Below are 72,089 nucleotides of genomic sequence, written 5' to 3'. Positions count from 1 at the left end.
TTGGAATTCTCCATTGTTGTGGAAGCTCAGTGTTTGAGTATGTTTAAGGAAGCGATTGATAGATTTCTGATTACCAGTGACGAAAAGGGTTATGGGGAGTGGGTAGGTGAATTGAAGTGTTCTAACAGCTATGGTCATACTGAATGTTGGAGCAGGCTCAAATGATTTTCTCTTGTTCCTATTTGTCTATATTCCAAGGTGATAGGATAGAAATGTTTAAAATGACGAAAGATGGGATGTGTTGGATAGAAACAGGACAATTTGGAAGTCGTTTAAAATTATGACTGTTTCTCTCACACCTTTCTGTGATTAGCCTATTTATCTGCTTCCCTATATCTCTCTGACTATTTGGAAGCCTATAGTACAATCTTTGCAAAGTAATCACTCCATTTAATATATTTCAAAGATCTCCTCGGATGGCCTCATTTGAAGAGCCTTCTCGGACAGTCTTCCTCATTACAGTATCACTAATGCCTCGCTCTCAAACCTCTCCTTTCATACATCCCCTCCTTTATGACGCCTGAAACTATGATACCTTGGAGTGTTGAGCTGCCAGTTCTGCCCTTCCTCAACCACATCTCAGTAAGTGCAACAATATCATGTTCCCATTTGCTAATCAATTGCTCATAATTCACCAACCTTACAGGCTCCTTCCAGGGATCAAGAGCTGAAACTTAAACAGCTGTGGAGACAAGGTGAAGTATTAGAGATATCAAACTGTGAGTGAGAGAAATATCATTACACAGGGGTTTGTGACATTGCAGGAGTCACTTGTAGGCTTAGTGATTGGAGCACAAAGTTCAATATTGGCAAATCACACATTTTTTTATTTAAGACCAACCTCAGTCCAAACATTTGCTCCAAGTACTGGTAGAATGGTTCATGCTAAGAGGCACAGGATGAGCTGGGGGATGTAGCAAGCGTGGGATTTAAGAGGCTGACAATAGCAATAAATCAAATCTAAATGCATTGCAATGCTAGCTCTGTTTCTCTCTCTCCACAGATCCTGCTGAGTTTCTCCAACGGTCTCTGTGTCTGTTTCATGGATGCAAACCTCCCTGTTCTTTGCAGAGGGCCGGGGGTTATTTGGACAGAGAAGGTACCTGTTCGCCCATTTTTCAAACAGCATAAGCAGAAAGTGCTGGACAGAGCTCCAGATTCTACTTGAAACACATCAGAGCAAAGTTGGGAGTCATGCAGCGTAGAAATAGGCCCATTAACCCATTATGTCTACACTGACTAACAAACACCAAATTAGATTAATCTTATTTACCTGCATTTCAAGAGCCAAAGTGTCATACAGCATGAAAACAGACCCTTCTGGCCAATTTGCCATTGCTGACCAGACATTCCAATCTAACCTAGTCCCATTTGGCAGCATTTGCCCATATCCCTTGAAAGCCTTCTATTCATATACCCAACCAGACGTCTTTTAAATGTTGTAATTGTACCAGCCTCCATCACTTCCTCTGTCAGCTCATTCCATACATGCACCACCCTCTGCATGAAAAAGTTGTCCCTCAGATCCTTTTTAAATCTTTCCCCTCTCAACTTAAACCTCTACCTTCCTGTTTAGGACTCTGCTACCCTGGCAAAAAGACCTTTGATATTCACCCTATCCATGCGCCTTCTGATTTTATAAAGTTCTATAAGGTCACCCCTGAGTGTCCGGCTCTCCAAGCAAAAAAGCCTCAGTCTATTCAGCCTCTCCCTGTAGCTCAAATCCTCCAGTCCCTGTAACAACCTTGTAAATCTTTTCTGCACCCTTTCAAGTTTAATAACATTCTTCCTATAGCAGGGAGACAAGAATTTAATGCAGTATTCCAAATGTGGCCTCACTAATATCCAATGCAGCCGCAACATAACCTCCTGACTCCTACACTTAATGTTATGACTGAATGCTTTCTTCACTTCCCTGTCTACCTGCAACTCTACTTTCAAGGAAGTATGCACCTGTACCCCTAGGTCTCTTTAGTTGGCAACACTCCCCAAAGCCCTACCATTAAGTGTATAAGCCCTGACCTGAGATAATAGGAACTGCAGATGCAGGAAAAGCAGTGATAACAAGGTGTAGAGCTGGATGAAAACAGCAGGCCAAGCAGTGTCATAGGAGCAAGAAGGCCGACATGTCGGGCCTAGACGCTTCATCAGAAATGGGGGAGAGGAAGGGGGTTCTGAAATAAATAGGGAGAGAGGGGGAGGCAGATTGAAGATGGATGGAGAAGAAGGCAGGTGGAGAGGAGACAGACAGGTCAAAGAGGCGGGGATGGAGCCAGTAAAGGTGACTGTAAGTGGGGAGGTAGGGAGGAGACAGGTCAGTCCAGGGAGGACAGACAGGTCAAGGGGGTGGGATGAGGTTAGTCGGTAGGAGATGGGGGTGTAGCTTGAGGTGGGAGGAAGGGATAGGTGAGAGAAAGAACAGGTTAGGGAGGGAGGGACCAGCTGGGAAAATAGTGTGTTCACCCAGTGAACAATCGGTGTCTGGAATGAACTGGAAGTGTGGTGGATGCAGGTTCATTTGAGGCATTCAAAAGGGATTTAGATGTTTATCTAAATAGAAACAATGTGCAGGATTACAGGAGGTGTGCATAAAGTCAAATGCTCAGAGCCAATGCAGGCATGGCCATTTTCTGCAGCTATAGCAATTCTGTGGTCACTGACCACCACAAGCTATTAGTCTCTGTGTTAAGTTTAATGCTAACCTCTGATTTTGACTGCCCTCAGTTTGCAGGGGCCATTCAGGGTGGCAATTGGCTGGAATGTTCCTTGATACCAAGACCAAATTCAATCCATTCTCCAATGTGAAAGAAAGAAGAGTGTGAATGTGAAAGAAAAATAAATTTGCCCTTCATAAATAAATGCAATCAATAGTCCAATACTTCTTCATGGGTCATTTAAAATATAAATCATTTCCTGCATGTCGTGGCAATGCTAAAATAATAGCACTGTTCTGGCACTGAAGTTTGTTTACATTTGCCATGGCAGTCATGGAGATAATGATGATGTCTGACATCTCTTTGAATGGGTTTTCCGACTTTTGCATTTCTTATCACTTCCATTGGGAAAAAAAACCGAATAAACCACTGCTTGACTTTTTTCCTACAAGTACTTTATTCGGAGGATTTTGGAAGCAATAGAAAACTGTTCCAGAGAAGAAGAGGTTACTTTGGCAGCACTTTACAAACCTCTGACCACTTCAGGTTGGAAGGGTTTGGATAGCAGAATGCCAACAAATCTTTGCACCCATCTGAGGAACACATCAACCTGACCTGGATAAGTATGTACATCACCACTCTTTTATCATTGCAAGGTCAAAATTCTGTAACTCCTTCCAAACAGCACTGTGAGACTAACTTCATCACACACCAGAGTGCTGCAGTTCACGAAGGCAGCTCCCTGCCATGGGCAATAATTACCCTTGCCTGACAGACGAGGCCTGAGAATACACAAAAGAAGTAGATGCCATCTCTATGTTCAGAGTTATTCAAGTTTTCTGATATCACCAATGGACAACAAAGATTCCAATGGCCTGCTAAACAGCTTGTTCCTTGTGGGGTTAGTGCCGACCTCTTATTTAGTCCCTCAAAGTAAATCTGCTGGAGTTTATGGAAATTTCTGGAAGATCGCTTCAGTTACAGTTTGATCACACATTCTCTTAACATTATGTCCCAACCTGCTCTCTCTCTCTTGTTAATCGTGTGACCCTGAAATAATCTAAAATACATCATCCTTCTTTCAACATTAATCCCATTACTCTAAAGATCCCATTAGCATAATAAATTCAAGCATATTTAAATTCAAAATCATTGAATTTAGAGAACTGTGACAGAAAAAATGAATTATCATAAATTATTATCAAAGAATATGACAAGTGTTCTGTCTTTCCCAGACCCAGTATCCTTCTGTTGAACTGATGAGACAAAGTGTTGTTCCTGAACACTGCACCTGCAGTTTTGACTCCACTGCCCCATTGCTAAGTCCATGGTTCACTCAATCAGGAGAAGTGAGTACAGACACTCAAATTACTGATCCAGTGAGATGTTCAAAGGTGTCCTGAGAGGAGAGCAGCAACTCCTGGGCATTGGGAAGGATGTTTTGACTTCAGTCAACTATGCCCGCACTTAATGGGGAAGTAAGGTAAACAGTCGAACTGTGCAAGTGGATATCTATTTATAACTCTTATATTTCTATATATTGGTAAAATACTCATGTCATCAAGGTACACACAGAAGAATATCTTCTTCTTTTGCACTATCCCTAGGCAGGATGGAGGCAGCCTGCTGGCTGGTGTCAGTGAAGACTTTGACTGGTGTCCTCTGCTGGTTTGAGACCTACAGGGCTTTGGCCTGCTGGGAATGTCTTGCTCAAGTACAGATATAGTCTCCTTCGTTTGACTTGCTGCAGGCAAAGAGGCCACTTGCAGAGTACAGGTGGAAAGGCCTGACCCTGCTAGAGTGCGATGTAGATCATGGGCACCTCCTTATGGATGCCTGCTGGTACCACACTGGTTTCAGGCAGAGCATTTCTTTCCCCTCTCACCTTTCTCTTGATGCTGAACGGTCTTGGCTTGTGTAATGAAGGGCAGCTTCAAGCATATCTTTCGCATCGACTGAATTTTCTGCTGGATCTTGGTCTCAAGGAGGCTACCTCTCTTACCATGGAGACAGGAAAGCCCTTGCCTGCTACAGTCACCACTGCAGACAGAAGGCAAATGAACTGCCCCATCTTTTGCCTCAAACTCTTGAGAGTCTCCTGCATCCTTACCTATTGCTTCTCTGCCTCTCTCTCTTTCTTTCTTAAGTTCCCCTCCAAGCCACTCATCGCCTGACTTGGAAATATATCACTGTTCCTTCACTATCACTGGCTCAAAATCTTGGAATTCCCTCCCTAAGGGCATTGTGAGTCTACCTACAATACATGGACTGCAATGGTTCAAGAAGATAGCTCACCATCACCTTATCAAGGGGCAGCTATGGATGGGCAATAAATGCTGGCCCAAGTAGCAACACCTATACCCCATGAATGAATGGAAATAGCTTGTAATAAAGTTGAGTTAACACAGCATGACAGATATAGAAGCTCAACCGAGTCATTGTTCATTTGTTCATATCTGCTTGTAAGAGCTTGGTGTACACAAATTGATTTCTTCTTTCATACATCACAAAGCTGTTGACATGTCAAAGGGATGTCATTGCTGCAAAAGGCTTTGGAATGCCCTGCAGTTACGATAACGGCTGGAAAATTTGTCATTCCTTCTGTTTAGTTTTGTCTATTTTTATTGGTGCACAACCTTAGGAAAGCATTGGCCAGAGTCTCAAGCTACTATTTTTGGTCATGGGCCATGCCAAACAGCTCTCCACAATAGCTTTACGTAAAACCCAGAAACTTGATATCACACTTTTATCCATCACTCCCAGTTAGTCTTTCAGCACATTTGTGGCTGGTTGCCTGCTAAGGGTTCTTATTTAACCATGCTCTTTCTGTGGGGTATACATGTTCTCCCAACCAATGATGGGGTAGATCTTGGGCCTAATCTTTACAATTTGTAAGCTTCCAGTGTAGAAACACACTTTGCAAAGATGCACATTTAAAACTAACACAGTTTCACTCCGCAACTCAATCTTGGACTACAAATGTTTTCAAACCAACCCATTCAGAGATGTTGTTACACACCTTTGAAACAAGTGGGTCTTGAATCTGGGTTTTCTGGTCCAGAGGCAGGGACACTACCGCTGCACCACAAAAGCCCTCATCTTGGAGTTGAGGTGCATCCCCATCAATGCCCACTACTTGGGCCCAATGAAACAGATGGTACATTATCAAAAATACAAACCTAATGAACCAAAGTGTCAGAATTCCATTCCCTTACTTTTTTGGTTCAGTAACCACAGCAGTCAGTCCAGAAGCTGTACATTCTTTAGTTGTCTGCTGTGCGTCTCAGAAATCAATATTTCTCAGGTTCAACATTGACAAATACCAATGGTTTGGAGGCCCAATGGTATAAACTCCTTCCATTTGCCTACTGTAGACTCCGATGAAAGCTCAGTGAGATAATGTAAGTACTGGTTCTGAAGTCCTCCCCTGAAAGGGTGGCAACAGTTTGTAGGACCCCAATGGAAATTCAACATTGTCCCCAAATTTCTGCAGCAGCTTGAGATTCTCCATTTGATCTGGTTGGACTGAAGGGCAGCACTGCTAACTAAGGGAGCATGCAATACCCATCCTGATAGTATAGATCACACTTGAAAGTCAACACTCAGTAAAATGGGAGGTGATCGCCTAGTGCTATTATTGCTAGATGTAGCCGGGTTCTCATTGCATAAGAACCTCAGGCAAAATTCACCCTGAAACTGGCATGTAGCTGCCACGTCAATTCCACAACAACATTGCTCTGAGAAATTGCATCTGCCAATGACTACAAACATGGCATAAAGCTTAAGGCCCAATAAACCATCCTACACTTGCACTTGTCCACTTTCTAGCAACTGGTAGTGGTTTGAGTAGTTTTTTTTATTTCAGTCAGTGGTTACTGCATAGCGTGGGCGTGATGTCAAGAGGCAGCAACAAAATAACCTGAAAATGTGGAGGGTTCAAACTGAATTCAAGTTACAAGTGCACCCAAGATAAGTGAAAGAAAGGAAGTTGCACTTCCTATATTTATCTGCCTTTTTCTATATTAAGGATAAGCCACATCCTCTATTAGTACAGAGAAATAAAGCCAGTAAGGTTGTTTCTGGAACTTGAGCATTAATATAAAACCACATGCCTGACAATAGAGCAGAAAACCTCTGGGCAGCCTATCAATGTGAAGGAGGTAGAACACATGGGTCACAGTCCACAGCCAGAGAACAGGGTACAGTGCAACAAGCTGCTGTCCATCATAGTCCAGTTACTTGGAAAGGTGAATGTTTGGGTTTCAGCCTATGAGTTAAAAGGCTTAGTTTAAACAAAAACGCTGCCAGTCAAAACTCACACTGCTCATTTTTAGCAGCGAAAGTGTTGAGAAGTGTATCGGGTTGTTGGGGCTGACATGCTTGCATCATGCTGAACAGGCAGCAAGATAAACATAATGTGTAAACACCACATTGAAACGGTACCTTTCATTATCGTACGATTCTGAAAAGCACTTCACAACCATTGAGATACTTTTGAGTGTGGGTTGCCTAATGAGGAAACCATGTAAGCCTGTGAAGCAAATCGTTCAGGCAATTTTCATGTATTATTGAACACTGTTTGTAATGAATCCTTTCACTCCTCCCCTTGGATCATCATTAGCTGCTATCTGTTCCCCATAGGTACAGCTTTGAAAATTTTCTAACCACTTTCATTGTGACTGAACTGGCTTGTCTCTGAGTGGGATGCCTGGACATGACTTAAATGGCAATTAAATACCCAAAGGAAGATTTCCACATGATACTTGCATTGGATGCTGATCAACTGCTGAATTATTGCCATCTAATTAGTCTCTTGTACGATTCTTTGAGCTCAGATAAAACATCATTTTTCCAATACTTATTTCTCTCATCAAAGCCCTTTTAATTCACTAATAACTAAGCGCACCTGTCTGTTTTATACCCTATCTTTCCCATGGGCACCTGTCTCTTTGGTGCATATACTCTGCCCTCAAATACCGGAAGCCCACTTGTCTAATATGCAAGCTTTCCCATCCATGCATCTCCATTTAGCACCCTAACACTTCAATGAAATCCCGTCTCAAAATAACATTTTATACATATGTATGACTCATAATGTCATAAACGTCCAAAAATGTTTTACAGAAGTATTATAAACCAAAATACAGCTCCAGGCCATATAAGTATTAGGACAGATGAACAAAGCTTGGACAAAGAGATAGTTCTGCAGGATTTTTTGAAAAGCGGAAGCTATGGTAGAGAGTCAACTTGAAGGAATTTACCTCGCTTGGAGGATTGTGTATCTGCAGGAGATTGGGATGGGTAAGACAATGAATGGATTGGAAGATTTTTTTAAAAATTGAGTTGTTCTTAAACATGGAGCTAGTTGAGCACTGCATAGAGGATGGATGGAAGAGCACAATTTATATGGATTAGGACATAGCTAGAAGAGTTTTGGTTGACGTTAGCCTCACAATGGGATAAACCTTGATGTCTTCCACGTCTATACACAGAATTAAACCAAAAATATGATGCAGAACATGGCCATTTTTAAGGGCCTTCTCATGCTGTTTGGCCATGATGTTGTGTTTACAGAAGATGTCACTGAGGGCAACATTCAAATGAGAAATAGGAAGAAACAAGAGATAGATCCTTGGGAAACTCCTGTTGTAACAGTGTGGGAGGGTATACAGATGCATATGATGTCATGCGTGATGCTGATAAAAATTGCTCTGGTTCTGTGACACACAGTGGATTGACTGCTGGATTCAAACATGAGGCTCTGGGAAAGTTGGACTCCTATTTGTGAAGCAACACACATTCATGGGCTTTAAAAAGGAAAGACAATTTAGAGATCATTGGTAATTTTCGACCATGGTGGGGTTAACAGTACACTTTTTTGACAGGGGTGACAGTGGCAGATTTGAATAGAGAGCTGTTAACAACGTTAGCTAGCATTGATGGTAAAGCAGCCCGCCCCATGTAGAAGAATTGCAGCTGACAAGAGAGTGAAGTTTCAGAAGAGAGCATTTTGTACAGGAGGAAAGCAATAGAAATTCACCTCATGAGTTCATTTCCACAATCGTATTGCTTGTTGCTGACACAGCTCCCAGGTGAAAGGCGAGTGATGGAAACAGGATGAACACAATTGGTATCACACTTGGAAACAAGAAACTTCAGATTGTCAACACACAAAATCCTTATGAAAAATTGGTGAGAGTTCAAAATGTGCAGGCAATAATGAGAGGGGGAAACTGATAAAATTTCAGAAGCAAAAGATTCTCTATCTAACAGAGATAAATGGATAAGTCATGGAGATTTTGGAAGCGATAATTGTCATGGCCAAACAGCATGAGAAAACCCTTAAAAATGGCCATGTTCTACATCATATTTTTGGTTTAATTCTGTGTATTTTGAAAGTGGATATCATAAAATGACCAAGGCTGATCATAAGGTTATATTTTCAAAAGCTTCTGAACCCCTTGTATTGTATAGACATTCTAGCTAAATTTAGCATAAAAGGTTTGGAGATGGGCCAGCTGCTTTCAATTAGCTCTAGCCAAAGGAAAACATCAAGGCCCATAATGCTAAACTGGGCGCTAATGTTGTTCCAGTTGCATCATCACCTTGCAAACGTAAATTCTAATACGGAACATAAAGTTTAACGACCTTCCAATTAGCCTACAAAGGTGTCTGTCTTTGTCATATGACTAAAATCTTAAATTACTTAAAATTACAATTCTGGGATTCTAAATCTTTTGCTGCTTGCCCTCTGGAGGGTGAGCAAGAATCCAGACTGAGGTGGCACCCTGTATTGCCTCTCTATCACTGTCTCCAAGTTACTGTCTTGAAAGAAGTCCATAAGAAGGAAAATTAGGTCCAGTTCACCAAGAAAGCTATTATGCACACTTGATTTGATATGATTTGATTTACTATTGTGACGTGTATCTTGGTGCAGTGAAAAGCGTTGTTTTGCATACAGTTTTTCAGGCAGATCATACCGTTCAAAATGCATTAGGATAAGAAGAGAAAGCAAGGAATACAATGTTATGGCTGCACAAAAGGTACACAAAGAGTGAGATCACCTCTAATTTTAAAATTTGAGAGGCCCATTCAGAAGTCTAATAACAGTGAGGAAGAAGCTGTTCTTAAATTTATTCTAACGTGCATACAAGCATTTATATCTTCTGCCTGACAGAAAAGGGTGGAAGAGAGTATAGAAAGGATTGGAAGGGTCTTTGATTACATTGTTTGTTTTCCCAAGGTAGCAGCAAGTATAGATGGAGTCAATGGATGGAAGATTGGTTCCTGCGGTGTCTGCACAAATGGGCTACGTTCACCTTTCTCTATAGTTTCTTGCGGTCTGGGGAAGAGCGGTTGCCAAACCATGCTCTGATGCATCCAGATAGAATGCTTTCTATGAAGCATCTATGAAAATTGTCAAGAATTCTTGTGGGTATGCTGAACTTCTTTGGGAGGAATTAGAGCTGTTTTTGAGCTTTCTTAACCATTGCGTCAACGTGGGTGCACTGGGACAGATTGTTAGTGATCATCACTCTCAGGAACGTGACACTCTCGACTGTCTCCACCTCAGCACCACTGATGCAGACAGGAGCATGCCCTCCTCTCTGCTTCCTGAAGTTAATGACCAGTTTCTGAAATCCAACGACCACTGACCTCTGAGAAGTTGTAACTCATGAACTGGTTCTTAATGGATCTGGATTTACCACAACTTGCACTTTATCTCCTCCTTTGCCTTCCTTAAGTGTGTGTGTGTGTGTGTGTGTATACGCTTGTGTATGAATGAATGAATGCTTATGAATAAACCCTACTTTTGATTTCAGCTGAAAGGATTTGCTGTGGGTTTATTTCAAAAATTGGAATCCACAAAACAGGATTTGGCTAACACTTTCTGGCTGACCTCAGTAAGTGATGGAACTAAAAAGAGAACAGAGTAAATTAAACAATAACTCATTGTCTGAGGCTGAAGAGTTTGCAAAAAACAATCATGGATTAAATTCACCCACATTCCCACCTTTGTCTATGAACCTACGCACGAGTTATTTGTGCAGACGGCCAAAGAGGCTTTGCCATAAAGTTGAATAAAGAAATGTCAAAGTATTTCCTGAGAATTCTTAGCGACCTTGATAGAGTAGGTGCAGACAAGTTGTTCCCTGTGTCTTTTTCTCATTGACAACTTTAACTGGTGGGGTGCAACAGGGTTCAAGCTTTGGGCCCCACTCTTTACGGTCTAAATTGATGACTCGGTTGCAAGAATAGAAATTACTGTAGCCAAATTTGCAAGTGACACCAAGAAAGTTGGGGCAGTAACTTGCAATAAAGAAATAAGAAACTTTCAAATTGATATGGATAGGTCAAGTGAATTGGCCAAAATTTTTATGGATGGAGTTTAATGTGGATAAGTGTGAGGTTTTCCATTTTGGTCAGAAGAATAAGAAACTAGCTTATAATGTAAATGGAGAGAAACATCGGAATGCTTTGGTGCAGAGGGACCTGGGAATCCTTGTGCTTGGATCGCAAAAAACTGTGATTGAGCTACAGCAGATAATAAGGAAGGTAAACAGGATTTTGGCATTTATTGTAAAAGGAACACAATTTAAAAGTGAGGAAATGTTGCTGCAATTGCACAAGACATTCATGAGACTACGTCTAGAATACTGTGTGCAGTTTTGTTACTCCTACTTAAGGAAGAATGCATTGAAGACAGTGCAGAGAAGGTTCGCTATATTAATTCTAGAGGTGAAATGCTTGTCTTATGAAGTGAGGCTGAGCAGTTTAGGCCCATATTTGCTAGAATTTGAAAGAATGAGAATAGATCCAGCTGAGGATAAAAGATACTAAAAGAAATCGAGTGACTTAGAGTGGAAGTTTCTCCTTGTGGGACAATCTTGATCAAGGGGTCATTGTTTTCAGATAAGAGGTAGCAGTTTTAAAACAGACATGAGGAGGAATTACTTCTCTCAAAGGGTCATGAATCTCCCCACAGTGCAGTGGATACCAGGAAACTAAATCATCTTAAGGAGGAGATGGACAGGTTTGTAATTAGCAATGGGTTGGAGGGCTATGGGGTGTGGGCAAGAAAGCAGAGTTGAGGCTAAACTAAGATCAGCCATAATTGGATTTAATGTCAGAGCAGGCTATTGGGGCTGAATTGTCTACTCCTGCTTCCAGTTCTTCTGATCTTATGTTGTGGGAGAGTCTCTAAGACCAGAGGGGAAAATCTTAGAGTCAGGGGCAACTTGTGAGTTTGTGGAATTCTTTACCTGTCAAGGCGGGTTAATTAAGCATTTTCAAAGCTGAGCTCAACAGATTTTGCTGTAAAAGGTTCAAGGGTTGTTATGGGGTGAAGTGAATTTGACGATTATCAGATCAGTCATGATCTCACTAAATAGTATAGCAGACTCAGCAGGCCAACAGTTTTCTTCTGTTCCTATATCTAAGGGCTTATGGTCAAATGGTCTGATGAAAAGGCACACACAAGGAAAAGGATCCTTTTCAAATTAACCTTGTTACAGCCACTAGGAGAGGAAGACAATACAAAAAGAGAGATAGTTTATTCCTCCTCACCCAGAAATGTGACAAGTTCCAGTATCTCATCTGGAGCCTGAAGAAATTGGTGAATCTTGGCACAGAAACTAGCCACAAGTATAACAGAGCAAAACTATTAATAGGAATGGTGGTGGTGTTAGTGCTGGGGCAGGGTTGAGTTGGTAAGCTCTCTACAGTTGGAGTCACTCCTGATCCAAAGGAATATGGTTGTGGTTATTGGAGGTCAGTCATCTCAGCTCCAGGAAATTTCTGCAGGAGTTCTTCAGGGCAGTGTCCCAGACTCAACCATCTTCAGTTGCTTCATTAGTGACCTTCCCTCCACCATAAGGTCAGGAGTGGGGATGTTTGCTGATGATTGAACGATGCTTAGCACCATTCATTGCTCCTCAGATATGGAAGCAAAACATATCCATAGGCAGCATGGCCTGGGCGACCTCTAGGTTTAAGTTGGTAAGTGCCAAGTAATTTTCATGCAAAACAAGTGCCAGGCAGTCTCCAACAAGAGAGATTCGACCTTTGCCAATCAATGGCATTACTGTTACTAAATTTTCCCATTATCAACATCCTGGATGTTACCATTGAGTAGAAACTGAACTGACTGGACAAAGCTAAATAATCAGAGAAGCTTAAAGAGCAGATCAATGATGAGGAGTCTTTCAGTGAGTAACTCACCTTCAGCATCCATAAAGCCTATCCACCATCCAAAGTCAGGAGTGATAGACTACACCTCACTTGCCTGGATGAGTGCTGCTCTGGGGGTACTTTCTCTGGATTTTTGAATCACCATAGAGTGATAAAGTTCGGGAATAGTTCAAATATTTGCTTTGCTGGGTGTTTTAAGACATTTTTTCCAACTGTATGTGGATTATTTTTGTATAATGACTCTTTTGTCCCATTGTAAGGGAAACTCTGCTGCCTCATGTGATTGTATTTCAGTGAACAAAAACAACTTTAGCGAAACTAAAATAAAAACTGACCAATTGGACCAGGTTTCATTCTGAGATCTTATTTGACAAGTACTGCCATCAGCTAGGAGCCTAAACCCTGCTTAGATCAATGTACTGAGGCCATTTGCAGTGCCCTTGCCCGTAACTTTGACAAATATCTTAAAACATTGCACTAGAGGGATTAAGCTGCAAACTCCAGCTTCACCAAGTTAGGTTAGTGATGGGACAATGCAAAATTCAGACTGACATTTCGGTGGAGCACTGGGGAAATTTTGCACTGTCAGAGGTGCTACCTTCCATACATATGAAGCTAAATTCCTGTCCACCATCCAAAGGATAGATATAAAAGATGCAAATGGATATAAAAGATCCCATGGCACTACACCAAATACCAACATAATTTATGCTAAAATACATTATTGTACTCCTGCTTGTGGGAGCCTTCTGTACACAAATTGAGAAAAATAACCCAATGTCTTGGGTACAAATCTCATGAGAATATGTCATAGAGCCATTGAGTCTTGCAGTATAGAAACAGCCCAATCCGCCCTTCATCTCAGTCCTAACAACACGAACCAACTATACAAATCCCATTGACTTGCACTTGGTCCATAGCCTTCTATGTCCCGGCATTTTAAGTGCTCACTCAGATGCTCTTTAAATGTTGTAAGAATACCTGCCTCCAACACTCTCTCAGGCAGCACATTCCATATTTCTGCCAATCTCTGGGTGCAAATATTTTTTCTCAGATCTCCTTTCAACCTCTTAAACTTCGCCATAAACTTATTAGGCACATCTGCAATGGAGAAGAGACTTCATAGAATCCCTACAGTGTGGAAACAGGCCATTCAGCCAAAACAAGTCCATGTCAACCCTCAGAGCATCCCACCCAGACACATCCCCCTATAACCCACCTAATCAACACATCCCTGAACTCTACAGGTAAATTAGCAAGGCTAATCCACCTCATTTACACATCTTTGGACCGTGGGAGGAAACTAAAGCAAACCCACACAGACACAGGGAGAATGTGCAACACAGACAGTCACCCGAGGGTGGGATTGAACCCAGGCCCCTGGCCGTATGAGGTAGCAGTGTGAGCCACTGAGCCACTGTGCCACCCTATTCCCACAATTTACTCTGTTTATACCTCTCATAATTTTATATACTTCAATTAGACAATCCCTCAGTCTCTTCTGCTCAATGGAAGGCAGTCTCTCCTCGTTACTGAGACTTTCCATTCCAGGCAACATCCCAGTGATTCTCCTCTGCACCCACTCCAGCGCAATCACATACTTCCAAAAGTGTGGTGACCAGAACTGTAAACAATATTTCATCAGTAGCTTAGCCAATGTTTTATAAAATTGTAACAAGACTTCCTTGCTCTTGTATCCTATGCCCCTGCAAATGAAGGCAAGCATCCCGAATACCTTCCACCTGTGCTGATACCTTCAGGGATCTATGGACTTGTACACAAAGGTCCCTTTTCTCCTCAGTATTCCTTAGGGGCGTACTGTTTATTGTGTATATCCTTCCCTCTTGTCTCCCAAAATGTACCACCTCACAATTATCAGAATTAAATTTCATCTGCCATTGCTCTGCCCAATTTACCAGCTAATCAATATCAAACAACCTGAACATGTCCTCCTCATGATCAAAATTGCCAACAATTTTCATGTCATCTGCAATCCTACAACTTGAACCTTCTATATTCACATCCGAACAAGCTATTAACATATGGAATGAAGAAGTACATGACAGGTCACAGGTTTCCAATCCCAAAAACATCTCTCCACTATCATCCTTTGCCTCCTATTTGTAAGACAGTTTTGGATCCAGTTTGTCAACTTGGCTAGAATCCCATGGGGTCTTATCTTTTGGACTAACTTTCCATGTAGGATCTTCTCAAAGACTTTACTGAAGTTCATGCAACCGACAGAAACTGCACTACCCTCATCATTCTATTTAGTCAGCTTTTCAAAAAACTCAATTAAATTAGAGAGATAGGATCTCCCTCCAATAAATCCGCGCTGACTATCCCTAATCAGTCACCGTCTTTTCAAGCATAGATTAATGCTATCCCTCAGAATGTCTTCCAATAATTTCCCTGCCATTGACAACAGGCTGACTGGTCAGTAATTATTTGGTCTTTCCCCGCTGCCCCTCTTTAACAAAATAACTAAATTGTGGTGAGCTCATGGGATACACCCTATGAAGTAAAACTCCTTATCTTTTCATTAAACACATAGGCATTTAGTGCACAGATGGAGGCCATTTAACCTGGATGTCCATGCTGCTCAACAAAGATCTGACTATAATAATCCCATTTTCAGCTCTTGGCCATAACCTTGGAGGATAAGACAATGCAAGTGAATCCTTAAATGTTAAGGAAGTTTTTGACCCAACAACCTCTCTGTGATAAGTATATCTCCGCAACTCTCCTCCACCTGTTACTTAAATCTTATTATTATTACCCTCACCTACTGAAAAAAGTGCCTTTCTGTACACTCTGTGTCCCTCATAATTATATACACTTCCACAGCTCTCAACCTTCACTGCTCCAAGGAAAACAAGCCAAGGCTGTCCAATCTTCCCTCACATTTCAGACCCTCTATTCCAGGCAATCTCCTCTGCACCCTCTCAAAACCAATCACATCTTTCCTCAAATGCAGCACTCCAGCTATGGCCGAACCAGTATTCCATACAGTTTGAGCATAAGGTTCCTACTCATGTATTCTGTGCACTAGCTAATAAAGACAAGTAATTAAAATATCTTAGTCACGGTATCTACCTTGCTATCATAGAAACCCTTCAGTGTGCTATCATAGAATCCCTTCAGTGTGGAAACTGGGCCTTCGGTCAAAACAAGTCCAAACTGACTCTTGGACCATTTCATCCAGACCTATGCACTATAACCCTCCTAATCTACACATCCCTGAACACTACAAGCAATTTAGCATGGCCAATCCATCAAGCCTACACATCTTTGGACTGTGGGAGTAAACCGGAGCACCCAAAGGAAACCCACCCAAAGCAAACTCCACACAGGTAGTCGAACCCAGGTTCTTGGCGCTGTGAGACAGCTGTGCACTGAGCCACCATACCCAGTGGTTTCAGGATCTGTAGATATGAACACCAAGGTCACTCTGATCAGAACTTTCCAAGGTCTTACCACTTCAGAGAGTAATCCCTTTCCTGTTAGCCCTCCCCAAGTACTTTATCATATACATTGTTCATTTTCATTTGTTTCACTCAGCAAAGCTGACCAGGCCATTGATATCCTTCTGTGCTTAATGCTATCCTCAACATTATTTAGCACCCTCCCAAATTTTGAGTGATTCTTGAACTTCTGTCCCTGATCATTCTTTCCAATAATTTCCGGACTTGACTGACTGACTGAGCAGTAATGTCCTGGTCTATCTCTGCTCCCCTTACCTAATATTAGAACACTGTTAACAGTCCTCCAATCCTCTGGCACCACATCTGCGGCCAGAGAGTATATGAAAAAAAACCTTGATTTCTCTTTCCTTGGCACCCTCAACAGCCTGGAGTCTAATCTCATCCAGGCATGTGGATGTCAGTGTGTTAAAGCCACTTGTACCTCTTCTCTCTCTATGTCAATTTCTTCTATTTCACAGTGCCCCACTGTGATACCCATAGCTGTGTCACCTTTTCCATCATGAAAACAGATACAGAATATTCGTTGAGGACTATTCCCATGATTTCCAAGTTCACACCCAGATTACATCTGTAGTTCCTAGTGGGGCCTACTCATTCCCTAGCAATTCTGTTAGAATCATTGAATCATACAACACAAGGCGCTTTGTCTCATCCTGCCTGAACTGGTCAAAAGCACCCACCAAAATTCCCTAATCCCATTTTCCATCACTTCCCTCATCGCATTGTATGCCTGGACAATACAAGTATGCATCTAATTACTTCTGAAATGTGATGAAGGTTTCTGCCTCTACCAAACTCACAAGTAGTGAGTTCCAGATTCTCGCTACCCTCTGGTTGAAAAAATTGTTCCTTACATCTTCTTTAAACCTCTTGCCCCGTATCTTAAATCTAACCTCCCCCCGCCCTGCCCCCCCCAACCTTGATCCCTCCATCAACGGGAAACAAGCTTGTTTCTGTCTACCCTATCTTTGTCTCTCGTAACTGTATACACCTCGATCGTGTCCTCTTTCAACATCCTCTGATCTAAGGAAAACAATCCCACGCTGTCCAATCTCTCTTCATAACGGAGACTCTCCATCCCAGACACCTAGTAAATCTCCTCTATACCCTCTCCAGTGCTATTACATCCCTCACATAATGGGGATTCCAGAATTGTTCTCAACACTCTAGCTGTGGCTTAACCAACATTTTATACAGTTATGTCAATACCTGCATTGTCATTTTCCATTGACTTTATAAAGTTAAAAATAAAGTGTTCCAAAGAACAGTATGGCACAGGAACAGGCCCTTTGGCCTACCAAGATTGCACTGAATAAAAAGCTTTATTCGATCTACCAATGATTTCTCATGTGCACTTTCAGCTTTCCTAATTTCCTTTATAAGTTCCCTCCTGCACATTATATGCCCCCCTCAAACACTGCAGCATGGAGCTTTGGTATCTGAGAGAAGCTTGTCTTTTTCTCTCAACCCTAATTTTTATGTCCTTTGACATCTAGGGTTCTTGTGGTCTTGGTCCAACCCTCAGTCTTCACAGGAACTCTCATGGCTTCCTACTTGACTTCCCACTAGTCTGACACAGTTGTATCTCTAAGCATCTGCTCCCAGTTCATTCGTGACAAATCATATCTTGCTAAAACTAGTTTAGCGTTTTTACTATCAAACAGAAGCTATATTTATGTTTCAGCAATGTCACTGCTTCTACTGTGGTCTACTCTGATGTAGGAAAGCTAACAACAAGCAGCAAAAATATCAAGAATACCTATTTACGACATACACACTGTATGAAGAGGGATCTCAACTTCATACTATGAGTTCATAGCCCCACCTGCTGGACACATTGACACACAACAACGCCGCCTTCTCCTCCTCGGGGACCAAGTGCTGGAAATACAAAGCGACTCCTCCGACACTTCCGCCATCTACAATCTGACCCCACCACTAAAGACATTTTTCCAACCCCACCCTTTTCTGCATTCCGGAGAGACCACTCTCTCCGTGACTCCCTTATCCGCTTTACGCTCTCCTCCAACCCCACCACACCCGGCACTTTCCCCTGCGACCACAGGAAGTGCTGCACCCGCCCCCCCACCACCTCCCTCACCCCCATCCCAGGCCCCAAGATGACTTTCCACATCAAGCAGATGTTCACCTACACATCCGCCAATGTGGTATACTGCATCTGCTGTACACGGTGTGGCTACCTCTACATTGCGGAAACCAAGCGGAGTCTTGGGGACCACCTTGCAGAACACCTACGCTCGGTTCACAGTAAACAAATGCATCTCAAAGTCGCGAACCATTTTAACTCCCCCTCTCATTACTTAGACGACATGTCCGTCTTGGGCCGCCTGCAGTGCCATAATGATGCCACCCCCTGTAGGTTGCAGGAACAGCAACTCATATTCCGCTTGGGAACCCTGTAGCCCAACGATATCGATGTGGATTTCACCGGCTTCAAAGTCTCCCCTCCCTCACTGCATCCCAAAACCGCCCAGCTCATCCCCTCCTGCCTAACCCGTTCTTCCTCTCACCTATCACCTCCTCCCACCTCAGGCCGCACCTCCATTTCCTACCTACTAACCTCATCCCGCCCCCTTGACCTGTCTGTCCTCGCCCGACTGACCTATCCCCTCCCTACCTCCCCACTCATACTCTCGTCTCCACCTATTTTCTCCTTTATCCATCTTCAGTCCACCTCGTCCTCCCTCCCGATTTATTTCAGAATCATCTCCCCACCCCCCTTTTCTGGTGAAGGGCCTAGGCCCGAAACATCAACTTTTGTGCTCCTGAGATGCTGCTTGGCCTGCTGTGTTCATCCAGCTTCACACTTTGTTATCTTGGATTCTCCAGCATCTGCAGTTCTCATTGTCTCTAAACAAAAACAGATTTTAAGTTTCAGGTTTAACAGGTTTGATGAAGGATCTCCACTTGAAATCTCTCCACTCAGATGTTACCCACATTTTTTAGTCTTGACATTTTTTTTTCTTATTTATTTGTTTTGTGGAATGTGGGCTTCACTGGTCGGCCAGGATTTATTGTCTGTCCTTAGCTGTCTTTGAGAAGGTGGTGATGAGCTGCCTTCTTGAGCCAGTACAATCCACCTGCTGTGTGTTGACCCACAATGCCATTAGGGAGGAAATTCCAGGACTTTGACCCAGTGACAGTGAAGGAACAGCAAAACATTTCCAAGTCAGGATGGTGAGTGACTTGGAGGGGAACTTGAAGATGGTGGTGTTCCCATATATCCCACATATCCCATATATGTTCTAGATGGAAGTGGTCGTAGATTTGGAAGGCGCTGTCCAAGGACCTTTGATGAATTTCTGCAGTACATCTTGTATATATACACACTGCTGCTACTGAACATCAGTGGTGGGTGGAGATTATGCTTGTGGATACAATGCCAATCAATTTTGTTGCTTTGTCCTGGAAGGTGTCAAGCTTCTTGAGTGTTGTTGGGGCTGCACTCAACAGAGGAAGGGGGTCGTATTCCATCACACTCCTGACTTGTGCCTTGTTATTGGTAGACATGCTTATATTCCCCACATTTTCCAGCCTCAATATCTTGAGCAGTCACATCATTGTTTGTGTCCTTCAGAGTTTGTCTGGATACAAAGAATTCCAGCAATATATCCAAGTGCTAATATCCCTTAGTTTGCAAATATTTCACACTTGAAAATGACACATACACACACAAAGCCTTGAAGGGCTCATTTGAGCTCAAATGAGGGAACATTTGTTTTTTTCAGAGGCAAGTGAGTATTTGGAATTCCCTTCTTCAAAGGGCAGTAGTTGCAAAATTGTTAATTTTTTAAAGACAGAATTAGATAGAATCTTATTGCCAATGGGATAAAAGATAAGTAGTAATGTTGCCAGAGCTCTACTGGAGCACAGGCTGCTTTGTCAGTAGAGAGAAAGAGCGATAGCCATGCCTCAGGCAAAGGGGAAGGGTTGAGAGGGAGCTTTTTATGGTAACCTTAGCTGCTGATGGCAATTAAATCCACACTGTCTACATTGGCAAACCAACACCCCAGCCAAATGAGCTAACTGACCACACGGCAGTATGTAATTATGTAGAGTTGAGGTTAAAATTTGATTTATTTATTGTCACGTGTACCTTATTACGAAATACATTGTAAAGTGTTGCGTACTGTCGGCGACCTCTGGCACTATCTTAAAACATGCAGAAAAATAAACCAAAACATAGAATATAAAGGCAGAAACATAAATAAAGAAAGAAAAAAAGTATCCAACTTGACAGTCGTTTTTGTTAAATGTTCTGCCATGGGCCAATGGGCCAGACGTGACTCTCCTTTGTCACACCACCGCTGTTGGGACGCAAGCTGCCAAACTTTGACGCCAATGCAGATGGGACTGATGTTGCCAGGTGCCAAACAAGGCCAGGCTTGACTCCATCGCCACCATGAGTGTCCTTCAGGCTCACCTCACCAATGCAGCCGCTGTTGATTCCGCCAGGTCTCATACTGGGTCCAGACTCGCCTCAGATGCCATGAATCCACACGGCTGGGCCCAGTCACCCACCCACCGCCACGACAAGCTCTTCACCAAGAGGTAAGTAAAATAAAACAGAGGATAAAAAAAGAGAGAAGAGAGAGGAAAAAGGAAAGAAACAAAAAGAAAATCAGATGGAGTGGGCAAGCCCTGGGCTGAGAAGCCCTCCTCCGCCACCACCTTACCATCAATAGCACCAAATCAGGAGTGTATAGGTATCAAAAGGAATTTCTGGACTTTCTGTTTTCATATTTGCTGGATGAAATTGGAAGAGTAGCGCTATCCATGTAGATTGTAGCGCGGGAATTAACTTGGGGCAGAGAAATACCCGGGGGTAGTGTTGCACTTTGTAACTGAGGATTGTGCATTGTGAGACAGGAGAAATGTTTCATAGGGAATGGGTGAGAGTATGCAGAGTAGAAACCTAAAATAAACAATATTCATCCCTGGGAGGTGGGAATTGCTGTTAAAGCCACCGATCACATCCTATGAACAGCTACACACTTGAATTACTGACCTCCTGGTGGGGCAGATATAGCCAGAGTGCTGTTAGGAAGAGCTTTTCAGGATTTTACACAGTGAAAATGAAGGAAACAATATTTTCCCAAGTCAGGATGATGTGTGGCTCAAAAGAGAACTTGCAGGCATCAACGATCCCATGGAACAGCTGCCCTTATCATTCTAGATTGTAGATTTTACAAGTTTGGGAGGAACTGTGGAAGAAACTTTAGCAAGTTACTTCAGCGCATCTTTCAGAGATGCTGCCATTGTGTACTACTGGAGACAGTTATGAACTTTGAGAAAATTAATTACTGAAAGCTATAGAACAGAAGAATTTGGGACTCCTCACCATGGATCTCAAAAAGCTAGCAAACAAGCTAAATAGGGAAGGCAAATGGAATGTTGGCCTTTATTTCAAAGGGAGTTGAGGATAAAAGTAAGAAGAGTCAGTTAAAATCAAAGAAGGCAGTAATCAGACCATAGCTGGAATACTATCAGAAGTTTTGGTCCCCTTATCTAAAGAAAGATACAATGGTATTGGAAGAACTGTTATGTCACCAAAGAAGGATTCATTAGCCTGATACCAGGTATGGAAGGGTTGGGGGGGAACCATTTCAAGGGGAGAGAATGTACATTGGACCTGACTCATTGCACTGAAAGGTGGCCTTATTGAATCATACAAAGTTCTTAGAAGACTTGGCGGGATAGAATCAGAAAGGTTGTTTCCCTCGTGGGAGAGTCTAGGACCAAAGAGAACAATGTTAGAATAAAGTGGTGTCATTTAACACAGGGATGAGGAGGAATTTTGACTGCCAAAGGGCAGTGAATCTGTGGAATTCTTCACTGAGTACTGTTGAGGCTGGATCATTAAGCGTATTCAAGAGATAAACATTAATTTAATGAGCAAGGGAATCAAAGATTATCAGGGAAAAGTAAATGATCTCATTGAATGGCAGAGCAGCCTCAATGGTCATGGAGAGATAAAGGGGTCGTTGTGGCAGCAATATCTGCACATGGAAGTCATTGCATTGGTGCTATGACCAGCATGTGTGGGATTACTGCAGCTTAGACAGAACACTGCTTCAAGGATGTTTGATGGCAGAGAGTAATTGATTTGCATGTTGCGGGGTGGGGGGGGGGGGGGGGGTGGTGGGGTGAGGGGGAGGGAAATGATTAGATTCCTGTTGGAAATAGTCATTGTCTGGAAAGTTTATCATTAGTGTTTTTGTCACTTCTCAGCTCAAGTCCGAATGCTGTTCAAGCCTTCATGCATGTGGGCAGGCTACGCTTTACTATCTGAGGAGTTGTGAATGTATTTGAACATTCCGCCTACAGTGCACACCCTTAATGCTGATCTTGTTGTAGAGTAATGAGATAGTAATATATATAGGTTACAGTGTAAATGAAAGAATTTTTGCAGAAACCTATTAGAGTAAAATTCCACCCACTTTTGGGTGCAGGAAAAATGAAAAGACACCAAATAAGATGCAAGTGGAACCAAAGCACAAACCATTTATTATGGAGGGAAGGCTATTCATGAAACAAGTAAAGATGAGCGAGCGTAGAATGCTGCTGTTGTGAATCTGGGCAATGATGTTCTGTAGCTGGACCTCAAAGTGGCTGGATTGGAGCCGTAAGAGCAACAACAGGACTGGAAGAATCCCTGACAGCAGTGGATTGTGGGATTCAAAAGGGCCTGTAGAAATGTCTGAGAGAATTTCAGAGTGGCGGAGTTGGAGTACTGAAGAGATTTGGAAAGTAAATGAAGGGTACAAAAATGTCTATTTATTTTTATGTATTTCTGCAGCATAGACATTTGTAGCAAAGCCAGCATTTATTGCCCCTTCAGAAGGTGATGATGTGACTTCTTCCACATTCACTGCAGTCCGTGTAGTGAAGGTACGCCCAGAATTGCTTGTAACGAAGGGGACGCCAAATGTTTGAAAACAGAAAGAACTGCAGATGCTGTAAATCAAGAACAAAAATAGAAGTTGCTGGAAAAGCTCAGCAGGCCTGGCAACATCTGGGAAGGGAAAAACAGACTTAACATTTCTGGTCCGGTGACCCTTCTCAGAACAGTTTGACCCAGTGGTAGTCATGGTGATATATTTCAAAGAGGGACAGAAGGTGTTGCCTTCCATCTGAAGTTCTTATTCTTCTAAATGGCAGAGATCACAGGGTCAAGAGATAGTATCAAAGGACCCTCAGCCTGTGGCCACAGAGCATTAGGTACATGGTCCTTAGTACAGCCAATAGATGTCAGTGGGAGGGAGAGTATATGCTTATGAGACATCAGGGTGAAACTAGGAAATATTAGATCAGTTAGCTTAACATCTGTTACTAGATAATTATGAAAATGTAGAATAAGAATGGCATGACTGAACAGTTTGAAAGTGCCCTGCTAATCAGAGACAGTCAGTATGGGTGTTTAAAGAGTGGATATGGCTGATAAAGGACTGGAATGTGAGGGCTTAAAAGACATATTTGAAGTATATAAACCTCTGGTCGGACCACACCTACAGTACTGTGAGCGATTCTGGATACCATACCATACCATAAGGAAAGTTACATTGATCTTGGTAGGTACACATTTTAATATTTACATTATTAGTACCACTATTATTAGTTTAAATAGGACATTATATTTTTCCTAATACATTTGTAATAAATTTATGTCTGTCTAGTCATTCTTTACTGATCTTCGCATTTTCTGGGATGTGCAATTTTTTCTTACATTTTTGTATGTTTGCATTCTTTTTGCTTTTCCTTCCCTCTTAGTTAGCCAAAACTCCCTTTCTTTGATAAGTAGAGTTCCTGTCCCCTCAGTATAGAAACTGGCTCTCAATTACAAGTTAATTTTGAACATCTCCCATTGATCTTCTCTCTTTTCACCCATTAACAAACCTGCCAAGTTTATAATAAGCAAAATCTGTCTTGTTGCTTTGAAATAGCTGATGGTGTGATGGTCATTTCTTCCAATACTGTCACGGAAACTGCATTAATAAATAATAGCTAATTTTTTTCAGGTCAAGGTGAAATAGGTTTCATCATCATGATGATTCTGTCGCCAGCAGTCACAGATACATTCTGGCCAAGGTATTCTTTGGGATTTAGTCACCTCAGTCATTAATGTGCTACTGGTCCATTCCTTGAAATAGACATGGAAATCCTCCGCCCTGAGCTCATTTTAACTCCTTACTGTGCCGTTTCCCTTGGTGGGTCTGTCCTGCTGTTGGGAAGAAATCTAAACAGGGATGCCAATAGAGGAACACTGCTGATTCTGAACAAAGCTGGCCATTGCTAGTCCATGGGTCAGCTTCCACAATTCACAAGTGCCAAGGCTTTTAGAGATGTGGAGTACGAATGAATGGTATGTGAATATCTGTTTATTGTCATTTCTTTCTGGAACATGGACATTGCTAGCCAAGCCAGCATTTATTGCCCATCCTTACTGCCCCTTGAGAAGGTAGTGATGTGACTCCTTCCACAATTGCTGTAGTCTGTGTTGTGAAGGCATGCCCACAATTCTTTGTAAGGAAGGGACCTCCAGCAGTTTGACACAGTGGTAATCATGGTGATATATTTCAAACCCCACTTCACATGCTGAGAAGGGAATTCTACAAGGTTGATTTGGTTCACCATGCCTTCGTCTTTACTGATCCAGGATTTCTGGCGGATGGTCAATCTAGCTTTTGTCTTACCATGGTTTGTATAGTGGTTTGATTTAATTAAGTGGCTTAAGAGGGATGCAGATTTCTGTGACTACAGAGTCAAAGATTGGGTTAGAGGTGACAGATTTCCTTCTCTGGAAAATACTGGTGAACCAGTTGGATACTTAACAGAATCCACCAGTGGATTGCGGAGCTGTAATGTTGGAAGGCCTGACTGACTGTTGAGATTGCAACTGTATGAATATCCGAGGCGTGCATGCAACAGGGTTTTTGGCGCATTCCTGAGAGGTGTGGAGTGGGACTTTGGGAAAATTATGAAAAGGGATTGCATGTAGTCGCAAGTGGGTGTGGCTTTGGGTTGTAGGAGTTAGGGACGTTAGTGGAGTAAAACTGTTGGTATTCTTATAGTGGACTTTGGTGCCTACTGCTGCCAGCAACTTGTAATGGGCAGCTATGCCTACCTATTGCGACCAGGTAATGATGCCTCAGTTAGATATGCTGCCATCTATCTTTTTTTTGCTGTTATTAGCCTGAGCTTCCAGGAAGGTTACCCAAGCAACATTTTGGGCAGAAGATGGGCCCAATCTTGATGAACGGTAAGTAGGTTTTGTCCATATTACTTCTAGAAAGTGATGTTAATCTGAGATTGCCTCAAAAGGCAATCAGGCTCAATTTATGAAAAAGTACTATTTACTATATTAGCTATTTGTTGTTAACATTAAGAACAATCACTGAACAGACTCTGGTGCAAACATGGTGACTTGGAGGACACATTGAGCAAACCTTGCAGAGAAACACTCGAGACACTGGTTACCTCCTAGGATCAATCCTTCATAATCTGATGGACTGAGTTTATCAGGTGATGCCAGTTAACCCTCACAGTATTAACTATTTTACACCCAAGCTGTAACTGAAAGTGTTATGGAATGGACCTATAGAAATAGCCAGAGGTGTCCACAGCATGGGAATGGAAGAATTGATTAGAGCTGTAGCACAGGAATACATGAGGACCAAAGGGGACGGATTTGGAGGCAGAAGTACAGGCGAAGCAGGTAGAATGAAACTGTGGTGTGGTGGAGGGAAAGAAACAAACAAGGTATGTATAATGTGAAAGGAACAAACTTCCCACCCAATCCTAACAGAAAAACCTGATGGACAAGATTTTACGTTTTAAAAGTTTAATTGTAATCAAGAAATCAAAATCAACTTAGATCAAACATAGGTAATGAGCAAAGTAAAAGCAAAATACTGCAGATGCTGAAAATCTGAAACAACCACAGAGAATGCAGGAGAAACTCAATAACTCTGGCAGCGTCCGTGCGAAGAGAGAAACATTGTTAATGTTTTGAGTCCAGTTATGATCCTTCTTCAGAAGCTTCTCGTGCATTTTCTGTGTCTGTCACAGGCAAAGCGTGTTCAGCGGAAATGAAAAATTGCACTTTAAATAACTATACAGGGTAGTAATCTCAGCCAACAAATCCCATGAAACTGTCCTGACCAGGTAGATTTTCAGTCTCTCGATTCTCAAGACTCAGTTATTGAGTTGCATTTGACAGCAGCTTTACCACAAACATACACCTTTCTGGATAATGCACAGCTCTGCTACCAGAATCAGTCATTTTGTTTTTTTTTCTTTTCTAGCTGCCTACAGCTTTTCTCCTTCACCATATCCCACATAGAACACTACTTTACTCTGTGTGCTCATCTCCTTTGATCTACAGTCTTAGGTATTTAAGAACTCGTTCTTTGTTGAATCCATTGCCCTCTGCTGAAATCTAGCCTCTCAACTCTGTTCAGCCATCCCAACTATCTCCCGTATCTCTAGCAACCCAAACCATGTTTATTTCTCAGATATGATGTCACAGCCAGAGATTCAGGATAACAACTCCACTTCTCAGGAAACAAATGCTTAGTTTCACTTTGGCTTTGAAGGTCTCAAATATCATAATTTGAAACCCAGATCAGTGTGGAATAAGACGATAGTAGCACCTGAGTGTGATGTGGTGTAAGACTGTAGCATGGCCTGAGTGTAACGTAGAATAAGACTGTAGCAGCTCTTGAGTGTAATGTGGAGTAAGATTGTCGTAGGACCCGAGTGTGGTATGGAATAAGATTGTAACAGGGACTGAGTGTAAAGCGGAGAAAGACTGCAGATGGACCAAAATGTGGTTTAGAGTAAGACATTTGTAGACCTGAGTGTGGTTTGGAGTGAGAATGTCAGTATAGTTGAAGTAATGTGGACATTTGAAGTTGATGAGTGTGTCTTGTGGATTCACTGAGGCTTTGTTAATTCGAAGTCTAAGTGCTTCTGTTAGACACAGGAGTAGGTAAACCAGAAGGGGGAAGGGGTGTAGAGGGATATCAAATGGAATTTCCACTATTTTTTTCTCCCTGGGGCCAAATCAGAGTGGTTCCCACACATTACAAAATGGTTCATGTAATGACCTCCTGTGTGACTATGATAAAGGTAAATGGCCTGTCCTCGTCCTTACTAACCTTTTTTGCAACCTTTGATTAACCAAAACTTTCATCTGCAGCACCCCTCTTCTTTTAATCTAAGATGGTGGCAGAGAAAAACATTTCAGACCGAGCTCGTCCACTCCATCCATTTCCTTTTCTTGCTTTCTCTCTTTTTTTCTTCTCTGTTGTGTTTCTTTCTTACTTCTCTCTTCTCCTGGGCTCAGACTCAGCGCAGACTTGGCAAGGCAGCTTCCCGGCCCAGCGTGGCAGACTTTCAGCCTGGCGTGGAGGTCTCTTGACCCAGCATGGTGGTTTTATGGCAGTACATGGCAGCCTCTCAGCCTGGCATGGCCTCAGCATGGACGTCAGGTCTCGAGGTGATTCCTCAAAGTGCGGTCTCAAAGCATTTAAGAAAGACTGCATTGTCTGAACTTTCAGCTTTATTTCTTTATTTTCTATTTAAAACTAAGCAGGTGTCACCGTTTGTAATGAGTGCAATGTTTAACTTTTAGCTTTGTTCTTTCTACCTTGTTCTAAAGATTCTGTACCTAGGTACTTGTACTAAGATGGCACCTTGTGTGGCGACATTAAACACTTTTCACTGTACTCCTGTACTTTTCGACTTGCATACAGATGACAATAAAATTAAAATCAAAATCTCCACTGTGCTTTAGCACAGACAGACTGCAATCTGTTCTTGGCTCTCTCTCCAGCTACTACGCATTCAAGAGGTTCACAAACTATGAAACTACTCACTGTTCCACATGACCACCCTGCATATCTGATATCCAGTACAGATTGGAAGAGTATTTCTCAAAATAAACGTCGAAGAACCACATCGTTTGACACGGTTCTGTACAGCAGACTGCTGAACAAGGTTAGATAACATGGAATACAGGGAAAACTAGCTAGTCAGATGCAAAAATTAGCTTAAAGGTATGAGACAGTGTGGTGGTGGACTGTTGTTTTTTGGTCTGGAGGCTGTGACCAGCAGTGTACCACGCTAGGTCCACCGCCTTTTCATCATTTATATAAATGATTTGGATGTGAACATAGCAGGTATACTTAGTAAATTTGCAGACGACACCAAAATTGGTAGTGTACTCGACAGCAAAAAAGATTATCTCACCATACCAAGACCTTGATCAGATGGGCTGAAGGACCAAAAGAGTGGCAGATGGAGTAAACATGAGGTACTATATTTTAGTAGGGCAAATCAGGGCAAGACTTATACATTTAATGGAAAGGAGCTGGGGCATGTCGTTGAACAAAGAGATCTTGGACTGCAGGTTTATACTTCCTTGAAACTGGAGTCAAAGGTAGATCGGGTAGTGAAGCAGGTGTCTGGCACACTTGCCTTTAATGGTCAATGCAGTGAGTATAGGAGTCCAAAGGTGATGTTGCAGCTGTATCTGACATTGGTTAGGCCACTTTTGGCATACCACATTCTATTCTGGTCTCCTTGCTATGGGAAAGATGTTGTTAAGCTTGAAAGGGTTCAGCAAGGATTTACAAAGAATATTAAATAAAAACCAAAAGAACTGCGGATGCAGTAAATCAGGATCAAAAACAAAGTTGCTGGAAAAGCTCAGCAGGTCTGGCAGCATCTGTGAAGGAGAAAGGTTTCAGGTCCGGTGACCCTTCCTCAGAACTGAGGAAGAATATAAGAACATTGTCAGAGTTGGAGGGTTTGAGAGACTGAATAGTCTCAGGCTATTTTCCCTGGAGCATTGGAGACAGAGGGTGGTGCAAGTATGGAATCGACTGCCAGAGGAAGTCGTGGAGGCTGGTACAATTACAACATTTAAAAGGAATCTGGCTGGGTACATGAAAAGGAAGGGTTTAAGAGGGATATGAGCCAAATGCTGGCAAGTGGGACTAGATTACTTTAACATATCTGGTTGGTATGGACGAGTTGAACTGCAGATCCTGTTTCTGAGCTATACAGCTCTATGACTTTATCACTAAGTCAGTTTTTTTACTCTTCCCACTACATCTTCCTCCATGGGAACTGACTGGGACCAAACCTGCCACTTTATAAACATGTTGTTTTTGGTCCCAGGATGAGCTTACAGCCACATCATCACTATGTCACTTATCCACTTGTTTCCATCTCTGTAACATCATGCAAAACTTCCCTCTGCCTTAATTCTGGTTCTGAAACCTTCATCTGTGGTTAGGATCTCTAGGCCTGATTATTCCATTGCACGTGTGGCTGGTCTGCCACATTCTACCCCTGGTAAACTTCAGGCCATCTAAAGCTTTCCTGTCCATGTCCTAACATATAAGAAGTCCTTTTTACTTATCATGCTTTTGCTCTCTGGCTGACATTGACTCCAGGTAAAACAATGTCAAGCAGGATGGATTTATCAAAGATGGCAGGAAGGCAAAGTACAGGGCTAATGGTAAGATTCTTGGTCGTGTAGATGAGCAGAGAGACCTCGGTGTCCATGTACACAGATCCTTGAAAGTTGCCACCCAGGTTGACAGGGCTGTTAAGAAGGCATACAGTGTTTTAGCTCTTATTAATAGAGGGATCGAGTTCCGGAACCAAGAGGTTATGCTGCAGCTGTACAAAACTCTGGTGCAGCCGCACTTGGAGTATTGTGTACAGTTCTGGTCACCGCATTATGAGAAGGATATGGAAGCTTTGGAAAAGGTGCAGAGGAGATTTACTAGGATGTTGCCTGGTATGGAGGGAAGGTCTTACGAGGAAAGGCTGAGGGACTTGAGGCTGTTTTCATTGGAGAGAAGAAGGTTGAGAGGTGACTTAATTGAAACATGTAAAATAATCAGAGGGTTAGATAGGGTGGATAGGGAGAGCCTTTTTCCTAGGATGGTGACGGCAAGCACGAGGGGGCATAGCTTTAAATTGAGGGGTGAAAGATATAGGACAGATGTCAGAGGTAGTTTCTTTACTCAGAGAGTAGTAAGGGAATGGAACGCTTTGCCTGCAACAGTAGTAGATTCGCCAACTTTGGGTACATTTAAGGCGTCATTGGATAAGCATATGGACATACATGGAATAGTGTAGCGTAGATGGGCTTGAGATCGGTATGACAGGTTGGCACAACATCGAGGGCCGAAGGGCCTGTACTGTGCTGTAATGTTCTATGGCAGCCAATTGAGGGTATCAGCCCTTCAATTGACTGAATGTTGCGCACCAATTGAAGTACTGAGGAGGAGAAGCGCAGAGGATTACTGAGGGTGAGGAACTCTTTTTATCAAGTTGGTCAAATCCAAAAGGACATATACAGCTGTTAGGCTGGGCCTGCAAGTGGTGAAGGAACAAACAAGACAGAAAAACATACTTGATCTCATCCTCATCAGTCTGCCAGCTGCAGATGCAACGGTCCATGACAGTATCGGTAAGAGTCATCACATGTCCTTATAAAGGCAAGGCCTGCCTTCACATTGAAATACTCTCCATTACGTTGTGTGGCACTATCACTGGACTAAACAGGTATCAAACAGATAGAACAGCTAGCAGAATCAGCAGCAGTTCAATTGTTCTCCAATGCAATCTACAACCTCCGAAATAGGTCCTCCGAAATGTCCACCTGCTTCCTCAACTGAGGATTCCCCAACACCTTAGTTGACAGGGCCCTCAGTTAGGTGTAACCCATCTCCTACACTTCGGCTCTCTTTCCATCTCTCCTCTCCCATAATAGTGATAAGGTTTTGTCCTCACCTACCATCCCATGAACATTCACATCTGAGAGGATCATTAGCTGCTGTTTCCACCAGCTCCAGTGTGATGCCACCACCAGACACATATTCCACTCCTCTCCACTCCCTTTCTCAGCCTTCCACAGCGACCGTTGGACACCCTGGTCCAACAACCACCATAGCCCCATGGCACCTTTCCCTACAACCATAAAATCTCCCTCCTCAATACCCAAAGGCTCAAATACACCATCTAGGTGAAGCAGTGTTTTACCTGAGTTCACAATCTACTCGACAGCATTCTCTGCTCATAATGTGGTCCCCATTACATTGTAGGCTGGGTGAATGTTTTGCAGAACACCAAAGTTATGTTCTTAAATATAGACCCTGAACTTCCAGTCAGTTGCCTACCACTTCAACACCGCACCCTGTTTCCTGAGGAACATCTCTGTCTCAGGCTTGCTGCAGTGCCCAGCAAAGCTCAGCACAATCTGGAAGAATAGCACCTCATTTTCTACTTGGGAACTCTACAGTCTTCTGGGCTCAATATTGAGTCCAACCACTTTAGACCTTGAGCTACTCCCATGTCCTTACCACATCCGCTGGTCTTGTCAGCACATTGTCTGCTACTACACACAACCCATTGTTAGCCACTTACAGTCTCCATTAATAGCTATTCATTCTCCTAGTCAAATTCATATCCATTCCTTTGTCTGTACAAATATTTTCTCTCTTTGGGCTCTATCCCCCACCCTGTCATTTACTCCTTACCCTGCCTTCCCCCACCCTGTCTTCTGCATAAAAACTAACATTGTCTTAGCTACATCTGTTCTGAAGAAGGGTCACTGGACTCGAATTGCTAAGTCTGAATTCTTTCCATAGATGCTGTCAGATCCGCTGAGCTTTTCCAGGAATTTCTGTTTTCATTTCAGATTTCCAGCATCTGCAGCTCTTTCGGTTTTTATGATCTGCAACCTCATGGGCTGTCCTATCTGCCACTCATCCATGACTGTCAACCTGGAAATTCAACCCTGGGTCAATGGAGAGTGTAGGAGGGAATGCCAGAAGCAGCTTCAAGTACAGATGAATTGTGTATCACAGTACTAATTTTTCACCTGGCTGAATTTGGAACGATGTGCCAGTAAGGGAGTACAGTAAATTGAGTTGAACAATTAACCGATGAAATTAGGAACAGTTGACAAAACTGGTGCATGGCGTTCAACATGAAAGTGTTTTGAGATTTAAGGACAACAATATTCTTTATGTGGTGCGAAGCAGAGAACCAGGTTCAGGTACACAGTTCACTGAAAGTTAGTGTTAGGGCTCCTCCATGACAATACAGCAAAAATGGCTGATGACAGCCCCAACAAACTTTGCAGTACATGTTTAATAGAAATTATAAAGTGAGAGAAATGCTTTTTTAATGCATTCTCAGCACAGAGTACAATAGCAATCTGTTCCTCAGTAAAATTGAATCTGGAAAATTCTTTTCTACCCTAAAGATAAGAACATTTCATACCAATTAGTTAGTTAAGTCTTTTTCCAAATCCGTTAAAATACTACAAATAGGTTTTAATTAAGATTCTCAAGGTAATCATAGCTATAGATTCCAAGTGTTATAGAAGGATATATATAGTTTTTACAGACACACTAATCACTAAAATATTAGAAAGGAAAAAGGTTTAAAACTAATTGTAAGGGGCCTTCCTTATCTGTTCTGGTTAAGATAAAAAGTTATAGCCAGCCATGGAAAGTTCAGTTTCCCACATACCAAAAGGGGCCATTCGGATTAAAACAAGATTACTAATTGAATGATGGACTGGAAACCCAATCATAGCTGATCCAGTCATAATTAACTAATAGTATACATGAGAAGAGAGTGTGTGCCACCATGTTAATGTTTCAAGAAAAAAATATATAAAAGACATTGTACTTGAGATTGAAATTAGAGGGTCAGTTCCTTCTGATCTGAGCTGTAGATCAAGATTGTAATTGAACATTGAGGCGGAATACATCAATAAAATTGCCATATGCCTCAAACTCTGTTGTCTCCTGAAAGATTATCATCTCTAAGATTATCTCCTACAGTCAGTGGACAGGTACAACAAAAGACGAATCAAATATTTGTCTTTATGTCAGCAGGATTTTAAATTTACTTCAATCATGCAGAACTCTGATCGGACCTGAGCTGGATAAACTGCCAACAGTACGATGTCCCATACCTCAGGTGTGGGTTGGTGGGAATCAGTGGAAAGATACCATGGCAGAAAAAAAAGAGATTAAGCTCTGGAGGATAATATAACATAGGCCTGAGTTTTTAAATTTAATTCAAAGAAACAAACAGGTGATCTAGTAGACCTTGAATGGTTATGACACAGGAACAGGCCATCCAGCCTGTTGAGTCTGTGACGGTCCTCTGCAAGAACAACACACTCAGTTCGATTCCCCATACAGCCTTGCCAGTTTATTTCTCAAATTTTTCACATTTATTCACAGGATATTGGCATCGCTAGCTCGGTCAGCCTTTATTGCCCATCTCTATTTTGCCTGTAGGACAGTTTAATACCAAATTGCCGCATGTGTGGAATCTCATCTGGGCCAGATCAGGTAAGGACAGTAGTGAGCTGGCCATGTTTTCTCCAACAATCAACAGTAGTTGCGCAGTCATCATTAAGCTACCTTTAAACTTCATATTGCATTCAAAATTCACCATCTGCCATCAAGGGATTTGAACCCAAGCCCCCAAAGATTAAGAGATAACAAAGTGTAAAGCTGGATGAGCACAACAGGCCAAGCAGCATCTTAGGAGCACAAGAGCTGATGTTTTTGGGCCTAGACCCTTCATCAGAAAAGGGTCTAGGCCCCAAACGTCAGCTTTTGTGCTCCTAAGATGCTGCTTGGCCTGCTGTGTTCATCCAGCTCTACACTTTGTTATCTCAGATTCTCCAGCATCTGCGTTCCTATTATCTCTCCCCAAAGATTAACTTGGGCTTTGGATTACTTATCCAGTGTTATTACCACAATATCCCATCTCCCCATATAAGTAAAGGATGAATCAAGGATTTGAAAGGCTGCATAAAAGGAAATTACTGTTCTGGTGAGACAGTTGAAAGAGAGGTGCATCAACATAAAATTAGTGTTTGTCCAACAGGGTTGAGGTCAAGAAGCACTTGTTTAAACAAAGCGAAGTGAAAATGTAGAATTCCGGCCACTTCCCTCATACCAGAACATTGTTCAAGCTGGGGGTCGACTGAAACTATCAAAACTGAAATGTTGTCTTGTTTAGTAAGAGTTTGCAGGGTTATAGAACCAACGGGAATAGATAAAAATAAACGCAGGTCAGCCATGATCTAATTAAATGGGGAAACAGATCCGTGGGATAAATTGGTCATTATAATGTAATTTTTAACAGATTAAAATCATAAAGGCACTGATCAAAGTTTGATCTCAGGAAAATACTAGGTGATGGGATCCCTGCCTGTTCTAAATTTTTAACACAGTCATTCTTGATTTTCACCAGTTCCTCCTTTTCATTAAATATTGTGCAATGATTTCTCATTGATTTGATATCATTATCAATTTTAGATCGAACAAAGTAGAATTTCTTCCCAAGCCATCTAATTTCTTTGGCAAGTTCTGCATCATTTTCTTTGAACCGGCAGTGAGAGATAATGATAAAGAAATTGTACCTCTCATAGTTCATTTCCCTCTGATATTTATCTGCTGGGAATCTTGTTGTTCCAATTCCTAGCAGATCCCAGAAACGGACATTTGACATTGAGATCTTTGTACCCAATTGGCTCCATTGTAGTTTCAACGTTACCAGTTTCAGCAGCTCCCTCATCATTGCCCCAAAGCCCCCTCATTGCATTGATGAAGGTCGATTTCCGTGAGCCTGATTCTCCTGTCACTGCAACGTTCAGCTCTGTAGAATCTAGATTCTTTATCTTCTTCTGCAATGGTGTAGCCTTCACTACCTGCAAAGTTCCATTTTCAGACTTTTGTTTGTTGAGCTCTTCCTGAGTGTAGCAGGAAGTGTTTGAAGACTGAGCCATCTGATCACTGAGAAAAATAAACATTATACATGATGTTTTGCAAACTATTTGAAAGAAGTTGTAGTTACGCAGCACAATAGACTGGATTTGAAGGTGTTAGTGAATAAATTGCATTCGTCATTCATTACTATAGGTTTTTGCATTGGACATTATATTTTTAGAAATGCAAAACAGCATTAAACCCTCGATTAGCAGTCTGTGACCTGTATGACTAGGGCAAGCAATTGTGCGCTGAGCTTTCACAATGGAGGTGGAGGTCAAGGGCTTGGCCTGATCATGGGTCACAAACCTGCTTCCTTTGGGAAATTGATTAAAGCCACAACTTACATAATGGTGAGCCTTCAATTGATATGGAGGTGGGCGTCAAACTGCTATTGCCTACTTTTGAGGTAGCTGTCAGTCTGCTACCACAACTATGTATTTTATTAAATAGTTCAATACAAACACCAGTCTGCTTTCTTCACTTCCCAAAAAAGCAACCTTTACTGGTGAAAAGCAGCCCTTAAATACATGCCCAATGAACCAGCTAGTCGCTACTATTTCTTAAGCATTTACTGCATCAATATAGAACATTTACATCATTTCCAACATTGTCAGTGATCTCACAGACTAATCCAAGGGACAGGGACCAGATGGTAAGAAGGGTGAGCACTGTTGCAGTGGAGGGAGATGAGCAGAGTTAAAGTTGGTGACAGAAATGAGCTTTGTTGGAATGGGAGCAGTGTCAAGATGGGAGGCTGTGCTGTGTCAAGGGTTGACAAGTCCATGAAGAACTTATGGTTTATCATCTTCAGTCCATCAATGAACTGAAGATAGATCCGAATCCTGAGGGCACCTTCTGTTTTTGATGGAAAGGGAGCTGTGGCTTTGTTTCCCTTATGCTCTTCCACTGAGCCACCACCCTCCCATGTCCCTACCTGTCTCCAGATCTGCTCACCACTGTACACTGGAGCTGGGACAGGAGCATCCAGAAAGCTCCAGCCTGGAAATCTAAGTGGATGGTTTACAATGCAGCCAGAAGCTTGAACTCCCTTCCATCATGAGCTGCAAGATCTAGACCAATGGGACACTGAACCGTGAAATGATTCCTGTGCCACACACACACACACACACACACACACACACACACACACACACACACACACACACAGGAAGACAGAGCCCCTGCGGGGCTGGGCAGGCAGCAATAATTACAGGATGTGTGCAGTAACAATAAACAGTAAAAATAAATGGGATTTGGCTCTCTATCCTTCTGTATGTCCACATTCTGTTTTCAGACAGATTTATTGAATTGTACTGACGACCTCTCACTGAAACATTTGTGGTTAGTAGAAAAGTTGGATGATATGAAAGGGCCAGTGTGAAAGACAGCCAGTCTGGGGCTCTTAAGTGACAGCCCGAATCTGTAATAATTGCCTGGTCAGACATAGAGCAGGTCACTGACATGGTCCAGAGATACCACTGTCGTACACTCGTACCTGAAACATGTTGTGCAATTAGAGTGAGACCAGATTGAAAAGTTCCAATCAGATATTGGGAATCCTCAGATTTGTCCTCTCCCCTTTATGGTCAGCTTGCCTGCGCCACAAATGACTTTTTGAGGGACTTTGATAGATGAATCTAGAGTCTACAGTGTGACCGAATACACCCAATGTGCTGTTGGGTGTAAAGATGAAGGGAGGTTACTGAGCTGCAGAATTGCCAGTACACTCTTATCACAAGTGACGCCACTGAGCAATGGGCATGTGTTACAATGACAGACTGTGCTGGTGCAGGAGGAACTGAAGAGTCGCATTAGGAAGTGTGTCTTGACCAACCTGGAGCTCGCTCCTCCCATCCTCCTTGACTGTCTCTCACTGCTTTCCCTGTCTGACTGCCCAGCGTTTCCTGACAGCCCACCTCAGGAAAGGGGGGGGCGGGGGGGGTGGTGGACAGGCCAGAGTCTCAGGCTCCTCCCCCGATGTCTTTTTGGTTGTTTGGTTTTGTCCTGTTAAAGGAAAGTAGACAGAGTGTGAGTAGCAGCACTTTATTCACCATCCAATGAAGTACAGGTCTGGTGTGAGCAATAACAGCAGAGAAGTGGCTAAGACAGAGAGGGAGATACAGTCATTGCTTTACAATACACAGTTTGAAAGACTAATAATTAATGGCCAGAAAGCCAGAAAGTGGGACAGTGTCCCCAGATGCACTCAGCGCCGAGTTGCCAGAGACACTCGAGAAGCTACAGATCATTTTGAAACACTCTTTTTTTAACCCCTGCGTAATTATTGCTAGTTGTTTGCCAATGGAAACATCTTCCCAATGTCCACTCTGTCCAGGCCATGCAGTATTCTGTAAGTTTCATTTAGATCCTCCCTCATCCTTTTAAACTCCATCATGCATAGGCCCAGAGTCCTCAAATGTTCCTCATATGTTAAGCTTTTCATTCCTGGCACCATTCTCATGAAATTTATCTGAACCTGGTCCAGGGCCAGCACATCCTTCATAAGGTATGGGGCCCAAAACTGTGCACAGTACTCCAAAAGTGGCCTGACCAGAGTTTTATAGATCCTCAAAAATACATCCTTGCTTTTATATTCAAGTCCTTTCAAATTAAATGCTGAAGTTGCATTTGCCTTCCTAACTACTGACTCAACTTGCAAGTTTACCTTGAGAGAGTCCTGGACTATGTTAAGGTTCTTCTTGTACCACGAACCAGAGTGAGAGACAAAGAGAAACAATAAAATGGCCTTCAGTTTTCTTTATACAGAAAGCTTGCTGTTACATGATTCTGGGCTTACGTTTGAGCCGGAACATTCTCTTTTTTTCTCTCTCTCTTTCTTACGGTCAGTAGATGTGGCTTCTTTTTATACCAGATTGCACCAGATACAGTTATCAGATCCTCAATATGGTCAATAGATGTTTCTTCAGGGTGTCTTTGTGGGCCAAGCCCTAATTTTCAATCCACGTGTCAATAAATCTTTCAGCAAAATCCCTCACATCCTTAGAGCCTTTTTGTTGGCAAGATGATATTTTTGTCCAGTCAGTTTTAGGGGGACCTTTTTTTTCATTCAATCAATAATATTTGTGTAGCCAATCACGGAGGCTTCCTATCCCCTTATCCACATCCTGGTCATTTTTTCCCAGCCTGTCCTTTACTTTCCTAAAAATCGTGCTCCAACTGTGGAGCCCACCATAGCTGTAAGAATTTGGATCCCATCAAATGAATGGAGACAATAAACATTATTGAGTTTCTCCAATTCTGACTAGGCCTTGTACACTCCCCATTGGCATCAGGAGTTTCACGGAGAATCCATTTCCTGAAATCATATCGGTTCTGCCTATGAGTTGCCATCTGCATCTGTATCAGTTTCCTTATGGCCTTTCGTCCGCTCATATCGGACCAGTTGCATCTGGGCTGGGGTCTCCTGTCCTTCTGCCCCTTAGGGTCAGAATCTGAGACAGGGCCTAACGAGGTGTTGGGTCTGCTTGGGCAATGATTATAGGGTGGAGGTCTGTAAATAGGGCCAGGATATGGTCCTCTGCCTGATTTAAGGTGTTCAATTTCCTTTCGTGCCTTTGTTAGTCCTTTATTCGTAGTTTTTAATTCACTACGGACATTGGACTATTGATCTTTAAGGCTAGTGATCTTTAAGGCTGTTATTTTCTCTGTTGTGATTTGACTGTCGATGATTTCCTGTCTTTGTCTTAGTTGTTGCATGACACACAGGTACCAACGGTTTCATTTTTTTAATCCCTGTTGCTTCTCCTGAGACTCGCTTTATATCACCCAGGGACCACTGTCCCACAGAGGTTCATATTTCTTTGAGATTTCAGTTAGGGTTGAAGAGACATTGAAGTGTCACTCGATATATTCTTTTAGTTTTGTAGAAGTTCCCTCTCTGATATATCTGGCGGTGTCAGCCCCTCCTTTACTGTAGCTGGTAGTTTCTCGGCCATTATTACTACGAATTCTTTCAGATAATTTCAGAAAATTACTGACGGGGTTGTCTCCCTTTGTATATAATTCACTGTAAATAGATTCATGATCTGTTTTGGATCAGATCACCCTTGATGGGGCTTTCCAAAAAGAAGGGGTCTGGCCTTCACCCAAGGATTTTTAGAAAAGATAAGTCCTTACCTCACTGTAGAGTGAAGCAACAAATGTGTGGAAAGTGGACCTGTTCCTGTGATCCTGCCAACTAAGCCAAGTTGTTGAGGTTCTTGTTGTACCATGAGCCGGAGTGAGAGACAGAGACACAGTAAAATGGCCTTCAGTTGTCTTTGTTCAGACAGCTTGCTGATACGTGGCTCTGGGCTTAAGCTCGAGCTGGAACTTGCTCTTTCTTTTTTCTCGCTCTCTCTTTCTTACAGTTGGTATATGTGGCTTCTTTTCATAGCAGATACAGTTATCAGATCCTCAGTATAATCAATAGACATTTCTTTTTACTGAGTTTTCTTATTGCAATTATTAAACAACTAGTTTCTGTTTCCCTTAAGGGGTTTGTTTGACTTATCAGGCAGGTACTTGAAAATGACCTATAAGTAGGTGCTAGAAACTTTAAGCCTGACACAATTAAGTTTCACTGACACAATTAGGTTTCCCTGTTACAGTTAAGCTTCCCTGATACAATCAAGTTTCTTTTAACTCTTAACTGCCCTGTAGTTTCTGCTAAACCCCAAAACTAGAATTCCCAAGTCTCTTTGCACTTCAGACTTCTGCATTTTCTACCCATTTCGAAAATACTCCATGCTTCAATTCTTCTTCCGGAAGTGCATGACTTCACACTTTCCCACATTGTACTCCATCTGTAACTTATTTGCGCACTCTCCTAACCTGTCCAAATCCAGCAGCTTCCCTGCCTCCTCAATACGATTCCCATTAATGTGTCTATGTCATCTCCCTCAAGTTCTCTATAATGGGGAGTTTCACATTTTCCGTACTCAAGAATCACTTCTTGGGAACCACAGAAATGTTACTGTGTAAATGGAGTCTTCATCCCATGGTTTGTGCACCAGCTCTCAGCACATTCTAACTTGGTGCAAATTTTCTGCGTTTGCCCCATGACCGTACACTTCCTTGAATTATAATGACATTGTATAGCTCATTTAATTGCCTCTTAGTTATTCTAGTCTTCCATTTAAAACTTCCAGCAGCAAAACTTTGATCTCAAACAAGGTAAAGATTAGTTTCGTCTCAATTATTGTTAAAAGTTACTGACTATTAAAATAGTGATTGGCTAAAATAGAGATACAATGATTAAACACAGGAACAAAAACAAAGTTGCTGCAAAAGCTCAGGAGGTCTGGCAGCATCTGTGTAGGAAAAACAGAGTTAACATTTCGGGTCCGGTGACCATTGCACGGAAGTGATGGTGGCTGGGAAAACATCAGTTTATGTACAGAAAGTAGGGAGGTGGGTAAATATTTAATCAGTACAAAGGGAGATTTGGAGTACAGTGGTAATGTGCTGTGGGCGAGAAAGTGTATGTTCAAGTCCCAGCTTCTGCGGAGGTATGTCACAATATGTCCGAACGGATTGATTAAAAATGTGTTTTTTTTAAGATCAGAAAGGCCAAGGGATTTATTTTGTTTGGCAGTTTGTTCTTTAACTGGTTAAGTGTCGTCGGGCATAAAATCGTATTTGACCTTTGTTTGTTGGCAACGTTTCATTCGAAACCGATGACGTGTTGTTAAACTTAGCGACGTACAGAATATTTTAAATAGCTGAGTTCCCGGAAAGTGAAACTACATTGAGACAAAAGGCAAGATAATTTCGTCAATTTGATATTGGTTTAACCCCTTCATCTCTAACTGTCTCGCCTGGTAACAACACCGGAAATTCAATCAGCTACAATTTCCCAACTCGTTGTCAGAAGTAAAAGATGCTTTTTGTTGGGCATCTTATTTTTGCCGGAACTGTAAAAGCAAAATCTCCCCAATAACAAGTGATCCTTCGTTGTATTTGATTGTCATTGGTCAGATTGCTACCTGTACGCAATGACTTTGAAAAGCGTTTCTATATTTACTCACGAGAGCTAGTGCAACTCCGAGACTGCAGGAACCAGTGAATGTGCTTTCAGGTCTGAACGACACTGAGAAATTCGCCCCCTTCACAGAAGCAGTGCAGGTAAGGACCAGGAAATAAAAGCGAAACAGGGCTGTTGTCCCATTCAGAGAGAATTGCATTTCAACTTCGAGATAATAGGAACTTCAGATGCTGGAGAATCCGAGATAACATGGTGTGGAGCTGGATGAACACAGCCGGCCAAGCTGACAGAGTTTCGGTCTGTCAATCTGCTTTACTCGTCAAATTCTGGGTCAGCTTAAAACAGGAGAGTTCCTAAAGGTTGTATATTCAGAATTCTGCAGTGGGCTAACTAGAAATGAAACTGTTAGCAGAAATGAAACTGCCGGAACTGTATCGTGTTTTTAGAAGGGTGTGGGTTTTATTCAAGTGACAGGATGTGGAGATTGTACGCAGCAGAAAGTTAACATTGGGAAACTGATTCCGAGTCTCTTGTAATATGGACGAATCACCTCAGTTTGTTTCTCCTTATCTGTAGGGTTTAAAAACAAACGCATAAAATTAATTTAAACTCTAATATTATGGCGAGAATGCTAGGGGCGTGTCATATCTCGTTAGATTGAATAATACTTTCAGTGGTTTAAAATGTCATTATGTATGTTTTTTTTAATCGTTCAGGTTGTGCACAGGCCTGGTTGCGTTTGAGAAGGTAGTGTGGAGCTGCCTCCTTGAACCGTGTTCAAAGGTGGACAGAAAGAGCTGAATTCCAGACGGGAGGTGAGCGTAACAGCTCTTGACATTAAGGCTGCATTTGGCCGAAACTTCCAACAGCACCTGCAAAACTCCATATCGAAGGACAAGGGCACCAGCTGCATGGGAACACCATCCCCCTGCAAGTTCCCCTTGAAGTCACACACTATGCTGACTTGGAAGTATATTACCTTTCCTGCACTGTTGCTGGAATTCCCTCCCTAAGGGAATTGTGGTTATACCTACAGCAAGAGGACTGCAGCAGTTCAGGAAGGTAACTCATTACCACCTTCTCGAGTGCAGGTAGAGATGTGCAATAAATGTTAGTCAACCAGGCACACCCATAACCCATGAACAAATTAAAAAATCTTCAGATTGGCTGCAACACTGCACTTCCTGCTAATTCTTCATGGTGCAAAGAATTCTTATTCCTTACCAGAGGTTTACTTGGTAGAATTATAGCAAAGGAGGTAAAACTTTGTGATGGAGATCAGAAGTCACTTGACGACACGAAGGTGTGTCACTTTGTGGAAAGTGCGGGGGGATGTTCTAGGTTACAAAGGGACGTTGATAGGATGCCGAGTTGTGCTGAGAAATGGCAGATGGAGTTTAACCCTGAAAAGTGTGAGGTGATTCATTTTGGAAGGAAAAACTTGAAAGCAGAATACAGGTTTAACAGAAAGATTCTTGGTGGTGCGGAGGAGCAGAGGGATCTTGGGTTTATGTTCACAATTCCCTGAAAGCTGCCACCCAGATGGATCGAGTTGTTAAGAAGGCATGTGCTGTGTTAGCTTTCATTAATAGAGGGATTGAGTTCAAGAGCTGTGAAGTTATGCTCCAGCTGTACAAAAGCCCGGTTCGGCCACATCTTGGGTATTGTGTCCGGTTCTGGTTGCCTCATTACAGGAAAGATGGGGAAGCATTGGAAAAGATGCAGAGGAGGTTGTTGCCTGGAATGGAGGGAAGGTCTTACGAGGAAAGTTTGAGAGAGCTAGGGCTTTTCTCTTTAGAATGACAAAGGTTGAGAGGTGTCTTAATAGAGGTGTACAAAATGATCAGAGTTATAGATAGAGTGGACAGCCAGAGACTTTTCCCTAGATGGAGGTAGCTATTAGGAGGGGGCATAGTTTTAAAGTGAGTGGACGTAGATATAGGGGAGACATCAGAGGTAGGTTTTTTACTCGGAGAGTGGTAGGGGCGTGGAATGCATTGCTGGAGAGGGTAGTGGAGTCAGCCTCATTATGGGCATTTAAGCGACTATTAGCTAGGCATATGGATGATAGTATAAGGTAGGAGTGAAGGTGAGATCGACCTTAGTATTAGGGTAAAAGTTAAGCACAACATCATGGGCCAAAGGCCCTGTACTGTGCTGCACTGTTCTATGTTCTAAAGTCATGGCCCTGTCAATGGATGAGCCCTTGACTCTGAAACAGCTCCTGCACAGCAGCAAAAATTCCAAAACAGGAGGCCAAGAAAGAATTCAGATAAGACAAGTAGAACAGCATGGGCCAGATTTTGCTGGAGTGAGGCATTTCTCAGTGTGTCCCACTAGCTACACTTATTCGTATATGTTTAATAGCTAAACACATTTTTTCATCCACAGCATTACTGAAATTGTATGTTGATAGCAGCTGCTCCCAACTATAGTGAATAACAGCATAGAGTAATCCTTAACATGTGAGGTTTAAAGATGGAAATAAAGAGGATGAATGAAGCCATGTGGTAAATTAATTGACTCCAAATTGGTTGTAGAAAGAAGGAAGTAGTAGATGAAGTTAATTGGAGCTTTGTACAGTTATAGTGTAACATCCACACCTGTCAGTTCTAGACCTGAGGAACTACTAAACAATCCATTCTCCAGTGCCTCTCTACACTTTTTATAGTATGGAGATCAAAACTACTCAGTGTTTTCTGGCCGAACTTGTATAAATTTAACATAGCCTCTTGATTTTTCATTTACTACCGAGTGTCACAAAAGCAGATTGTCTGGGCATTGTCACATTTATTTGTGGGAGTTTGTTGAGTAAAAATTGGTTTCTGTGCCTCTTACTTTGAAACAGTGATTACAATTTAAATATCTTTGGTTGAAAAGCACTTTTAGTTACCTAATGGTAAACATAAATGCAAGTCTTTTCTTACAGGTGTGTTCTTAAATGTCTCCTTAAAATGTAAATACACTATATTCACTGATTTCCACTCATCTTCTCTGACATTTACACAGTCAATATTCTGGGTCTTCCCCAACTGTACAGTGACTTGATCCCAAGTCAAGAAGACAGGTTTAATAACAAAGAACCAGCAACTCAGTCATGTGACCCAAAAATCTGGCAGATAAATATTGCTTAGTGTACTGTTGGCAAGTCCCTTGGTCTTGCTTGAAATAGTGCCTGGGGATAGTGTAACACTGCCAACTAACCCAAAAACAAAATGTGCTGAAGAAATTCTGCAGATTGTACAGATGCTGCCATTGTGCTCAGAGACTAAAGATGGAATTGAATGCAGACCCTTATGAATCAGCAACGAGTGTAAAATCACCTGAGTCAGAGTTAACACCATTCCCAGTCCTTTGTATCCACAGGTTTGAAATTCAGTCACCTGATCATGCATTCCATTAATCTGTTTAAAATTGCCACTAGTTGCCCTTTTGATTGTATCCCAACGAAACCCCTACACGTAAAGAACACAGTCCCTCAATATCCAATATCAACACCGTACCAATGTTAGCAGTACTTGTCGGACAGAGATAAATACAAAGAACAACATAATTGGCATTGCAAAAGATATGTGACACGTAAATATTAATGGTTAAGTGTGCTAAGTTGACACTAACTTGTACTCTCCTTGGCCACAGATTTTAGATGGAGGTTTTCTCTGCACAACTCTCAATTTGCTGAAGTCTCATACTTTTTAATAATCTGGGGGTGGAGGGAAGCCCAGGCGTTAGAACATAGAACAGTACAGCGCAGGAAAAGGCTTTCGGCTCACCATATTTCCACCATGATGCCACTTTAAACTAATCCCATCTGCCTGCTCATGGCCCATACCTCTCTCTCCCTGCCTTTTTATGTATATCTAAATGCCTCAGAAGCATTGTTATCATACCTTAACCCCACCACCTTCCCTTAAAGGATTGCTGGAACTTTGCCTACTTTTAGATTCATTGTTTTGCCTTTAGCATTTTGAACTGAGCTAAAGATTTTCCCTTGCTCTGTCTTTAATTTTCAGCCTTCCTTGGGGAATTTAGTCTGCATTATAAAGACAAGTGGATATGTAACAGATCAGCCATTTCCTGATTTATAGTAATAATTTGATTCATGGCCAGTTCGTGTATAAATGTTGCAACATTATGAAAATCGTATTGAAGTGGAATGGTGCAAAATCATGGGGAACTTGTAGCAATTAGCAATGGAGTGTGTGTGCATGAAACCATAGAATTCCTACAGTGTGGAAACAGGCCAATCAGCCAAACGAGATCAGATTGCCCCTCTGAAGAGCATCCCATCCAAACTCACCCCCTAACCTATGCCTGTAGTGCTGGATTTCCTGTGGCTAATCCATCTAATTTACGCACCCATGTACTCTATGGTCAATTTACAGCATGTACCATGTACAGCATGGCCAATCCACCTAACCTGCACATCTCGACTGTGGGAGGAAACTGGAACACCTGGAGGAAACCCACGCAGACATGGGGAGAATGTGCAAACTCCACAAAGACGGTCCTCCGAGGGTGGAATCAAACCCGGGTCCCGTGCACTGTGAGGCAGTAGTGCTAACCACTGATGCCAGCCAGTTTGCACATTAATCAAAATGAGGGTCATTCAGGCAACTTTATTTATACAACAAAACCTGCATCCACATTTTTATGCATTTCCACTCAGCCTGCCCTCTCTGTGGCATTCCCCATCAAGAGGAATTAAAATATTGAGGAGGAAGCACAAGTGTCTTCACATCTCACTCCATCCCTCACTCTCTGACTGGGTGAAGAAATAAAACACTCTGAGATGTATGAAGGATGAATCCTCACACCAGTCTTGTACTTTATCGGATGGTGAATAAAGTGCCCTACTCACATGTTCTACTTTCCTCTGACAGGAGAAAACCAAACACAGCTGAAGACAAAGAACTGATATCGGGGGAGGAACTACGAGCCTCTAGCTGCTCTCTGAAATCACTGGGCAATTAGACGGGGAAAGCAGTGAGAGTCAGAGGAAGCAGGATGGGAGGAGCCAGCTCCAGGTTGGTCAAGAAACTCCTTACATTCTGTCATAGGCTCAAAGGCAGGTAGAAACAGGAGGAAACATTCAACCCATGAAGCCTGTACTAGCAGTAAATTAGATCATAACTGATCTGCATGATCTCCATGCCATTATTCTTCAGAACTTAAATGATATCTGTCACGAATATTGAGATTCCTCCCCCCCCCCCCCCCCGACTCTAGGACAGCAAATTTCAACAATTCAACACCATCTAAGTGAAGGAGTTTCTCCTTTCCTGAAATGACCTCCCTCTTATCTGGAGATTATGTCCCTAGTTTTAGACTCAAAAGCCAGGGGAAACGTCAATTCTGTCATGCATGGTGAGAATTTTATCAGGTACAATGCATTCACCCCTTCTTCTGCAAAGTATAGTTTCTTCAATTGCTCCTCATTAGACAATCCTGCCATTGCAGGATTAATCTGGTAAAACTTCATTGCAGTCCCTCTGTGAAACTATATTCCTCCTTTTAAAGGGGAATAAAACTGCAGACAGTATATCAATTGAGATCTCAACAAAGCTCTGTAGAACTGCATCTTTACTCCTGGTCTCACATCCCTAAGCAATGAAGGCCCACAGTTTTGGCTTCCTAATTGATTGTTGCTGCTACATGCTAACATTTAGTGACTCATGAACAGGGACGCCTGGGTTACTTTCAGGCAGCCACATGTCCTAACCTGTCAGCATTTAAAAAAACACTGTGCCTTTCTGTTTTTACCTTCCAAAGTAGAGAACGTCATACTTATTCACATTTATATTCCATTTTACCAGGAAAAAGTCTAATTAATCAAGCAAAGTCAGCAATGCCTTCTAAAGGGGAAATCTTGCCTGACACTTTTTTTTTAATTCTTTCAGGAGGCATCCAGTTGGATAGATAAGCAGGAAGTAGAAGATATATTATATCTGCATTTCCAAAAACGTCATTTACTTTGTTTTGCCTATTGCACACATTGAAGGACAACACTCTCCATCCTGAGTTGACAGCCCCCGCCATGGCACACCCCCCAACCCCCACTTCTCATAGTTGTCTGCTTGTCTGTCTGAAGTTACGTTTCTGGATTTTTCCATACTCTCTTTTCTATTACCGTTTATGCAAATTTAATTAATTAATTCACTAAGACATGTAGGCCAGACCAAGTAAGAATGGCAGATTTCCTTCCCTAAAGGACATTAGTGAAAAATATGGGTTTTTCCAGGGAAGCGACAATGTTTAATGATCATTATTAGACTCTTCTTTCCAGATTATTATAGAATTCAAGTTCTACCACCAGCCAGGTGGGTAGAGTTGAAGAACTAAAAAGGAAAAAGGATCATGAAGTAGTTATGCATAGGCCTCTTAGCAGTAGTCAGGATGTGACGCAGAAAATAAATTAGGAGATGGAAAAGACACATAAGAAAGGCACTATTACCAGAAACATGTGGGACTTCAACATGCAGCTGGACCAGGAAAATCAGTTTGCTAGCGGATCTTAAGAAAAGGAATTTCTGTAATGTCTACAAGATTTTTATGGAGCAACTTGTGGTATTGTCCACCAGGGAACAGGCAATTCTGGATTTGGTGATGTGTAATGAGGCAGACTTGATTAGGGAGTTTAGGGTGAAGGAACTTCTCAGGAGCAGGAAGAGTAATATGATAGAATTTACCCTGCAGTTTGGGAGGAGAAGCTGGAATCAGATGTAATGGTATTACAATGGAGTAAAGACAACTAAAAAGACACAATGGAGAAACTGACCAGGGTTGACTAGAAGGGGAATCAAGTAGGGTAGACATTGGAGCAGCAATGGCAGGAGTTTCTGGCCATCATTTAGGAGGCAAAGCAGAAATTCATCCCAAGGGGTGGACAGGGAAACCATTGCTGTCAAGGGAAGATAGGGACAGCATAAAAGCAAAGGAAAAGCATTTAATGTGGAAAAAATGCGCTGGAAACCAGGGGAGTCAAAAGCTTTTAAAAATGAGCAGAAGACAGCTAAAAAAGCAATAAGTTGAGGAGAAGATCAAATATGACGGTAAACTAGCTCATAATAGAAAAGAAGGTTGCAAGGATTTTTTTTTAAAGACACATGCAAGATAAGAGAGAGGCAACAATTTATATTGGACTGCAGAGGAATGAGGCTGGAGAAGTCATCAAGGGAAACAAAGAAAAGCTGGAGGAACTGAGTAGGTGCTTTACATCAGTCTTCATGGTGGAAGATACCAATAGCATACCAGAATTTGAAGACAGTCAGGGGGCAGGACTGAGTGTAGTACTCATCACTAAGGTGAAGTTGCTGGGTAAAATGAAAGATCTGAAGGTGGGTAAATCACCCAAACCAATGGATTACACCCAGTGTTCTGAAGGAATTAGCTGAGGAGATAGTAGAGGCATTGGTAGCGATCTTTCAGGAATGACTGGAGTCATGGAAGGTCCAAGAAGACTGGAAAATAGCTAAATGTAACACCCCTGTTTATGAAGGGAGAGAGGCAGATGACAGAAAACTCTAGGCTAGTTAGCCTGACCTTGGTCATTGGTAAGAATTTAGAGTCTATTAAGGATAAGGTTTCAGATTACTTGGAAGTGCCTGGTAAAATAGTGCTGAATCAGCACAGCTTCATCACGGAGAGGTCATACCTGACAGGTACATTAGAATTCTTTGAAGAGGTAATGAAAAATTTAGATAAAGGAGAGCCAGTAGACATGATCTACTTGGATTTCCAGAAGGCATTTTACAAGGTGTCTCACAGGAGGCTGCTAAGACAAAAGCCCACAGAGTTGGGAGCAAGCTACTGGCATTAATAGAGGACTGCCTGACTGGCAGAAGGAAGAGCGTGGAGATAAAAGGGTCTTTTTCATGATGGCAGCTGATGACTAGTAGAGTTCCCCAGGGGTCAGTGGTGAGACCTTTTTTCAGGTTAAAATTGTTAGATTAAAATGCAGGTTCAGTTGGCAGTTAAGAGCGCAAATGCAACATTAACAACCATTTCTTGAGATCTAAAGCAGAGGTATACTCGTGATGCTGTATAAAGTTCTCGTTGCACCATATTTGGAATATTGTGAGCAGTTTTGGGCCCCATATCTAAGGACGGATGTGTTGGCCTTGGAAAGGGTTGAGAATAGGTTCACAAGAATGATCCTGTGGATGGACGGCTTGTCAAATGAGAAATGGTTGAGGACTTTGGATCTATACTCAATGGGGTTTAAAATGATGTCAGGGGAATCTCCAGGGAAATTTACAGAACACTGAGAGGCTTGAATAGAGAGGACATGGAGAAGATGTTTTCACTCGTGGGAGAGACAAGGACGCAAGGGCACAGTCTTAGAATGAAGGGATGTCCCTTTAGAACCAAATGTGGAGGAACTTCTTCAGCCAGAGGGTCGGAAATCTGTGGAACTCACGGCTAAAGAAGGTTGTGGTGGCCAAACAATTGAGTATATTTAGGACAGTGATAGGTTTTTGATTTGTGAGGGGGCCATGGGTTGTAGAGAATAGGCAGGCGAATGGAGTTGAGAAATGTATCATTCATAATCGAATGTTGCAGCAGACCTGATGCGCCAAATGGCCTAATCCTGCTCCCATATGTTACCATCTTATGTCCTATCATGGCCAATAAACAACGACCTCCAATATTTTTGACCCTTTGCTGTTTCATAACTCCACCCAATCTGATTTTACATACCGAGATGATAGGAGCTGCCGATGCTGGAGAATCTGAGATAACACGGTGTGAAGTTGGATGAACACAGCAGACCAAGCAGCATCAGAGGAGCAGGAAAGCTTGACGTTTCGGGTCAGGACCCTTCTTCAGAAATCTTGCGTACCATTCCTTTGATCTAAGACCCTCTTTCTAACGTACTGATTTCCTCTCTCAGTAGAAGTTGCTGCCTCCTCCGTTTTGCGTGTCTTTCCTAAATGCCTAATATCCTTGGATATTCACTCCCAGATTTCAATCACCGTGGAGCCATATCTCTGAAATAGCAATTAAATCATACGAATTACCTCAAATTGTGCATTCAAATTATTTATCTTTTGGTGAATGCTGTACAGCATGAATTCAGATGCAGTACCTTTAACTCTGACATTTTTAAAATTATTACACTTTATTCTAATCCTATTTGGTACATGTCATTACTACTTGTCTTCTATTTTTGCTTTCCACTTTTCGACTTTTCTTCTGGCTTTGTTTGTCTCAAATCTCAGCTCCTTCTCAGCTTCCCACTTCCCTGCCAATCCACCTTAAACCCCCAGCAGCAGCACTAGTGAATCTCCCTGCAAAGGTGCTAATCTTTTCCATACCCTCCCTCGTCCACCAGATTCTCCAGCCATAAGTTCAATTTTTCTAATTCTTTGCTGACTATTACATGAAACTGGGAGTAATCCTTAAGTTTACAGCTTTAGGGGTCCTGTTTTTCAATCTCCTTTCTACTCATGAAATCTGTTTTTAGGACCTCATTATTTTTCCTACCAAAATCACATGTGCAATTACCCCTGGCAGTTCAGCTTCTCCCAGAAAAATGTCTTGCAATCACTCATGACATAATGGAGCTAGTACCAGGGATATAACACAGAAATTCCTGCCCCCTTAACTAATGTATCATCAATCATTGTCCTCTCTTGTCCAGCTGAACTGTCCATGGTGCCATGAACCTGGCTCTGACTGCACTCCTCCAAGGAACCAATGCCCTCACCAGTATACAAGCTAGAAAACCAATTAGCAAGTGCAACTTTAGGGTTCTCTTCCTGGTTCACTTGGACTTTTGATAGACACCCACTTCCTTTCCTGCGGTGTAACTACCTCTCTGAACATGCTACCCACCCTTGTTCTTAGCCTCACGAATGCATCACAGTGCATCTAGCAGCCATTCAAACTGCAAAACGCAGAGCTCAGGTTTCTATGGCTGGTTTCATTACCTGCACAAGTGGTTGGCTATGTCACTGGCAGCATCCATGTCTTCACACATGCAACAGGACCCCACACACCATGTGACCGAGCTGCCTTGCCATGTCTGAACTAAACTGTTTCTTAAACTACTTCTGCTAGAAGACAACCTACCTGTGCAACACATTACATTTGCAGTCATACGGCTCCTGTACTCTACTAAACTCCCCCTTCTTCAATCCTTCAACATAGTAGGAACATCTTCAACAGCCGAGGACCTTAGTTTGGGCTTTAACCAATCATCAGTTCCCTTGATCCATCACGACACTTGAGCCTCAAACAGCAGTTGAGACCCACCCCCATGGGAGTGCTTAGATAGACTGAAGGGAAGTGATTCACAGACTGGTGAAGAGAAACTTGGGGGGGTTGGTGGGGTGGAGGTAAACATTTGAATGCTAGAAAGACAGAGAGAGGATTTGATTATCCTCAAATGTGATAGCCATGAACCTAAACACAAGATGCCCATCAGTAAGAGGGATGATAGCCGTTTCACCTGTTTGGTTATGGTAAGACCTTGTGTACAAATTGGGCATCACAATCAGCAAACATTTAAAAAAGTGATTGGTTGTTAAAATGCAATGAGAAATTGTGTGTTAGGAGGTTCTGAAGATTTATGAAATTATTATTAAACTTATTTTCTTTCAGTAATCGAGTAGGTGAAACTTCACATTGTTTTGAAAATCAAACAGTGGAATCTTCAAACTCTTCATTCTTCACTGAGGAAGAGCTTAACAAGCTGAAGTCTGATTATGAAACGGGTGGAGTGGAAAAGGTTAAAACAGTGTTACAGCAGAAAGTAACTGAACTGGACAAGACAGAACTTAATGTTGCAGTGACAGGAGAAACGGGTGCAGGGAAATCTTCCTTCATCAATGCGATGAGAGGACTTCAGCCCAATGATGAGGGAGCAGCTAAAGTTGATAGCATAGAAACCACAATGGAGCCAACTGGATACAAACATCCCAACCTGCCAAATGTTTGGTTCTGGGATCTGCCAGGAATTGGGACCAAAAAATTCCCAGCGAATAAATACCTGAAGGAAATGAAATTTAAAAAATATGATTTCTTCATCATCATCTCACACTGTCGATTCACAGAAAATGACACAAAACTTGCCAAAGAGATTAAATCGCTAGGGAAGAATTTATATTTTGTTCGTTCTAAAATCGATAATGATCTTAATCCAAAGAGATGGGGAGGTGGGATATTTAATGAAGTGGAAGAAATGATGAAGATCAGGAAGGACTGTGTCAGCAAGCTGCAAGAGGCCGGGATCCAAACACCCAGTGTGTTCCTGATTTCAAACTTTGATCTGAATCAGTACGATTTTAGTTTGTTAAATAAAGCTCTTGAAGGCTGCCTTCCACGTATAAAGAAGAGTGTGTATATACTGGCCCTGCCAAACTTAAACTCAGACATTGTGGAGAAGAAAAGGAAAGAGCTAAAGAAACGAGTCTGGATGTTGGCGACGCTTTCTGGTGTAATCGGGGCAGTGCCACTTCCTGGAGTCTCCCTTGCTGGTGACATCGGCATACTGATTGGAGGAATAGTAGATTTCCGTCAATGTCTGGGTCTGAATGATTCTGAACTTGAAAGACTAGCCAAAAGGGCAGGGAAATCTGTGGACGATCTGAAAGCAGTGATAAGAACTCCCCTGGTCGGGGAGGAAATAACTCCTGATGTCATAAACAGATTGGCCTGGGGAGTTGCTGCTGTCACCATCTCAGCAATTGAGCTCGCCCTTGACATCATCCCCGTGGTTGGTTCCATCTTTGGAGCAGGGTCATCGTTCCTTATGACCTACAAACTGCTGAATGCAGCACTGAATGACCTTGCAGAGAATGCACAGAGAGTGGTGGAAGTTGCATTTGGGTCCAAAAATGATCCAAACCAAACATCAGTACAGTGAGTGAATGCTGTAGTTGATGGATAAATGAGATCTAATCCTAAACATTGCTGGAAGTCTACTCTTAAAATATTCCTTTGTTACTGAACTCATTTGTGAAACTATTCATCCCTCAGATCAGGGAAGTGTTATTACAGAACAATATCTTCTGGATGGCTTTTTCTACATGTATTACAAGGAGGATTTTAAGAGTCTAATTAATTTCATGTGTTCCCTGCGCACAGCCTGCCCCTACATTAAATACAAAATGTTGCCCTCTGCTGGAATTATCCAGCACAGGACATATCCATTCAGCCCACCAGTCTTGTGGTTAGAAATATCTGTGTGTCCATAATGACAAGTGATGGATTCACTTGCAATGTTCAGCCCATTCTCTGTCATGTCCTGTTTTGAAATGTAACAAGAGCATTAGTACTGAAATGGACTCCTACAGGTTATGCAGAAAGACAACCACTGGGAATGTGTTTCATTTTTGATTATAAGTAATTTTCACATAGGTCCCTTTTTCCACCTTTTGGCTATCACTCACGTGATATTTCAAACCTAATAGTGATCAGGTTAACAGATCCAGCATAGACCAATCCCAATAGAAAGCCTTATCAAGAGGAAGCTTATTTTCCAATGTTATTAAACCTATCAGCACATTCAGTGTATATCTCACTCACCTGGTAATAGAACAGTCGCTGCATGAAGCAGAGAATGCCATAAAAGGATTCAAATCTCTGCAGATCTGGATATGTGATATCAAAATATGGATGAAGGCACTGGATAAAGTAAAGACTGTGGGCCCTGTCCATCTACCAGCAACACTACTAAAGATTTTGATAGTATTGGCAGGTCCTGGAGCCAAACAGCACTTGCTCAACAATTAACCAGCTCTCTGATGCTAAGTTCAGGTTCTTCCAGGCCCACTCAGCCTCTGACTTCATGACAGCTTTGGTCTGAACATAGACTGAAGAGTTGAACTGCACAGGTGAGGTGAGAGAGACTGCACTTTGCAGCAAGGTCCCACATCTCACTACCAGTAACTCAGGATTTGGTGCAATCCTAATGCAGCCAGGACAGTGGGTTGCATTTGGCTCTAGGAAATTAGCACAAATTGATCCATTATACTTGAATGGACAAAGAATGCCTCGCCATTTTTTTTTGCTTTTGAACATCTTCATCAATACCTACCTCTGGGAACATAATAATCTTCAGGGCTGACAACAAGCAACTTCAAAGCAATTTCCACAAATATGCCACTATCTGCTCAAAAGAATGTTACTCAAAATACAGAGGTACCATCTGGACATGATAGGCAGACGTGATGTTGAGAGCAGCCTTCCAAATGTAGAAAACAGATGATACGAGAGTCTTAAAGCAGCATTTATCGATAGACTGCAATTTCTATGGAAACAGACCCTTCTGCCCAACTTGCCCCTGCCTACCAGGCATCCCAATCTGACCTAGACCAATGTGCCAGCATTTGACCCATAAAAATTTACAATGCGGTCTTTGTTAAACTTCTCCCTGTGCCACTGGCAGGGTAGGCAGCATTTGGGGCTACTGAGCTTATCTGCTGCCCAGCACCAGCATGGCCACAATGTTCTTTCACCTTTTCTTTTTTTTTGCAGCGATGGCAAAAGAATGCAGCGCCAGTGGGATCAGGCATTAAGGTGCCTGAACAAATTCAGAGTCAGTTCAAATAAGTAGGATAACTCACTGCTGTTTAGAGTTGTATCTAGGTCAAAGGAAAATTGCTTGTGGACATGACAGGGGCATTAAACAAATTTATATCTGTCTTTACAAATATGAGACAGAAGTTTCACATCAGATATTCTCGGTGACTTGGGGGCTAACAAGAATAAGGAAATTAAAAAATTTGATATCAACAAAGAAAAATTATTGGACAAATTTAAGGGACTAAAATCTGACATATACCAAAGATCAAATGACCTATCATCCCGCGATTCTAAACCAAATTTAACTTTGAAATAAAAACAGAAATGGCTGGAAAAACTCAGCAGATCTGGCAGTATCCGTGAAGAGAAATCAGAGTTAATGTTTTGGGCCCAGTGACCTTTCTCTGAAAGGCTCTGAGGAATGGTCACTGGAAAAGAAACGTTAACACAATGTTGCCAGACCTGCTGAGCTTTCCCAGCCATTTCTGTTTTCCTTCAGATTACAGCATTTGCAGTTCATTTGGTTTTAACTTTGAAATAATGCTTGCACAAAATTTGATCTTCCAAAACTTCTTAGATTCAGGTGCAGGCGAAACAGATTGAAAGTTAACAGAGATAGCAGGAAATGTAGATGCTGGAGAATCTGACATCACAAGGTGTGCAGCTGGATGAACACAGCAGGCCGTGCAGCATCAGAGGAGCAGGAAGGCTGACGTTTTGGGCCTTGACCCTTCTTCAGAAAATTGTTAATCTGTTCTTCAAGAAGAAGGGAGAGAGGAAATGGTGAACATTAGGCCAGTTAACCAAACATCAATCATTGGGACCAGCTGGAATCTAACATTAACAAAGTCCTAATATGGCTGGAATAGCACAGTATGATTTGAGCAAATTAACGTGGCTTTATTAATGGGAAATCCTGCTTAACAATTTCTTCTGATCAAGTTCTTTTAGAATATAACTTAGTTGAATAAAGAGGAACCACTGGATGTAGTATTTGTAGATTTCCAAAATCATTCGGTAAGGTACCACGTAAAAGAAAGGCAAAATATGGAATTGTTGAGTTGGGGGCAATATTGTAGAATGGACAGGATTTTTTTTAACAGACTGGAAACAGTGAGTTGACATAAATGGAGCATTTTAAATTTATCAGATCACTGAGTAATGACATCCCACAAGGATCCATGCTGCGCCTTAGCTGTCACCAATCTAAATTCCTGATTTAAATGAAGAGACTCATGTTTCTACATTTGGTGATGATATAAAGCTAGGTGGAAAGGTAAGTTGTGAGGAGGACACATAGGCTGTGAAGAGAGATGGGCCAATTGAGTGGGAAACAAAATGGCAGTATGAGTATAGTGTGGATATGTGGGAGACTGTTCATTGTGGCTGCAAGAATGTGGAACTTGTAAATGTTGATGTTAAAAGAGACCTGGATGTGCTTAGACAAGGAGAACAAAATATCAGCAGGCAGGTGCAGCAGCAAGCAATTTGGAAGGCAAATGGCATATTGGTCTTTATAGAGAGTGGACTAGAGTACAGGAATAACAGCCTTTTTAAAATAGTAAAGGGTTTTGGTAAGCTTAGAGCTGGAGCACTGTGTGTAGGCTTGGCCTTTGTATTTAAGGAGAGATGTTATTGCTAGATTGGCCCCTGGGATGGGGAGTTTGTCTTGTGATGAGAAACTGAGTAAATTGAGCCAAATCTTCTGGTGTTCAAATAAATGAGAAAGTATTTCATTGAGACATGTAACATTGTGTAGGGGTTTGACATGATAACTGCTGAGAGATTGTTTCCACTGCTCTGAAATTCTAAAATCACAGTCTTAAGATAAGGTGACAATCATTTTGGAATAAAAAGTGGAGAAATTACTTCACTCAAAGGTTTTTTGTTTGATAGAATTCTCTAACCTGGTGGATTGTGGATGTTCCATCATTGAATACAGTCTTCCAGACACCCCATCACTGATTTGTGTTATGACAGTGTTGGAATGCTGTCAGTTACAGTGGCTGGGAAGAGGGAGAGGAAAATGAATAGGAAGAAACAGCAGGAGAAAAGCAATTACTGCAGGGGGAAGAGGTGAGGGAGCTAATTACATCCACACAATGCAAATCCTGTGCTGCAGAATATCTGATTTAAACAATAGATTAATGTTAATGCTGTAACATTATCAGTACTGTCGCAGTGACTGCTGTCAAACATAGTATTTCACTCTTTGCTTCACTGGAATTTTAGCAGACCAATTGAACTTCGCTAACATACATCCATGCATATCAGTTCTTGTTAACACTAGTTTATTCTGTCCAAAAGCTCCCTCTTCTTACAATTTTTGTTGATTTATTTGTGAACTTCAGCTCATCTGTTATTAATAAGACTGGTAATCTAACCAAATGAAACTGACAGGCAAAATAATTATGCCACAACACATTCTAAATCAGAATACAATGTTATCTGCCCAGGTGAAATGTCTGGCATCTCACTGCTTTATCATGGGAAATGGTGTCATGGATCAGTTTCTACAGCATGAGCATTGCTGTTGAGACAATACTGTACTAACATGAGCAGGGACAATCCACACGTAACACAATGTCAGAATAAATATCTAGTCATCTTTTTGAAGCTTGTGCTGAGTACTTATGTGCCAGGAGTTACTGTTATGATTGCACAATCTGAACTTATGGAAGACAAACATGAAATAGACAGTTCCTGTAATGTGAAATTAAAATAAAAATGATCCTTGCTGTGATAATGGCTGCATTTCTCTAAATAAATATTACAAACTGAGTACAAAATACTGTTCCAGTCTCTGAGACTGAAAATTGGTAATCCAAAAATAATGGGAGTGAAAAGCTGACTTCCATCAAGATGGTCTGGAGGTGAGTGAAGAGATGCTGTGGTCACATGACAGATTAATGTTCAAAACCGTGTGGAGAGGCAAGTACCATCAGGCTGCCTCTCTGATCTTAATTTTTTTGTGATTGACAGAGTTTCACAGTTTTGTCCAAGCATGTGTTAAATGTTCAGATAATGATAATTCTTTTCATGGGTCAGTGAGTTAAGATCAAAGATCTATGTGCAGAAGCACAGGAGATGGGTGAGATCATAAATGAATATTTCATGTCAGTATTTACTGTGGAGAAAGACAATGGAAGCCAGTGAACTCTGCAAAATAAATAGTGAAGTCTTGAAAATGTCAACATTACTAAAGAAAGGGGGCTGAAGTTCTTAAAATGCATAAACATAGATAAATCCCCAAAAGCTGACCAAGTGTATGTCAAGAAAATCATGGGAAGCTAGAGAAGAAATAATAATGCCGCTAGCAGAGATATTTGTGTCGTCAATAGCCAGGGGTGAGGTGCTGTAATACTGAAAGATGGCTAATGCTGTGACTTTATTAATGACAGGCTGCAAAGAAAAGCCAGAGAATTACAGACCAGCGAACCTAATGTCATTGATGAGTAAGTTGTTGGAGGGGATTCTGAGACACAGGATCCACATGCATTTGGGAAGGCAAGTACTGAATAGGGATGCCTGGGAAATTATATCTCACTAACTTGACTGAGTTTTTTGAGGAAGTGGCCAAGAGGATAGTTGAAGGTAAAGTGGTTGTCAACGTAGATTTTAGCAAGGCCTTTGACAAGTCTCCACATGGTAGACTGGTTCGTAAGGTTAGATCACATGGGATCCAGTGAGGAGTAGCCAATTGGATGCAACATTGACTTAGCAGTAGGAGACAGAGGGTGGTAATAGAGCTTCGTTGTTCAGAATGGAGGCCAGTGACCAGCAGCGTGCCACAACGGTTGGTGCTGGGACCACTGTTTGTTATTTAAATAAACAATTTGCTTGAGAATCTAGGAGGCATGGTTTGTAAGTTGTCAGATGACTCCAAAATTGGTGGTATAATGAACAGTGAAGAAGGTTATCTAAGAATACAATGGGATTTTGGTTAATTAGGCCAGTAGGCCAAGGAATGGTAGATTGAATTTATGATTGGTATCAAACCAGGGTCCCTGGTGTTATCTGTTAGCAGTGTTAACCACTGAGCTACCGTTTTACCCTACTTCAGATAAATAAAAGGTGTTGCATTTTGTTAAGACAAACAACAGCAGGACCTTAGTTAGTGTTGTCAAACAGAAAGATCTAATGGTGCAGGTACATACTTCTGTGGAAGTGGCATCACACGTAGACAGGATAATGGATGAGGCATTTGGTTCAACTGCCTTCATTGGTCAGAGCATTGAGTACGGGATTTGGGACATGCTGTTACAGCTACACAAGCCATTAGTCTGGCAACATTTGGAGTACTGCATACAATTCTAGTTGCACTGCTATAGGAAGGATATTAATATACTGGAAAGGGTGAAAACATTATTTACAGGGATGTTACTGGGACAGGAGGGTTTGAATTCTAAGGAGAGCCTGGATAGGCTGGGAACTTTACCCCTGGAACGTAAGAGGCTGAGGAATAATCTTTTAGAGGTTTATAAAATCATGAGGGGCATAGATAAGGTGAATAACAGAGGTCTTTTCCCCAAGGTAGGGGAATCCAAACTAGAGGGCGTAGCTTTAAGGTGAGAAAGGAATCATTGGAATGGGAGCTGGTGCATTGGAATGGTGCATATATGGAATCAGCTGCCAGAGGAACTGGTAGAGGCAGGAACAATTACAACATTTAACAGATACTGCGACAGTACATGGATAGGAAAGGTTTAAAGGAATATGGGCCAAGTGCAAACAAATGGCATTAGTTCAGTTTAGGAAAACTTGGACGAGTTGGGCTGAAGGGTCTATTCATGTGTCATATGACTCTAAGAGAGTAGTGTAGGAGAGTGGAAGGGTGTGTAAGATGATATATGGTGAGGTCAGAGTGAGATTAGATTGGAGCTAAGGGCTTGTTGGGGGTGTTTGGAGGGGAGTTGGGGGAAGTCAGATTTTGAAAGGGCATATAGCTGTCAAGCCAGTTCCAATTATTGATGCGGGAGGTCAGTGGGATAGGGGTGAGTTGAAGGTTCCGGAAAGAGGAGATCTTGTGAATCAGCGGGTCAGGAAATTCAAAGGGTCAAGTGACTCAAGAGGACTGAGGGTACGTGAGAGTTGTGTTAAGTGAAAGGTTTAAAGGCATGAGTTGGAGGTCAAGAGGACAGTTGGAAGTACTGCGAGGGGTTTATAGGACCAATGGGAAAAGGGTTAGATGGAGGTTCAGGTTAAGGAAAGGCTTTGGATGACTGAGGAGGTTGAAGGGCCAGGAGACAAGTTGGAAGAACATGGAAGGAGTCAGTGTTTTAATGGTTTAGGGAGTGATTGAGATTAGTTTTATAGTTTCCCAGGAGAAAGTTGGCTATCAAACCCAGTTTCACAGGTACGTATGTTGGGAGCTTTGGAAGCCTTTGACTCCAAGTCAGGATTGGAGACATTTCATAGAATTCTGGCCACAGGTTAATGGCAGTTACATATTTATTCTAAAATAAATTCACAAGGATTCCAAGGTGTTCCTATGTGTTTCTACTGGAGTACAGTTGGTCTCTAGCTATTTGGGGACTGAAAACTCTGGTTCAGGTTTCTGATCAGGGCCTGAATAAGACATGATCTAGTCAGACTGGCAGAAACATCTTTCTCAACGAAGGCCAAAGACCCAGCCTAAGGACCACCCCCAGCAGCATTTAGCCAAGGATGTGAGCTAGGCTTGAACTCTCAACTGAGGAATTGTATCGGGATCTGCAATAACACCTTTGACAATAATAGAAATCAGCTTTAGAGAATGTAAAACTACAGGGAATCCACTTTCCTAAATGACTGGTTTTCCCTCAGTGGACAAGAATTCACAATAGTGTTTCAATTCTTCACCCCACGGAAATGTGCCTGAAAGAAATCTTCAAATCATAAGAATTTAAATACCTGCTACTTTTACAATCTTATCCTGAATGTGTGTTTATTTGTGTGGTTGGAGTTGTGTGTCGTATGTGTGTATGTATAGAGTTGTGTATATTCAGGCTTTAAAGGATAAACATTTTAGTTTGAAAAATATAGGAAGACTGTCACCTGCCTAGTCCTGCGAATTAAAAATTCAGAATAGAAAATACCTCTTTTACTCATAGACATGGTCCTCCCATTCAGTCATAGCTGAGAAAGGGGAGTGAAGCCTATGGTCTCCCATTGATCTGTGTTGTTTAAGATGGGAGCTACAATGTTGCTGATGACCATAGTCCATGCTGGAATAATTGAACAGGGGCAGTAGCTGAGAAGGTGACTTCGACAGAGTCACTTTACAGCATATGTGGGGTCCAGATGAGCAGGCAGAGATTACTACGGAGAAGTGGATGCCAGCTGCAGTGGGGAGGAATCTGGCCCTGGCACTAGAAGATCTCAGTCAACTTCTCAATATCATGTCTGAACAGTATTTTATGTACAGAGGACAGCGAGCCAGATGGTGATTTCTTTCACTGTGCAAGAAATCCCAATTACAGCCAATGAAGAATTTTCAAAATTTAATTGACAGGCACTTCATGTGCCTTTCATCCATGAGTGTATCACTGGCCTCTTCTTAAAAATTTCCTGAATTGCCTTCATTATTTTTGCTTCAAGTTCTTGCTGCATTCAGAACACTCATTTCTAAAAGAATGGAGTTCTATTCTACGTTCTAAAGGTGGCTGCATGAAAACAAACCGTTTACAAGATGCAGGAAAAGACTTGAGTTTATCACAAGAGGGAATGATGTTTATCAAATGCAAGATCACTTACAGGAAAGTGATAATTACCATCAGTACAGAGAGGGTAAATTTACTGGAAATGCCTCAAATTCAGCAAGATTAAGGGCAAATCTCCTCATGCTTATTTCTCCTTCACTATTTGTTAAACTATTCAAAGCCATAAATTTCCTTAAATGATATATTTTTACAAGTTTTCTCAGTGAATGTGACCATTATAGGCAGATCCAATTTGTTGCCTGTCCCCATTGTGGTGGTGAGCTGCATTTATATGACTGTTGAATATTGTTGCAGAAATATGTAGCACTTCCATTGTGGACCTCTACCCATTATTTTCACAGACACATATTTTCAATGGATTTTCAAATGGTTACTCGTGTTCTTTCATATTTAAATGCAGTCACTGGGCTAGATTTTATGCTGTTTCCTTGCGGAACACTAGGTGGTGGGGACGACATTGAACTGGACAAGTTGGTGAGACCACCAGCCCCTGACCTCAGCCCTGATGATGCCCATTCTGAGAAGTCCTGTGGAGTGTCTTCTTGTATTGCTGCCCTTTGAGGTTTTTACGCAGTCAGTACTAAACATAGCTGATCAAACAATGCCTAAATAATAATGTCAATAAATCACATTCAAACAACAGCAAAATAATTTCCCTTTGACTGAAGCTAAATTCGAGATTTTTCTCAGGGTTGGAGCAAAACTGGAAGTGTCCCAGGGTTACACAATGTGACCCCACTGTGAACTTTTCATGAGCATAGATAAATTAATTATCCAGAGCGTATCAGAATTACCAGCGCAAACTCTGGAGTGGGGGGAAATTCCACAGCTGCTCTGGCAGTTTAAACGGAATGGGGTTTCCTGCTGCTCAGAAATTCCCTTTGGCTACGTAGCTTTTGAAGCTGCACAGATTAGAATTGTGTATCAGGAAACGGCAGAAAAAGCGGTGTTACTGACTCCAAGGATTCCCAGGGAAATTGAAACTTCCAATGAGCAGTTCTCTACCTCTGAAACTCTAAGAAAACATCCCCTCATAGATAGAAACTTTAGAGTTTTCCGATTTATTTAGCTTTGTGCATTGAATAAAGGAGTTGGGAGGTCATGTTACAGGTCTACAGGACATTGTTTAGGCCACTTTTGGAATACCGTGTGCAACTCTGGCCTCCCTGCTATAGGTAAATGGTGTTAAACTTGAAAGGGTTTTATCCGAGCCATAGGGAGAGGCTCAACAGTCTGAGGATATTTTCCCTGGAACATCAGAGGCTGAGGGGTGGCGTTACAGAGGTTTAAAAAATTATGAGTGGTATAGATATGGTGAATAGCCAAGGTCTTTTTCACTGGGGTGGGGGAGTCCAAAACTAGACGGCATAGCTTTAAGGTGAGAGGGGAAAGATTTAAAAGGAATCTCGGGGATAACCTTTTAATGTATGGAATGAACTGCCAGAGAAAGTGGTGGAGGCTGGTAAAATTACAACATTTAAAAGGCATCTGGATAGGTGCATGAATAGAAAGGGTTTAGAGGGATATGGGCCAAAAGCTGGCAAATGGAATTGGAGTAACTTGGGATATCTGGTCAGCATGGATGAGTTGGACTGAAGTTTTTGTTTCTGTGCTGTACATCTCTGTGACTCTATGACTCTAAATTCTTCACCATCAAGCCTTTCACTATAGTAGCCCCTGTCAATGTTTAGAAAATTAAAATCAAAAGATTAAAATTAAAATTTAAATGCTAGAACCTGTCATAAAGATGTAATAAATGGATATTGTTGTCAGGCAAATTCAGCATGGATTTGTGAATGGAAAATCGTGTTTGGTAAAGTTTTCAGAGTCTTGTTCAGATGATAGACAGAACTGATAAAGGGGAATCGTACAATGGCTTTTATTTAGTTTAAAAATCTATTCCTTAGCAGCAATAATAAGAACTAAATATCTTGGACCATCTAACAAAACACTGAAAATAGAGTCAAAGGTTCATACAGACACGTATGAAAGGACAGAAAGAGGGTCCTTTGGCCCACTGATTCCATGCTGGTCAAGAAGAACATATGTATTTTACACCCTTTCCAAGCACTTAGTCCATCACCTTGTAGGCTATGACATTTCAAGTGTTCATCTAAATACTTCCTAAATGTTGTAATGGTTTCTGCCCTTACCACTATTTCAGAGGAAATTATTTATCCTGTAAGGTTTTGGAATAGTTTTGTAGCTCAGGTTGTGGGCATTGAGCTTGGTTGGCTCACCGAGCTGGTCTGTTGTTCTGCAGACGTTTCAGTTCCCTGCCGGGTAACATCATCAGTGCAGACTCCAATGAAGTGCCGGTGTGTTTTTCCGCCTGGTTTTTAAACTCTGGAGTCCATTGAGCTGGATTGCCTTACTTCCGGTTTTCCTTTGGAGTGGAGTACATATGGGGTTGAGTTCTATGCATTTATTGATGGCTTTCTTCGTGGAGTACCAGTCTTTTAGGAATTCCCGTGCCTGTCTCTGCTTAGCTTGTCCCAGGATTTTGGTGTTGTTCCAGTTGAATCGATGGTTCTCCTTATCCATGTGGATTGAGATGAGTGAGTCTTGATCATGTCCTTTTGTAGCCAGTGGTGTTCGCGTTCCCTTGTTGTTAGCCTCCTTCTTGTTTATCCAATGTAGTGTTTCTCACAGCCTCTGCAGAGGATCTTATAGATGACTTTGGTCCCATCCATGGCGGGGACTGGGTCTTTAGTTTGGGTGAGCTGTTGTCATAGGTTTGATTTGGGCTTGTGTGCTACTCTGATGTCCAGCGGTCATAGCAGTCTTGGGGTCAGTTCTGATGTGTTCCTGATGTAGGGTAGTGTGATGAGTGTGTTGGGGCATGTAGTATCTTCCTGATATTGTTCGTGTAGGCATCTTCTGACCCAGTTTTTTTGGATATCCCTTATCCTTGAAAACCTGGAATTGGTATTCTTCTTCCTCTTGGCGTAGTTCTGTGTTGCTGCAATGTGTTGTTGCCCATTTAAATAGCGTTCGCATGCAGCTTCATTTGTGTGTGTTGGGATGTTACTGTTGAAATTCAGTACCTGGTCTGTGTGTGTGGCTCTTCTGTTTACTTTCGTTTGGAGCTCCCCATTTGTCTTGCGCTCTACCGTGACATCCAGAATGGGAGCTGTTTGTTCTTCCTCTGTTTTTCCTCCTCTCTGGTGAGTTTTATTCCAGTGATGCTGTTGTTTATAAGTTTATGTTTCTCCTCTAGTTTGGTCCATTTAATGATGACAAAAGTGTCTTCCACGTAGCATATCCATAGTTTTGGTTAGATTAGCGAAGGTCCACCCTTTCTAGTCTTTGCAACACTGCCTCTGCTATGAGTCCAGAGATAGGCCATCCCATAGGTGTCCTGTTGATTTGTTTCTATATTTGGCCATTGAAAGTGAAGTGGGTGGTAAGGCATATGCCCAGAAGCATGTTGTCCGTGTAGATTGTTTCACTGAAGTCTTGCTCCTGTTCTAGTAGTGCTGTCATTGTTTCCCTTGCTAGTGGTATGCTTGTAGATGTGAATAGGGCAGTGACATCAAACGATGTCATGGTCTCCTTGTCATCTATCCTTATGTCTTTGACAGAGTTGAGGAATTATTGGGATGAATGGGTTGTGTAGGGTGACTAGTTGACTAGGTGCCTGAATCTCCTTTGTAGTTCCTTGGCTAATCTGTGTGATAGAGTGCCTGGTTCAGTTTGTACTGGGAGGCATGTGTTTTTGTCGGCGAGCAGTGCCTGTGCCTTGGAGGTGTAGTCCATTTTATTTGGTACTACTGTCATGCATCCTTGGTCTATGCGTAGTATTGTGATGTTCTTGTCCTTCTTCGGTCCTTCCAGGGCTGTCTTTTCAATGTGTTGAGGGTGTTGAGTTCGCTCCTTCTGGTAAGTGTCAGGATTACTGTCTGTCTTATCGTTTGTTGAGTTTCTTAGTTGATGTTGTTGGTCCTCAGTGTGGCTAGGAATTCTGTTTTGGTGGCGTCCCTGTAGTTATAGTTTTAGTCCTCGGGTGAGAATGACTTTTTCCATGTCTGCCAGTTTCCTGTCAGAGGGATTTCTTATCCAGCTGTCTGTTCTGTATTGTCATTTTTGTGGGTAAGTGTGGCTAGCTTGTCTTGAAGGGTCTGTCTTTTCTAGGCTTTTGTGGTCTGTTGGCTACTGTTGATGACTTGTTCCATGTCTGTTACCCGCTCATGATTGGCAGCTTCGTTTGTGCTTGTTGGGATGGTTACTGGTGAAGTTCAGTACCTGGTCCGTGTGTGCGGCTTTTCTGTATACTTTCATCTGGAGTTCCCCATTTGCCTTGCGCTCTACCATGATGTCCAGGAATGGGAGCTGTTTGCCCTTCTCCTCCTGTCTGGTGAATTTTATTCCTGTGAGGGTGTTGTTTATAAGTTCATGTGTCTCCTCTAGTTTGGTCCGTTTAATGATGACAAAAGTGTTGTCCACGTAGTGTATCCATAGTTTTGGTTAGATTAGCAGAAGAGCTGTCCTTTCTAGTCTTTGCATCAATGTCTCTGCTATGAATCAACGGGTGTTCCGTTGATTCATTCGCATGTTTGGCCATTGAAAGTGAAGTGGGTGCTGAGGCAGACGCCCAGTAGTCTGAGCATGTTGTCTGTGCATGTTGGAGCAAGACCCCAGTGAAACCATTTCCACAGTATCCATCCCAACACACACAAACAAAGTTGCATGAAAACACATTTAAATGGGCAACAACACACTGCAGCAACACAGAACTACGCCAAGAGGAAGAAGAATAGGTCCAGGCTTTCAAGGATAATGGATATCCAAAAAACTGGGTCAGAAGATGTCTACATGAACAACATCAGAAAGATTCTACACTACTCGACACGCTCATCACACTACGCTACATCAGGAACACATCAGAACTAACCACAAGACGCCTACAACCGCTGGACATCAGACTAGCATGAAGCCCAATGAACCCTACGACACCTGCTTACCCAAACTAAATACCCAGTCCCCGCCATGGATAGGACCAATGTCACCTATAAGATCCCCTGCAGAGACTGTGAGAAACACTACATTGAACAAACAGGAAGGAAACTAACAACAAGGGGACACGAACACCACTGGCTACAAAAAGACATGATCAAGACTCACTCATCTCAATCCACATGGATAAGAAGAACCACCAACTCGACTGGGACAAGACCAAAATCCTGGGACAAGCTAAGCAGAGACAGGCACAGGAATTCCTAAAAGTCTGGCACTCCACAAAGAAAGGCATCAATAAATGCATAGAACTCGACCCCATATACACTCTATTATGAAGGAAAACTGGAAGTGAGGCAATACAGATCAATGGTCGCTAGAGTTTAAAAACCAGGTGCAAAAACACACCGACACTTCAATGGAGGCTGCACTGATGATATTAACCAGCAGGGTAATGAAACGTCTGCGGGACAACAAACCAGATCGGCAAGCCAACAATCCTCAACATTATTTATCCTCAAATTATGTTTAAACCTCTTAATCCGAACATTAAGTCTATGATCTTTGGTATGTGACCCCTCTACCGAATTGTACAGTTTATTCACATTGACCATCTATGTCCTTCGTGGGTTTATAGACTTCATTTCAGGTCCCACGTCAACTTTCCCCGCTCTTGGGAAAAACTTTTAACCCATCTAGTTTTATCAATGTACAGAACAAACAGTAAGAAACGCAATATCAAACCCTCTGGTATGCCACTGGAAACAGATTTCTAGTCACAATAACAATCTTCGACCATCACTCTCTGCCTCCTGTCATTAAGCCAATTTGACAAACTGCCTGGATCCTCTGGCCTGTTACATTCTTGACCAGTATCCCATGGAACACCTGTCAGATGTCTCACTGAAGTCCACGAAGGCCATATGTATATAATGTACAACTTCACCACAGAGGAGCATGAAATGTTGCTCACAAAAGATAAGAGTATTTGCAGTATCTGTCACCAAAGTACATCAATAAGTAAAAAGAGAAATTTGGAATGATGACATAATGATGCACGTAAATTTAGGGATAGTGAAATCGATTGTGACATACAGTAGTTCTGCTATCATGCGTGTTTCGTGAATGCGAATTGACTGTAACATGATCAATGATTAGTGGACATTCTCTGGAGATAATGCAAACTTTCTGCTGTACAGGTATAGTGATTTTCTATAGTAATTTATCTATAATGTGATTTTCTATGGCAATTTTCTATAGCGTGAGGTCATGCAAGAATGCAACTATCGCATTGTAGGAGAGTTACCTGTAACTAAAGAAGCATTGACTGTGGTTGTTATCTCATTACTCAAAGATTTGAGGAGAAAGAAGAAATAATAGCAACAATCAAGAGCATGTCATTTGGTCATATCCTCGATTAAAGGTCAATCTCATGTAAAAATCAACACCCTGTTTTTGGCTAATAAGTCCGGAATTTTCCATATATCTCATGTAAAAGTCAACCCTAGTTCTTCACAGATAACAGATCAATATTTGTGACTTTTCCATTCTATGACTCTAGAAGCTGCAAAACACTTAAAAACATGAACCATGTAGATACGAATTTCCCCTGGTTGGGGCATGTAAAACCAGAGATACAATTTTAAAAAAAGATGCTAATTCGGACTGAGATGAGGAGATTTTTCTTTTCTTCAGAGGGTGTGAATCTTTGGAAATCTCTATCCCGGAAGCCGAGTTTAATCATTATTTTGTTATTACTGGCATTATTTCATTTCCACATCTAAGTTCACTTCTATATTCCAGCAATACCCTAATTAAGCAAAGCCCAATACAGCTTTGTGCTGTTTGTGTTTTCAGTTTGTGTATTTATCCAGTTTTTCTCTGTTATTGTCATCTGTGGGTGAGTACTGGCTTGTTTCTGCAGAAACAAAACCTGAAGAATCTTCCAAGAAAACAAAACTTACAGCACTCACCACTTCTTTTAATATACTTCAAAGCAATTTTTGTAAATTTTGTGCCATTTCTCCAGTCCAGAAGGCAAGTAATTTAGTAACTTCCTGTCATTTGTTTTGGCATCTCAATATTTCTAAATTATTAGTTCATTTAGTTACCCATATCCTCGAATAAAGGTCAATCTCATGTAAAAGTCAACACCCTGTTTTTGGCTAAAAAGTCCGGAATTTTCCATATATCTCATGTAAAAGTCAACCCTAGTTCTTCACAGATAACAGATGAATATTTGTGAGTCAAGGTATTATCCTATACGTAAATGTTACGATGAAGAAATTAATTTTTTTGTGCTGTTATGTGTTTTGCAATTTTTGAAAAAACAAATTACTGTATGGCAGCACGAGAACTTTGTGTTTCAGAGAAAATTGTGAGAGACTGATGAAAAATTTTGAACCAACTTCAGACAATGCAAAAACTCAAATGTGTCAACAGAGATAATCCTAGCAAGTGGCCACAATTGGGAAAAAAAAAGTTGTTGAGTGAGTAGTTGAAAGTTATCAAAATGGAAAAATGCATTAACCATGAAGCCATCCGATTCCACGTATGAAATGAATCAAAGAAGGATGGAATTTTGGATTTTAAGGCAATGGCTGGATGGTGTACTATGTTCATGTGAAGGCATGACTTAGTACTTCAGTAAAGAACAAAGTCTGCACGAAAGCTGCTTGCTGCACTAGAAGATATTACTGTAATTATTGTAATTCATTGTGTCTTGTTTTCTTTATTCGTTTAGAAGTCAGTTGGGCTTCCGCAAATGATACAGTATTTTAGACTGTAGCATGAATCTCAGCTCCTCAAAAGTATTATCCATGTAATAGTTTGATCTATAAATTTAACATTAAAATTAGTCTGAAAAATTTGACTTTTTCATGAGTATATGCGATAAATTCTAAAACAAATATTGACTGTCAGTCCTCTGATGTTTTGTCATGTGTCGAGCAAGACATTACTTTGTGTTATAGTTGTTGGTATATCTTTAAAATAGCATTACCTGCTAATATTAGACAAAATATATTCCCAGATCTTATTGTCTCAAATGTGATTGCAATGCAGCATTTTACCAACAGAAGGCCTACATATTTTGCATTACTTTCTGCCATTTTCATTAGTGGCATTTCGCATGAAGCTACTGGCTGATCGTTCCTGATTCCTAACACCACAGTGTCTGAGCTATCCCATTTCTGTTTCTGTTCTTTTAAAATTAGGGCAGGACTTCATTTGAGAAATGTTGTGAAGTCTCTGTTGGGACCTGAGTTTGCTCTGATATTTGCACAAGTTTTGGGCATTCATGATAGAATTCTACCCTGCTACCTTTGTTGAATAACTTCATCTACCACTTCCAGAAAAAACTGGAACATCTCTGGTTTGTAAAGATTGTCTTTGATTATGTAACATATAAAGAGTTTTGTTGATTTCTTGCCCCCGAATGTGAAAAGTATGGTCATGATCTGAACTTTTACTTGCCGATCTGTCACAAGTATAACTTCCACTTTGATTTTTGATGATTTTTGATATCTACAGCAATGGGCCATTCCAAATAAATGACCAGGATCGTAAAACCAACACCAGTGTCAATTTTGAACTCAGTTCAGAACCCTTTTACTTCTAAAGTAACTGACCAAAATTCCTGTTCATGCTCAATTACTTCTCGAAAATAAATTTGTGTTTTCGTCTGTTTTTCCACTTCCAATTCCCTGAATTTTCTGGTTCAGGAAGGCATTTACACATTTCTTCCTTTGCTTGCTTGTTTTGTTAGTAGAATTATTATTATTTCAAATGTCTGTGTTTCCGTCTTTCTGTGTTTCTGCGCTTCTGTGTTGGAAATACTCTACACCCTATGCTGGGCAATCTTGCTTACTGACAACTGTATTATTTCAAGGACCAATTAAGTGAATTCCTCTGCACCTTCAAGGTCAGTGAATCTTTTCTTTAAATGTGGAAATTAAAATTGTACTTAGTACCTCAGTTGTCATGTCACCAAAGCCGCTATTTCAAGTCTCTGAACAATAAAGGCCAACATGCCAATTCACCTTCCTCATTCCTAATTATTAACCTTTTACAGCATGTTGTGCTACATAACATTCTGTATTTCTGGTTAAGAACAAATCCAAGTTCCTCTGAACAACACAAAAGTTTCATGCCATTTAAAAAATTTGCTAATTCTGCTTTTATATCAATGCAACCACCGTGTATCCCCCTCACTTAAGCGTTATAACCTATGTGTGTTCTTGTTGCAGTTAATCCTTCTACTTGTAATTATATCAACCAGATGGATTTCATAGAATATGAGTTCCCTGATTGACACAGTTTAACAGCCCCAAACAGGGAGTCCTGGCTGACAGATATAAGCAGGAGTGTTAGTGGTTCTCTTCACTCTGGGAGTTAGCTCTTTGCTCACTGAGTCAATATTGTGTAGCATGCACAGGTAAAGAAAAGGGTGGCTTGGTGACAGGAATCCACCCTCCATGGAGTTATTTCAGTAATTTTTAATTTAATCCAAAGTAACCAGGTATAAAATGGAACATGTTTGATTAGTTTTTATAAATCCTGTAAAAAAAGACAACTGAAGAATTTATAATATGATTAAAACCAATGTTCAGATGCTCAATTAAACCAAGGGGATAAAAGTAAATTTAAGTAATAATAAGGTTTCACTGAAAAGTCTATTTTTAGTTGTTAAAGTTTTTTTAGATGATAGGAGATAAATAAAAGCATTCACCATTCATTTCTATAAAACAAAAAAGATATCAGTCATTGAGTCATAGAGATATACAGCACGGAAACAGACCCTTCTTTGGTCCAACTCGTCCATGTCAAGCAGATATTCTAAATAAACCTGGTTCCTTTTGCCAACATTTGGCCCATATCCCTCTAAACCCTTCCTATTCATATACTCATCCAGATGCCTTTTAACTGTTGTAATTGTACCAGAATCTACCACTTCCTCTGGCAGCTCATTCCACGCATACACCACCCTCTGCATGAAAAAGCTGCCCTTTACATACCTTTTAAATCTTTCCCCTCTCACCTTGAACCTATGCCCTCTAGTTTTAGACTTCCCCACCCAGGCAAAAGTTCTTGTCTATTTACCCTATCGATGCCCCTCATGATTTTAGAAATCTTTATAAGGTCACCCCTCAGCCTCTGACACTCCAGGGAAATTAGCCCAAGTGAATTCAGCCTCTCCCTATAGCTCAAACCCTCCAACCTTGGCAACATCCTTGTAAATCTGTTCTGAACCCTTTCAAGTTTCACAACATCCTTCCCTTTGCAGGGAGACCAAAATTGCAGAGTATTGTAACAGTGGCCTAACCAATATCCTGTACAGCTGCAACATAACTTCCCAACTCCTATAGTCAATGCACTGACCAATAAAGGCAAGTTTACCAAACACCTTCTTCACTATAATAAAATGTGAGGCTGGATGAACACAGCAGGCCAAGCAGCATCTCAGGAGCACAAAAGCTGACGTTTCGGGCCTAGACCCTTCATCAGAGAGCCTCTCTGATGAAGGATCTAGGCCCGAAAGGTCAGCTTTTGTGCTCCTGAGATGCTGCTTGGCCTGCTGTGTTCATCCAGCCTCACATTTTATTATCTTGGAATTCTCCAGCATCTGCAGTTCCCATTATCTCTGATACCTTCTTCACTATCCTATCTATCTGCGACTCGACTTTCAAGAAAATATAAAGCTACACTCCAAGGTCTCTTTGTTCAACAACACTCCCAAG

At 41.7% G+C, this 72,089-nt stretch overlaps 2 protein-coding genes across 8 annotated transcripts; one reads left to right on the top strand and one right to left on the bottom strand.

Moving 5' to 3' along the window:
* Positions 1-23,849: 23,849 nt before the first annotated feature.
* LOC125459035 (interferon-inducible GTPase 5-like) lies at positions 23,850-57,440 on the top strand. Of its 7 annotated transcripts, XM_048544931.2 has the most exons (5): positions 23,850-23,922; positions 25,544-25,610; positions 41,881-41,979; positions 46,048-46,191; positions 51,770-57,440. In XM_048544931.2, exons 4-5 carry the CDS (start codon positions 46,172-46,174, stop codon positions 53,031-53,033), a joined length of 1,284 nt encoding a protein of 427 aa, XP_048400888.1. In that variant the 5' UTR covers positions 23,850-23,922; positions 25,544-25,610; positions 41,881-41,979; positions 46,048-46,171; the 3' UTR covers positions 53,034-57,440. The 7 variants fall into 7 exon arrangements, 6 of the variants coding, with proteins under 6 accessions (XP_048400888.1, XP_048400889.1, XP_048400890.1 ...); XM_048544932.2 differs by lacking the exon at positions 25,544-25,610 and having other exon boundaries at positions 23,877-23,922; XM_048544933.2 differs by lacking the exons at positions 23,850-23,922; positions 25,544-25,610 and adding an exon at positions 40,625-40,688.
* Positions 34,049-41,579, bottom strand: LOC125459036 (interferon-inducible GTPase 1-like). The gene is given in 4 exon segments (XM_048544935.1): positions 34,049-34,922; positions 34,924-35,202; positions 37,013-37,182; positions 41,208-41,579. Coding segments are annotated over 3 exon segments (690 nt in total). The 5' UTR covers positions 37,033-37,182; positions 41,208-41,579; the 3' UTR covers positions 34,049-34,531.
* Positions 57,441-72,089: the final 14,649 nt, after the last annotated feature.

This window comes from Stegostoma tigrinum, chromosome 15 (genome assembly GCF_030684315.1).
Source record: "Stegostoma tigrinum isolate sSteTig4 chromosome 15, sSteTig4.hap1, whole genome shotgun sequence".
Taxonomy (NCBI): Eukaryota; Metazoa; Chordata; class Chondrichthyes; order Orectolobiformes; family Stegostomatidae; genus Stegostoma; species Stegostoma tigrinum.
Note: the sequence above shows the minus strand (reverse complement) of the source record. Positions and strands in the feature narration are given on the sequence as shown.

What these genes read in the sequence shown, in the direction of transcription:
- LOC125459035 (XM_048544931.2), top strand. Translation starts at nt 46,172, where the DNA reads ATGGGAGGAGCCAGCTCCAG. An exon ending in ATGGGAGGAGCCAGCTCCAG is followed by an intron (nt 46,192 to 51,769) that starts GTTGGTCAAGAA and finishes ATTTTCTTTCAG; the next exon opens with TAATCGAGTAGGTGAAACTT.